The 71,092-nt window shown below is 41.7% G+C and overlaps 5 protein-coding genes and 1 long non-coding RNA gene across 6 annotated transcripts; 4 read left to right on the forward strand and 2 right to left on the reverse strand.

Annotated features, from left to right (window-relative positions):
* Positions 1-3,448: 3,448 nt before the first annotated feature.
* On the forward strand, positions 3,449-25,984 carry ghrb (growth hormone receptor b). Its single transcript, XM_030436240.1, has 9 exons — positions 3,449-3,661; positions 11,633-11,717; positions 18,238-18,373; positions 19,640-19,818; positions 21,082-21,260; positions 21,482-21,626; positions 22,488-22,578; positions 22,836-22,905; positions 23,272-25,984. Exons 2-9 carry the CDS (start codon positions 11,642-11,644, stop codon positions 24,142-24,144), a joined length of 1,749 nt encoding a protein of 582 aa, XP_030292100.1. The 5' UTR covers positions 3,449-3,661; positions 11,633-11,641; the 3' UTR covers positions 24,145-25,984.
* A 352-nt stretch (positions 25,985-26,336) lies between these two features.
* ccdc152 (coiled-coil domain containing 152) lies at positions 26,337-34,940 on the forward strand. The gene is made up of 8 exons (XM_030436241.1): positions 26,337-26,585; positions 27,042-27,147; positions 27,612-27,680; positions 28,017-28,081; positions 32,071-32,206; positions 32,594-32,721; positions 33,364-33,465; positions 34,541-34,940. Exons 1-8 carry the CDS (start codon positions 26,523-26,525, stop codon positions 34,667-34,669), a joined length of 798 nt encoding a protein of 265 aa, XP_030292101.1. The 5' UTR covers positions 26,337-26,522; the 3' UTR covers positions 34,670-34,940.
* A 62-nt stretch (positions 34,941-35,002) lies between these two features.
* Positions 35,003-40,573, forward strand: nim1kb (NIM1 serine/threonine protein kinase). The gene is made up of 4 exons (XM_030434795.1): positions 35,003-36,153; positions 36,642-36,943; positions 38,275-38,543; positions 39,099-40,573. Exons 2-4 carry the CDS (start codon positions 36,670-36,672, stop codon positions 39,855-39,857), a joined length of 1,302 nt encoding a protein of 433 aa, XP_030290655.1. The 5' UTR covers positions 35,003-36,153; positions 36,642-36,669; the 3' UTR covers positions 39,858-40,573.
* LOC115592237 (uncharacterized) lies at positions 37,147-39,104 on the reverse strand. Its single transcript, XR_003986089.1, has 2 exons — positions 38,948-39,104; positions 37,147-38,467 (listed from the first exon to the last, which is right to left on the reverse strand). It is a non-coding gene; the product is annotated as an uncharacterized LOC115592237 (long non-coding RNA).
* Positions 40,574-41,263: 690 nt separating the features above from the next.
* Positions 41,264-42,902, reverse strand: LOC115592313 (growth arrest and DNA damage-inducible protein GADD45 gamma-like). Its single transcript, XM_030434919.1, has 3 exons — positions 42,656-42,902; positions 42,327-42,534; positions 41,264-42,215 (listed from the first exon to the last, which is right to left on the reverse strand). The coding sequence occupies exons 1-3, from the start codon at positions 42,796-42,798 to the stop codon at positions 42,102-42,104; spliced, it is 465 nt and encodes a 154-aa protein (XP_030290779.1). The 5' UTR covers positions 42,799-42,902; the 3' UTR covers positions 41,264-42,101.
* A 5,307-nt stretch (positions 42,903-48,209) lies between these two features.
* On the forward strand, positions 48,210-49,489 carry LOC115592330 (growth arrest and DNA damage-inducible protein GADD45 gamma-like). The gene is made up of 3 exons (XM_030434938.1): positions 48,210-48,377; positions 48,490-48,697; positions 48,809-49,489. Exons 1-3 carry the CDS (start codon positions 48,277-48,279, stop codon positions 48,920-48,922), a joined length of 423 nt encoding a protein of 140 aa, XP_030290798.1. The 5' UTR covers positions 48,210-48,276; the 3' UTR covers positions 48,923-49,489.
* Positions 49,490-71,092: the final 21,603 nt, after the last annotated feature.

A 71,092-nucleotide genomic window follows, 5' to 3' on the forward strand; every position in this document is an offset into this window, starting at 1 on the left:
CTAGTTGCTACACTCACCAAGCTCTCTTAGCTTTTTTAGTCTAATAAATACATAGATACACAACTCTGTTACCACGGACATATGAAGACAAGCAAATTAGCTGGTACAAAAAATATCTTGGTCCAAAGAGGTTACACGGCGAAATTTGGGCGGCTACTTACCACTGTAGGTTTGTGCTCTGGATAAGCTGCCAAATGAGTCTGTTGGTTCTGTCCCTGGCTCAGGGCCTGTGTGCTTTGTGCTAACTGCTTGACACGATCATCAAAAATGTAAACAATAAACATGGCTGTTGTTAGGTCTCACCACTGTATGGGTAGCATGTTAGCATAGGGAAATGTTGTCTGCACGCCGCTATTAGTGTTTAATTAGCTCACTAGCTTGTAGCTTTATAGCAATCATTCAGCTGATTCTTTTGGAAGATTCTGGTCATGAATGACGAGTGCTCAGGCCGAGTGTGTGCATAGTGGCAGGTAGGCTTCAAAAGTAGAGAGATTGGTAGCCTGGCAGATTACTTTATATTACATTGGCTGTTAGAGGCATATGGCTGCCCCACTTGGTGGATTTTCTTTTTGCCAGAGCATTTGATTTATTGATTGCTGTCTGGATTTTAAGAGATTTTCTACAAAAAAACAAAAAAACAACAAAGACCAAAACACACTTCCAGGCTACATAACTTACCAACCCACGCTGTAATACATTGTCAGAAAATTGCTTAAGTATATAAAAATCTGAATAGTTATAGGCTATGTGTTTTATGTAATGATTTGTGCAATGTAGATCTGCCTTACAACAGACTTGTCCTCATAGAAGAAACAGGTGTTAGTCATTACATCAAAATTGTATCTGTTCTATTGAAGTGTCCCGGTGAGTCATGACAGTGTGACGGTGACTGTGAGCCAGCATGAGCAATACCAGGACTCTAAAACTGAGGCAGCTAAATTAAATGCACTTAAAATTACTTATGGGCAGTAGAATGGCCCCTGTCATTGTATTGGCTACTGTATCATTTACAAGCTGTTGAATGACATTAAAATGAGGATCTAATATTGACAACAAATACTTAGTCACCACTATCACTGAATGTTTTTTTTTTTAATTATAATCTAAAAAGTAACTATAGCAACCAAAGCCGGCACATAGATTCAATCGAGTATTATATTTTCTTTACATCTTTTCTAAATCATTGAGCGGAAGTATAATGTAGCTTAAAACACTTTACTAAGGTACTGTAAGTCTGCTTAATTCTTATTTTGAGTTTTTGTTTTTAACTGAAGTATTTCTATTTTAATGTACTTTATTCTTCCACTTCACTACATTTAGAGGCATACTTTGTACTTTTTACTCCACTATGTTCATCTCATAACTTTAGTTACTTGCTACTTTGCAGCTTACAGGTTGCATCAGAGCTGAAGCAGAACCATTATATAAAAAAACATATATATATATAGTATTTCGAACCATAGTATGAAATATATGTATGTGTGTATATATACATATATATATATTATACATATATATATATATATATATATATATATATATATATACATATATATATATACACACGTATATTTTGTATATACATGTATATAATTACCTAGATAGATAAATATATAGATAGATATGTTGATGTGATTTACTTTTACTTACTTTTGATACAGAAGTTCATTTATTGTATTGTTCTGATAATAGGCCAGGTCAATAATTAGTTCATCCATAGTATAAAGTATATATATTCAACCTACATGTAGCCTATGTATATGTTTGTATTATATATACTAGTGCAGTGCCCGTAAGGAAAATGTATTCCTATTGAAAAGTGGGAGGTTAAGTAGCTTTTTCATGGATGGCCAGTCAGGGATATTTAGGTTTGTTGTGAAATCCGATATTCCAGGGTATAATTGGCCGTTTTTGACTATTTTTGATTTTGCCATTATATTTCACTTTAAAAATTATTTACTTGGTGTCATTATTTTCAGCACAACCTCGATTGTGTGACTGTACAGTTATTTTTTTATTCTGACATACTGTATTAACACAATGGACCTAAAATCATAAAAAAAAAAAAACATAAAATCCGAGTAGAAATAGTTAGATTTTTTTTACTGTGAAAACCACAAAAATGTTTATCAAACCATTTTTTATTATAATACAAATATAAATTGTTGTTTGCTAAATATGTGCATACATTTTAAAAATTTACAAAGTTATATGTAACTATTTACATTTAAATGCAGGCAATGCTCATTCAGCAGTCTCCTCATTGTTTTGACTCATTAAACAAAAAAACGACTCCACTAGACACTAAACACACTACACCAAACACTACATAACACACTAACTATACACTCCAAACACGCTAAATGTCACAAATCTCTCAACTCTCAATATCGCTGTCCATACACCGACCGTCGTTGCCTGTCATTCATCTGCCTACGTCCCCCACACAACTTCCTGTTCCTCAACAACCAAACTTGCTGCTTGGACACTTTCGTGACAAAAGCCCGTTTTTACCATTTCTTCCTGCACCAGACACAAAGCAAACGTGACAGCAATGTTCGCGAAAAAGCGGACATTATTTACCCTAAGTCCGGTTTTGGACGTGCCGGTGCGCCCGGTCCTTCGCCTCGGGAGGTGGGCCGTGTGGGTGGGCTAGCGGCTAGCAGCTACCTACACACGAACATCCACAGATTCCTATTCCACTTTGTTGTCCGCGTGTCTCCGGATCTCCTCAGACCCGAACAGACTCGGTCCGGACTCTTTTAGTCTCATTAATACACAACAGTCAGTTTAGATGCAACGAACAGAACGGGACCGAACCGCTGGCAAAATCCCGGTCCAGCTCGCGCCGCTGCAGGTATAAATCTGCTTGTTTCTTAAGGTGGGCTCTGCAGTGATTGGCTCTGGTGCGCACGTGACTGTGGTGGCTCCGGTGGACAATGCTTGCGAATTTGTAAAGCATTTATGAAATAATTTATTAATGGTCGGTATCATTGCAGTCCAAAAAAATGCGAAGTCGCACACCCTTAAACCACGCAGCAGCCATGTTGTAAGTCTCAGGTCAGTCTGATCCTGATCCGCAGAGATATTTGAGGAACACACACACACACACACACACAGACAGACAGACAGAGATTCCTTGCTTTTATAGAGAGAGGATTTCATGTAGTTTACTGCATACAGCCAGAATATTACTAAAGTAATATTACTAAAAACACTTTTTTATATCAGATACTTTGACTCAATTACTATTTGTACAGAGGCCTTTTACATTTAGAAAAGTACCTTTACTTTTACTCAAGTATGATTTTTGAGTACTTTGGCAACACTGTCAGTGTTCCTGGACAGCTGCGGGTTGTTTTCCTGCTGTACTCAGACTCCACCGACAGATGGCGCCATTCTCTCCGCCTCAGAACCAGCCGGGGGACTATTACAGCTGTGCTGCTGCTGCTGCTGCTGGTCCACACACACACTCACACACACACTCACAGAGACCGTCAGCCAGGCAGGGTTTCTTCGACAGCGTCACCAGCTTACATGGAGCTCGGTTGAACAGTTTCTGTGCGGTTCTCAGCGGGTATCTGCGGTCTGAACGCGGACTGTTAGAGTTTGTGTTGTTGCAGTTGGATGAGGGAGCGGAGCTGCAGACTGCTGTCCAGCGGTGAGTGACTCTCATGTCCGTGTGTGTGTGTGTGTGTGTTCACCCAGCTGCATGTAAAGCCAGGGTGTCTGGCAGCTCCTGGTTCAACTCACGGTCTGAGCCGTGTTAGACGGAGGCTGTTTACTTCATGCCTGTCTTCGTGTCGGAGCCTGTTCGCGGTTTAATTGAGGTGCTCTTCACGAGTCTTGCACAATCTCAGAGCGCACAGAGGAAAACAGCTCTGAGATCGGACCGCAGCGCTGGAAAACAAACCTCAGACCTCAGTACACTGATAGAGAGAGAAAGTTCATCTACACTTGTCCTACAAAAAGTTGTGACACAATGTGATAGATACACCGGTCAGGTCTACAGGTGGTGGTGTATTCTCTTTCAATTTTGAGAGTACTTCAGAAAATTAGGCAATTTAAAATGGAAAAAGGCCTGTTTTTAATAGTGGAATTGTTTTCGTATTCAGAAAAGATTATAACTGAAACACTTGGTCGATTAAGTTATTAGTTGATGATCATAGGTTAATTTGCAGCTGTTGAGATAATAATTTTCAGCTACTTTAACAAGTTTCAGCGTCCTAACTGTGAGGATTTACTCCTTGTCGTTGGTTTGTGACTGCTGGAAACACAAAGCCAACTATTTGAAAAGTAATAACTTTAATGTTGCAGAGATTTTACCTACATTGAACAGGCAAGTAATCATGCATTGAAATTAATAACTGCTCAATTAATTAACTCTGAAAGTCTTCATTTGCCCTGTAAATATTAGTTTGATATAGAGCCTTACTGATGCTGAGTTTTTGGGGCCGATGTCCATACCGATGTTACAAAGTAAAAAAGAGGAGAAGAAAAACTTGAAACCTAACCTAAAACATAAAAAAACTATCAATACATCTGTTGATATTTTTTATACACAAAATAAATACATAAACACACGTATTTAGCAATGATGCCTTAAGAAAGGGATAATGCCCGACGAGGTGTCCATAAACAGAAGTTAATGGACGACGCGGAGGCCTAAGAACCGTCCGACGCGCAGCGGAGGACGGTTGCCTCCGCGAAGTCCATTAACTCCTGTTTATGGACACCTCAAAGGGCATTATCCTGCTTATACCATGGTCACTTGCCAAAGAAAAGAAATTCGGACTATTAATTTACATTTTCATACGTTTTACAATCAAAATATAAAGTTTTTCACAAGCCATAACTTAGTTTCCCTGGTAACGCCTGAGGGTTTGACTAATACCTGGAACAGTCATTAATCTCCCGTAAGGTTCTTATAAAAACGGAGACGTTGTTCACTCCTCCAGTAAATAGGACGGATCATAGATACGACTTGGCAACGGGAGATATTCTAGTCCGCTCAGCCATGAGCCAGAAAGCTAACGCTATGCTAGCAAGATTCAAAGTCAATAACATTGCATACGGTTGACAAACAGTAAATATAATTTGACAGTATGCTAGCTAACACGATTAGCTAGCTAACCAGTCATGTCATTGTCCCCAAATCAATAGCAAGGTGTTCATGAACAAATGACCGGCCGTGTTAACGTTACTGTGGCTGCAGCCTGAAGCAGAGAGTTGAACAGCGTATTCGCGTAGCAGTAAGTTTAGAGGGGAAGTGAACTTTCTGCAGCTTGTGTGTTACAGTCGCCACCCTGTGGTGTTCAGAGGATAAGACACTGAAGGACTGACAGTCAGACTGCACTCAGTGCTGGAAATAAAATATTAAGATTTGATACGCCAGCTAGCGCATTAATTTACAGCGGTGAACAGTCAATTTGACTGGAACTACTTAGTAGGTGTCCATATATCAGGGGTTAATGGACACCCTGCAGCCAATCAGAATCGAGTATTCCCCCAGACCATGGTATAAATGTGGGTAAACAGTTCTGATAAGGCCAGGTATGTAATAGAGGCAGGATATCTTAGACAGGGAACTTTATAGACCAAAATGACATATGACATGGTGAACTTCATAATAACCTCAACCATCTTCTTTCTGCATTACATTCTGATGATGATATATATCTGTGAAAGGCCAATGCCAGCCAAGTGATATGCTGTTGGAGCTCGAGTTTAATATAACGTATTTATTTGATGGCTGTTAGTCTTACTACATGTTGCGTTTTTTTTTTATATCCAAACACTGACTAATAATAATGATAATAATAGCAGTGAGCTGGTGTAAGAGTGAAAACAAAAAGCAGAAAGAGACAGATATTTTTTTCCCCTGGAGTTGATCGTCATCAAACCATGAAAGTAGAGTGGTTGATGGACGATGAATGTCAGATGCTAAAGAACGTAGATGTTAATGACATTGAACGATGTCAATGTGATTTACAAATTGGTATGTTTACTGTTGGTTCTGCTGTCCCCTAGTGGCCATAAAAAAAAACAACAACAAAAAAAAAACATTGCAGCTTTAACTTTTCAGCTGGCTTAAAAGTCGATTTTTCACATAAGTTACAGTTTTTAAGATTGTACCCATTTTTACCCCAAATAAGCTCATTGATGATAAGTGTGCAATTCTGCAGTGAACATTCCATTCAAAGCCCTGACAAACATGCACAGATCTACTTAATAGTCATGTTCTGTGATGGATGCTGCCTATGTGACCTATACAAGAACTGATAAATATCTAAAAACAGGAAGCTTTAGCGGTTTATTTTTCTTTCTTTTAACCTGAGATGGAATTCCCCTTGTTGTCGTGGTATTTAACTGAGTGAAAGCTTTCCTTTTCACAATAATAAGATGTTCTCACCATACCTGCCCTTTCATACTTGCAGTTTCCTTTCCATAACATCATCAATTAGAGTCAACTCAGGTTAGATAACAAGGGTGTCACCTAGAATCAGCAGATATAAAAGGTAATAGATATCAAAACGGGCATGTTCATCCATACAGGGATTGATATCATCCAATTGATACGCTCTAATGTAATCTGACAGCATGGTTTCTCAATTTGTGTGTCCCATGAGCCCAGTTTTAGGTCAACAAATTGTCATTACTCTTAGTTGTCAGGACAGTTTCTGGCGATATTTGCAAAAATAGTCTGAAGATAAAGCTCAAAATAGGTTGTCTGGAAATATGTTTATGTTACAAGAAGCCTCCCATTCCCCTCTCTGCAGTTGAAAACTCGAAAAATAAAGTCTGTGGGTCTTTTGTATCAGGAAATAAGGATTCAATGGCAATGAAACTCTTTCGGTTTCACACAGTCTTAACATCATGACCTTGAGTTTACACATGTTTATCTAAACAGAGTTTCGGAGTAGTTTAGTCTTTAGGTCTGTCTTATCAGTGTGAGAAAAATTAGAAAAGAGTGTGAAACTGTTGCTCCAAAGTCATAATGCAGTGACTCCAGCAGAGTTCGTGTTGTTGAAGATGAGCATTATTGTTCTCACTCCGGGCTTTTTTGGAGACACGGCAATAAATGGCAATAAAACCTTTCAGAGTATTTAGCTTCCATTAGCTGAGCACAAATGGTGTAAGATTACATAACAGTCACTTTTCAGTCAGTATTGCGTATGTGCACCTGCTCATTCCAACTGCAAAAAAGGAATCCGATCGTGATTAATCAGCAAATACTCTAATTAACATGAACACTAACATTTATGTCAAGACGCATTCATGTTCGACAACTGAAGAGTTGTCACAAAGACAGGTGATGATGTTTAACAGTTTACCAAGACAGCAGAAACAACATACATTTTATGAACTGATTTACGGCTGCACAGTTGATCAAAATATCATGTGACAGAACAGTACTAGAGTACTGTCATGCTGCAGAGACGTTCTGTCTTATAGATCCTCTTCTTTTTCTCCAGATTTAAGAAAGCATGTTTGTTTGGTACAGACCATACAAATGATTTTATATATACATTGATTTCGAATATATATATATATATATATATATATATATATATATATATATATATATATATATATATATATACATATATATATATATATATGTAGAAAAGACTAACTTCACTGGAGCTTAAGTTATTCCAAATAAATAATTTAAATCAAGCAAATCACAACGCTGCAGAGATATTCAAACCTGAATTAAGAAAATTTTGTGTCAAATATGAAGTACTACTTCACCAGTACTACTAAATTAATTCGGCCTGCAAGTATATATAAGAAACTTTACCAGGAATAAGCTGTGTACGATAAAAACGTAAATGTGACCCGTGAATCATTAATACCAGTACATTGTTTGATTTCATGTACGTGGGTATGTTTGCACAGTGCAAGAAGTCAAGCGCACTCCAGGTGTCGCATCATAATTTGGAAACCCGTGCTATTCATTCAGAACTCCTCAAACAGATAAGCTTCATTTAATTAAGAAATGACCTCGACAACATCACTGGATAGTGCCAAAGTTTGATCGCAGCACTTCTGCTTTCTTATTAAGATTTCAGTCATATGTCATACTTATCATTTATATTTCGTCGAGCCCAAAAATGTCCTTGATAGAAAGTTTGGCTCAGGAACGTTTAATACCTCATGACCTCATGGACAGGGTTGGGTAGTCGCATATTATAGGTAAATAGGATTACACAATTACATTACAAAAAGTAAAGTAAGTAACTATCAACCCAGATTAACTTTTAAAAATGTATAATTACATTACAGTTACTTTGTCAAGGGATTGGTTCATAAAATGTTTGGATGATGTCATTTTTAAATCATGATAGCCAGTGCTCTATTAAATCACGAAAAGCGGTTGAAAAAAATGATGTTGAGTCAAGATGGAAGGGTTCAGCAGCAGCAGTCAATATGGCCATCACCTTGACTTGTCCAGTGCAATTTGCGTTCGACATAAATGTTCTTCTTCAGAGATCCTTTATTGATTTTTTTTTTTTTTTTTTGGGGGGGGGGGGGAGTTTACTCTGGACATTATTTAGAAGCCAAACTTTGAAACAAATGGACTTTGTATCTTTTTTTATTTGTTGTTGAATCACTGAAGGGTGGTATTTTTGATGAATATTATTTGAACTTGCATGATCCGAATCTACAAAGAGCCACCAGGGTAAAGTCAAGCTGTTTTTATAAAGTCATTTTATCTTTTAAGAATAAGCATTTGAAAATCCAAGTACAATTGACCTTTTTCCCAGGCATCATTTTAACTTTTCAAAGCAGGAACAAAGGTATGATTAAAGATGTTAGCAATGGCTCCATTCTGTTGAGTGTCCCATTGGAAAATCCAATTAAATTGTTACTAAATTGAAAGTCAAATCAAATCAAATCAAGTCCAGGATTTTGAGATTCTTGACATCCCTAATTCAGATTGGATTATTTGCTTGTTTGTTTGTCGTTATGTTACTAATGTTTCCACTTCATTTGTATTTAGTAAGTAAATACATGGGCATGAACTACTCTCCTGCATGCTCTCTTTTAACAAAACTCCTCAGGGTCTTGGTCTTAAGTCTGACCGTTGACACACAGTTGTGGCCAGCAATTAGGTGATCAGTAGGTGTTCTGTTGCATATGAAATAAATGCATTATTATTTTTATCTGAGCATAGAAATCATTGCCAAAAAGATGATACAAATGTATTTTAAGAGATATTTTAAGTGATAAATCAGGTTGAGAAATGTGATGGGATTCCGAATCAAAAACTCACAAGGGCCCCAACTTCTGGGTAGAAATACTCTGCAAGTTGAAATAATGATAATTATGTGTACAGGCATTTAGACATGTAGACAGACCGAAAGAATACTTCTGAAAGAAGCTGTTATAAAAATCCATAAGTCAAAGTTAGGTCCTTAAAGGAGTTAGAGTCAGTGGTGTGTGTGTCAAAAATTGTAGGTGATCTAAATGAAGTCCAGATTTAGTGGGGAGGTATTTAGAAAAAGGCATCAGAAACCAAGCACTGTTGGCAGGAGATAGTTGTCACGATTCAAACAGTTCACTGTTACGAAACAAGGCTCTCCAGGAAGGAGAAACAGTGTGGATACCAGGAAATGTTTCATGAATAAAACATGCACGGTCTCTGATTTAGACCTGCTGGTCCTCCCCGCTGTCCAATAATTCTGTTGTACTATGATTCATCACTCAGATTTTTTTCATCATCTTATTTTTCATGTGAGACATCTTAGATGAAGAAGAGACATAAAAGATGAGCAATGAAAGAAGCTGAATCGTTAGATGATGAGTTAACATAAGAGATAAGCAATGAAAGGAGTTAAAACGGCAAATGAAAAGTAAACATAAAAACAAAGCAATGAAATTAGATGAAACATTAGATGAAGAGTAGACATCAAAGGTAAGCAATGAAAGAAGTTGAAACAATAGATGAAGAGTAAATATCAGAGGTATGCAATAAAAGGAGTTAAAACGTTAGATGAAGAGTAAACACAAAACATAAGCAATAAAAGGAGTTAAAACGTTAAATGAAGAGTAAACTCAAAAGGTACGAAATGAAAGAAATTGAAACATTAAATGAAGAGTAAACACAAAGGATAAGCAATGAAAGGAGTTAAAACATTAAATTAAGAGTTAACATAAAAGGTAAGAAATTAAAGGAGTTGAAATATATGTTCAGAGAAATTAGTGTCATTTCATTTGCCAAAACTTCTGAAGTTATATTTCTTAAAGAAGTTGCAGTTGAAGTCAAGTTGGTTAAAGTTCAAGTGAAAGCAATGAAATGAGTTGAAATGTCAGCTGAAGTGTAAGTGATAGAAGAACTGAAAGTCTCACTGTGACATCCTGGATGGAATTAGTTTAAGTTCAATTGTGGAGACTGAAAGAATACTTCTGAAAGAGGCTGAATTGGCAAAATCCATAAATCAAAGTTAGGTCCTTAAAGGAGTTAGAGTCAGTGGTGTGCATGTCAAAAATGGTAAGAACTGAGCAGATAACAGTTAGGGTGGCAATATTTCACATGGCTGCGATGAAACAGCAGACATTTTGACTTTTCAAAGCAGGAAAAACACAGGTACGATTAAAGATGTTAGCAATGGCTCCATTCTGTTGGGTGTCCCATTGGAAAATCCAATTAAATTGTTACTTTAAAATTGAAAGTCAAATCAAATCCGGGATTTTGAGATTATTGACGCCCCTAATTCAGATTGGATTACTTGCTTGTTTGTTTGTAGTTATGTTACTAAAGTTTCCACTAAGTTTGTATTCAGTAACTAAATACATTGGCGTGAACTTCTCTCCTGCATACTCTCTTTTAACACAACTCCTCGGGGGCTTGTTCTTAAGTTTCTGGCCTTTGACACACAGTTGTGGCCAGCAATTAGACAGGTGTTAAGTTGCATATGAAATCCAATAAATGCTTGACTATTTTTATCTGAGCATAGAAATAGTTGCTACAAAGGTATTTTACAAGATATTTTGAGTGATAAATCAAGGTCGAAAGATGTGATGGGATTCCGAATCAGAAACTCACAAAGGGCCCCAACTTCTGGGTAGAAAAACTCTGCATTACAAGTTGAAATAGAAGAGTTAGACACAGTTGTGTGTGTGTCAGAAATTGTAAGAAGTAGGTATAAGTTAACGTAACAATATTTAATATGGATGGGATGAAATGGGAAAAATAAAACAAGAAATAATATTTTCATGCAATCAATTGTGTGATCACACATGTAGTCAAATTGAACAGACAATGAAAACCGCCAAAATAACTTAAGAAGTAAAATTATCACTTTGCTTCCTGTCCCAGCTCAAATTTCAAGTATTCAGCAAAACATTTGTGGAATTCCTTCAGCTGAATATGTTTATATATATACATGCCTGCACGGGAGTAGGTTTTGCAACCCATATATTTAAGTTATTTGATGAATGCTTTTATCTAAAGCTCAACACAATGCTAAAGACTGTTATCATGGGGGAACTCAACCTCTCCTCTTTAAGTCAAGGCGTGTAGGGCCCTGTTTAATGGTGGTAGTGGGCTGGGCCTTCATGTGTTGTGGTTCAGCTGGGTGGACTGCACAGAGAAAGTAACACTCGCCACATGTTTCCTTGACAGCTCGACACCATGGCTGCCGCTCTCACTCTGCTCTTCTGCCTATACATCTTGACTTCTTCAGCGCTGGAATCAGCCTCAGAGCAAGGTATGTTTGTGAATATTGATATTTATTTGGTAAGCCGTGTATTCAGTTATTTACATAGATCAAGTAGATTAAAAATGTTTAAACACTTCTGGGCATTTGAGACGGATAAGTTTGTTATGTAAGAAAAATCAATGTTGTGTGATGTTGTTTTATGCTTGGCACTGATAATGCTGTTCTTAACACCTGGCATCCTATGATGCCCAGATTTTTGTATTTCTGTTTATCTACTTGGCTTGGAATCAAAACATTTGCACAACACCAGATGGACCTCATTTTGAGACAAATCTGCTTTTAATGGGACGCAGGACAATACAAAACACTTGTAACTGTACAGTTATCATGCTGCTTCGGTGTTCGAGTGTATTAGAAATGTGTTGCACAACAGCGAAGCCCTCCACAGAGAGCCACATGGAACAGCCAACAGGACTTCCAGTGAAGTGGCTTCCCAGGAATTCTAGAGAGCAGCGAGTACTCTACTGCTGAACAATGGGAAGCTGTTTAGTGTGTAGAGGCCCCCCTTCCGACCAAACAGCCCCTCGGTGGCAGTGGAAAGGCTGTGTATTTGCATACATGGGTCGTGTTTTACCCACAGATTTAAAACTCTGTCTGCGCTGACCATTGCAGTCCCATACGGACATCCTGTACTTCATCTTGTTACATAACGGTGGCAGCGACTTGGCAGCCGTGTGAGGACATGTTCTCCTCTACTCCTGTTCTCCTACTTATTTTGATTCTGTTTTTGTTTCATGTCTTCATCTAGGTTTAAACAAGGGTGCTGTGTTCTGATAGGCATGTTTTCATGCTGTAGCATAATTTGGAAGTGAGAGCCAACAAGTTGCTGCCAAATTACCATCAGTGGTTTCTCACCCGCGTATGCTTTCCTTTAAAGCAGACTTGGCAGCGAGTTTGAGAACCACTAATGGCCGGCAGATTTCGGAATTGCTGCCCTTATCTCAAATGGTATGGTGCTGGACTGTATTTGAGACCTTTTTGACACAAATAAATCATTGTTTTTGGGTGGAAAAAAAACTGTGATAAATCTCAAGCTAACAATTGACTATTCAACTTCCTTACTGGATTAATTGATGACTACTAACATGCAGTACTTCCATATGCAGTATGGAAGATCACTTCAACTGAATTAACCACGTTTATGTTCTCGCTATTTGATAGAGTGTCAGGCCTACTTAGTCATGCAGACACAGGCTAAAAGCTATTAGCAGACAGACGCTATAAAAGACAACCTAGCTATGCCAGCAGTCTACCTTTTGCTAGCCATGGTTACTACGCAACCCTGAGTGTTTTTCTTCTCACATTATCACGCGTGATCTTGAATTAAATCCCTGTTCATAGTAAAATAGTATCCACCAAAGACATAAGGAAATACTCAGTGTAGGGGAAGGAATTTGAACTGCAAACACAATAATTGTGTTATTCTTCCACCACGCAAGTTGCTAGCCTTCCAACATGTCGGACAAGCTTGACTATAAGAAACACGGCAACGCTGGTCCAGTTTTTTGGAGTCAGTCAATATAGCTGCAATAAGATGAGAGCATGGACTACTGGACTCACAGATATATTCACTATATTAAGTGTTATGAAGACATGACTGCGCAAATTGAGGTCAAGTCAATCTGGTCTCAATGGAAACGAGAGATCTTTTATGACCAGCAGTAATTTATGTTGTCTTAAAAATACTTCTGCAGCCAACATATTTCACCTTTTCCAAATCTTTTAACTTAAAAGTTGGCCATCTGACATTAGGCTAGCACCTCATGATGTGTGTAATATCAGTAATATTAGCATCTGTAGCTATCATTATTGCTTGGTGTGGTTTATTTTTTACTGAAGTCAAAGTGTCGTTTGTAGCTTTAGCTCTCTAGTAGTGGTCCAGGCCTCAATTTTAAGCTTGATGATTGGATGTTTCTTGGATGTCTGAAGTCCACCCCTCTTCTTACACTTGTTATGAACACAGCCAGGGACCAGGTATTCAGTAACCCAGCTGCTTATCTTTTGTTTTCATAATGCAATCTGGAGAGTTCCATGTCTATTGAAGCCTTGAGGATGTGCTCTGTATGTCAATGTCACTGGCCGCCTAAAATAACACAACTCCATTGGAGCCCCATCCGCCGGAGATGCTACTTTGAGAAATTGAATAGTCCCTGTAGAGGGGAACAAGTGTTTTGCTCTGTTCACCACCTGAGCATTAACTGTTTATTTCATTCAGGGATCAGGACATCGGTTCCTAATGTGATTATGTTTCTGGACTGGAGGGGTCATACTGTCACTTGTCACATTTTTTTCCTGCCCACATTGTGCCCACAAGGCTTGTTAGGTTAGTAAAAGGTTCAATAATCACTGATTGTAGAATTGTGGCCCTTAGCCAAGGAAGGAAATGGCTTTTCTAAATGCAGAGGATGAGGTATTTCCCCCCTGAGAGTGCACTGATTGATGTCTGAACATGTGACTCTCTAAATAACCATTTGGCCTGTGCACTCACAGGAAAGACATTAATGAAGGCTTCCCACAAACACACACTGCAGATGTTAATAGATGCTTTGATTGGAAAAACACAGTAATTATCACCAAGAGGTTGTGTAAACAAAGAACAACAATAAGCAGTGTTCTACTTCATAATTTATGGGATTAGCCGAGGCTATGATTGAGTTCTGTAAAGGAAATTAATGGTAGCTGCTACTTCCTGCTCCCTCTGAAATCATGGCTGAAAGGAAACAGCTCTGTGCTTATCAAAACAGATTGGGCGAAGAATGTTTTTTTTCAGGATGTTCACCCTGAAATAGACAGTGTCAGCTGCTCTCAGAGAGAAATCGTGCTGTCAACATGTTTTCCACGCAGGGGTTTTGGCCCTTTGCCTCGGAAATGGTGGTCCTGAAATGAGAAAATGGTGTAAATTGATACTGCCATTTTTGGAATTGTCCGTGTTTTGCGGCTCCGACGACTGTGTTCAGAAAGCACTCTGCATTCACTGCTCTCATGTTTGCTTAAACTGGAGGTGAACTCTGCCAGACGGCTGTTGAACAAATACAGCGGCGCTTAGTCTGACAGGCACACAAGCACAGAAATGTATCTAGTTTGAATCAGTTTGGGAGTTGTTCTAGTTATTCTAACCACACACTCTGCTAATAAAGGTTACTTATTGGCAGATCCAATAGTTAAAGATAGGACTTCTTCAATGAAATGTCTATAAAGTGAGGAAGTCTGTAAACAACTTAACATATAGTGAATAAAACTCAAACATTACCTCTTCTGTGGACATGTGTGCCAAGTCAAGTCTATCAATTTCCATCAGCAATGGTTGTTATTCAATGGTATGGTCATTACCAGCAAAGCCAATTTGGCCGCTGGATAATTGCATTACTGTTATTGTGTCTACAGTAGTCGAATGCTAACGAGCAACAGCAACCATTGAGGGCGTGTGTGTGTGTCTGTGTGTCAAACTCAGCTCTAAACTCAGCACTCACCAGAGAATCTGGTTCACTTTCTTCTATTCCCCTCGCCTCTCTGTAATATTACATTCATGGAATAAAGTTAAACATTTCCTCTCAGTCAGCAGTCAAAAATTACAGCACACAAATAATGAAGATGCCCTTTGCGGATTGCTGCTGCAGTCAGATTGATAAACGAGTTAATGTAAGTGTAAATGTAAAATTCAAAGTTAAAACATCAGTTGGTGAAAACACAGCAGGGTCCAACCTAACCCCGGAGGGTTCATTCCTCCAAGGACGCCAAGATAATTTTATTTAATTTGTTTTCCACCAGTATTTGTTCTTACAGTACAACAGCTGCTCATATCTACAAAAACGAAAGGTTATATTTAGACCCCCGCAAGTCAAGACAAATTAAGTCATTTTTTATTCATAAAAATTATTTATATAGCCCAAATTCACAACAAAAGTTGTCTAATGACACTTTAATTAATTAATGTACAGAAAGATTGTGCTTTTGGTTTAACAAGGGACACATTGAAAACACACATTTGAACAGTAAAATATAATGTCCTCACTTTTTAACATGGCCCAACTTAACCTAACCTGGCCTCATGTTCGGCTCAGGGTGTGTCCCTGGGCTCCGTGACATGCAGCAGATAAACACAGCTCTTCACTTAATTGCGAAGGACATTTCCATATAAATGAATCCAGGCAGTAATCAAGTTGCCCTAGAAAATATAATAAACCAATATAGCACGCATGTTCCCTGTCACACACACACTTTTAAGACCATCCACACGACCTCATTTATCATGATGAAGTGAGCCAGAAAAATGCTCTGCATAGCTGAGTGTCAAATTGATTTTTCTCTTAATCCTGAGCTAAGCACAGTTCCGAGGAGGAGTGGAGGATCTGGTAAACAGGTTATTTTTAACCTGTAGCTCCCCAGAGCAGGCCAGAGGTATTCATCATCTGCTCCGAGCGCTGCCTCTCAGCTGTAAAGGAGCCATCTTGTCCTCGCGCTTCTCGGTACTCAGCCGGCCTGGGCTTGTCTGTGAAATGTTGTTGTGATCGGTTGACTGCTGCCGCTGTCCCCAGAATCATTGATCTCAACGCCCTCCTGGTAATACAATCAGCAGTGTTTGCTTAAAGGATTGTGGAAAAAAAAGCTCCCTCAGCTCTTTGTTTAAAGGGCCAGTTCACCTGCGTTAAACAAACACCTCGCAGTGACTAGTCATGCAAACTCTGTCCACTCATGAGGACTGTGAGACGCTTGAGTTAAAGGTAACACACGTATCTGAGCTGAGCTGTGTTATAATATCTTTGGATTATGTCAGCCGTAGGGCTTTCACTATAGCCACAACAATGAAATACCATGTATTGACAAGCCAACAGCAGGAAATGGCAAGCCACTGCCACGACCGCACATGACATTTTCAGCGTCATGTTTTGTGTGTTTTTTTAAGGCGGAATCAACGGCAGCGCTTCTGATTGCGAAACCAAATACAATCTTTGCCTTGATGGCACATTTCAGGCCCTCCACCCAATGAAAAGCTAGCCAGCCAATGTAGAAAAGCATCTGCATGTCAGCAGGATTCTCTCTTTGCTACTTAATATCCCCCGTTTACAGAATCACGGTGAGTTCCTGCTCACTTTCTCCGCTACTCCAGACAGGACACACCAGCCTTGAAGTGTAAAATGCAGATTGGTCTGCTTATTTACCTGATGCCACAGCTGACACACTCAGGAGAAGAGAGAGTACAGGCAGATACAAAGATGAAACATTCTAAGATAAAACATTATATGACTGCTTATCCACCCGAAATTACTGCGGGGGAAATTCCGTCCTTTGTAACTACCATAGTCAGATGATCTTTCAGACGACCTCCAGGTCTAAGATATTTGCCCCAGTAACTCCGGGTAATCCAAATACCTCACAGTCAGCTGTGTTCATTGAAAACTACTTTGTGCCTAAAGAATTAGTGTCCATGAAAAAGCGTGTTCTGTGGGTCATGAGGATATCATAAGGACACCTTAACTCCTTCGGAAAAACAACCCTTTAAGGAGGTGATGCCTTACAACCGAAAGCATGATGAGCTGATGGGCTCACAAAGAAGGATATGTTGAAATTAAAGACATGGACAGGACTGATAAATTACAGTATACTTTGAGACATGCTCATCTTTTCAGCTGAAATCATTGTTATTATACTTTTCCGTATTTTGCTAAAGAAATGATACAATACTTGCCAAGGACAGATGCCAGTCCAGTTACACGCCGCATCTAATGTCACTACCAGTTACACTGGGAGAGTACCCCAGCAATTTAGCTTTGCACTCTGGACTCACGATGAAAAGTTACAAACAAATACAAACAAGCAAAGATGGCAGTTTTTAATTTTTTTTCCCCCACACATTCTTTTTCTTGTTAGAGCCTACATTTCCCAGAAGACAACGTGGAGATTCAGGTGTCATATGCTAGTAGAGTTTTACGCCGCAGAGATCTGTTCATCTCACTTATTTGTCACTTCAGATCTTGTAGTCTTCCATCATCTGGAGAGTTCACACTGCCCTGGAGCCACAACATGCTTTATACAACCCCTTCAACATACTAAAAGCAAAAAAGTTTGCATTGTGGGACAAGTGTGCCACATCTGCAGCCCACTGGCAAAAGAAGTAATTTATAGTATGTACGCAGGCACACATGGCTTGAGTTTGTGTAGCCAGTGAAACAGGATCCAAGTCGTACTCTATGTGCTAGGGTGTTTCTTAGTACACAGAGAGCAGATAGCTCATTCCACAACAGCCGCGGCAGTTCACTCTCCAGATGCGGCTTTCGCTTGAAGAGCAATAAAACTGCTTTCCAGGAAAAAGCAGATACTCGCCCTGCGGCTCCGCTGCTCTCTGGAGTTAGGTTACAGTCGTTATCCAGTCCTTGAAGTGCAGCACAGCCACCATCAAAGACAACGATGACTCATGGGCGTTGTTACACAGAAAAATACAACAAAACAGAGCTTTACAGTATAAAAACAAATTAGATATGTAATTATTTTACCCTCTGTTTCTCTACAGTCCACCCTCAGAGGGACCCACACCTCACTGGCTGTGTCTCTGCCAACATGGAGACTTTCCGCTGCAGATGGAATGTCGGCACTCTCCAGAACCTCTCCAAGCCGGGAGAGCTCCGCTTATTCTACATTAACAAATTGTGAGTGTTAAAACTCCAACAGAAGTACGTTTGGTCTGTGCTCCCCAGGAATTCAGAGTAACAGATTTAAAAAATGAAAAGAGAAGAGAACAATCCTTTATTTTTTCTTTTCTTTATTATTATTATTATTATTGTTATTATTATTATTATTATTATTATTATTATTATTATTATTATTATTATTATTTCACGTTTTATATGGATGGAGTACAAAAATAATTACATCATTACAATATTAGACTGACCACCCAGGTTTTCGCACAGTAGAAGTACGATAATTACATAGAAAAAATAAAAAAAACACACAACGAAACAAGAACAAATAATAAATGCGATTTAAAACCAATAGAAAAAACAAAAATACAATTCTGACAGATGTGTGGGTGGCGTATACATTTTCAAGTGCTCCATACAGGGCACAGAGTCAACAGGCTGAACCTTAAAGAATTCACATAAAATAATTACACATGTGTCTGATGATGACAGAAGGGAAAGAAGTGTCAGAAAATGCATATAGGTTTAAGCAAAAGTGGGATAGAGTTGAAAAAAACCTTCTCACTGACATTTGATTTTTTTCCTAACTGAACGGCTGCTCTGATCGAGGTGAAACAGGGTCACTGCTTTTACAACTCTGATGTTGACATTGTCGTGTCTCAGCCTTATCTGTCAGGTGGTGCACCCTGCTCGCTCTGCGCTGACCCGGCAAAAGTCCAGTTCAGGTTTACACTTAGTTGTAAGGTATTACTTTTAAAACACCCGTACTCTGAAAACGTTCTTCTGGTTCACAATTTGGAAGTTTTCAGTTTTCAAATATCCTCGGTAATGTTGTAAAGCAGATGGATACTGTAGTCTTAGAAATAGAAGAAATAGTGCATTTGTTCAGCTGTGGATTAATACGCGTTTGGTGTTCTAATAAGGATAAGCCATTTAAATCCGAATTAACGTGATTGTTGGAATTATTTGGAACGCTTGTGGAATGAGATGAGAGCATGAGATTTAAGTTCCCCAGATAGACTCTGGGCGGCCCTTTTATATTCAAGCAATTTCAATAGAGCTGTTTCATTCAATCAGGAGTGCAGCCCTGCTCCATGAATGACTCCCTCAGGCCAGTGTCACCTTTGTTCACAAGTTTGGATAGGCTCTCAGAACATTATATATAGATCGTACTGTAAAGATAAGAAGAGAGATTTTCAGACTGAATGAAGACATGCTTCCTGTCGCCTCCTTCGTGTAGTTCATGCTGCTTTGTTGAATGACACGTTGCAGATCCCCACTTGATCCTCCTAAAGAGTGGACCGAGTGTCCTCACTACAGCATCGACAGGCCAAACGAGTGCTTCTTCAACAAGAACCACACATCCGTCTGGACACCTTACAGAGTCCAGCTCCGCTCGAGGGACGAATCCACCCTCTACGACGAGAACACGTTCACCGTCGATGCCATCGGTGAGTTTCCTGTCCCGCCTGTCACCATCCAGATCAGAGGGTAGTTGTCAAGAGCAGATGGTAACGTGGCTAGTCGCAATAAACCGATCCACACAAACAAAACAGCAACGCTGGAAATGGAAAGGATATTTATAGTTATAATCTTTAATGGGGGTAATAAAAACACTGCTGACCGAGCATGCTTGTGCCTGCCAGCCTATTCTAGAGGCCCCAGGTGGCACCCTGACCCTGACTCACCACCAGTGGCTGAGTTGGACACACTGCCCGCCCCTTCCCTGACTTTAATATTATCGTCATGAGTGGTGTTGGTGATGTTTATAGTAATAACAGCAGGGGTACTATTTTGTCAGGGGATGTCAGAGGTAGTATTAGCATTATGATGTCATGTGAGCATGTTAACATATAGACATTATATCCGCTAAACATCAACATGCTAGCATCATCACTCTTGACTTTACTTCTGTTTTAAATATCAAAACTGCTAAATTGAATAAACCAAAGTACACTCCTACTCGTGCTCTTAGAAAGTCAGTAGAACAGAGACCCAGATGAAGATACAGTAGCAAATATAAGTATGTTCACCGCGTCCGTTCACTGTTGTGTCCTTTCGGTCCAGCATTTATTTTTATGGTTTTCGGCCCCCTTGCTTCAGTTAAAAGAAAAGCTTAACGCTACAGCTTACAATTATCTTTTCAAACAATAGCATACTTTCGAGTTGTGGCAACAGTGTGGGGAAGGTCTTGCTTCAACAGAACATTATGAATGACTCGACAATGAATGAACTGCAGTGCTGACCGTGAGCCAGGACTTATCGTTTAACACCCTTGTTGGACCTCGTTAATGCTCTTATGGCTGCCAGGAATCAAATCCCAGCGTCCAGGTTCAGAAAACCTTATGGAAAGGCTTCCCGTAGCAGTGAAGGCTGTTGGTCGGTTGGTCGATTAATTTTGAAATGACATGTCCAGCAATCACATGTAAATGTAATGTTCAGTTGTCCATCTATCAGAAAACAGATGTAAAATGTATAATTATTTCTCATATTTTGCTATTTTGCTTTTATTTTTTTCCTTTTTATTTCCACATTTAGTTTCTTACTCTTCCACAGATGAATTTTTTTTTTACCACTCCTGTGACTCCATACCGACTCCAAATAACATACATCCACCACCTAATATAGATGAATTCATGGGTATATGCATATACACTTGTTGTAGTTCAATTGCTAATGATTATACTACTCTAAACCTACTTTCTGTTCTGCAGTGCAACCAGATCCTCCAGTTGACCTGACCTGGACAACACTGAATGAAAGTCTGAGTGGCACTTATTATGACATTATACTGAGCTGGAAGCCGCCTCAGTCTGCAGACGTGGCGATGGGATGGATGACGCTACAGTATGAGGTCCAGTACCGCAGCGCCAGCTCTGACCTGTGGCATGCGGTGGGTGTCTTGTTTTAATTTAGTGTGCTTGATTACCACTTCAGCTCTGTCATAATAAACATACTTAGATCCATTAACCTCAGTGCAGTGCAAGACTCTAATGAAAGCTGAGTGGTTTTTGTAGTCAACTTTTTGTCAAAGGTAAACATGAATGTTTTCCAGATGAGAAGATTGTGAGGTTGTAGCTTCTGATGTTTGAGCCTTCATTTACTTCAATACAGGTGGAGCCTGTGACAGTCACCCAACGGTCTCTTTTTGGACTTAAACACAACGTCAATCACGAGGTTCGGGTCCGGTGCAAAATGCTGGCTGGGAAAGAGTTCGGAGAATTCAGCGACTCCATATTCGTCCACATCCCGGCGAAAGGTAAACACTCACTGCGATGTTGTGCAGGCTAGCAGATAAAGACGCTGTGAATGCTTTTCTAAAGGTTTTTCAATTTACGAGCTGTAGAGGCCGCAGCCGAATGTCCTTGTCGCTGTAAAGAACTCTCTCAATATTAGTGCCTACAGTTCACGTCACAGCTCCCTCATCCTTTCACTGAACATGAATAGCTTGAATCGCCACATGAAAAAGAAATGATGTATCAGTAGTTACATGCGTGATCTTGCTGACGCTGTGATCATAGTGTACCCGCAGCAATGTGTGAATCCAGTTTGGATACAGTGTTAATATTAGAAAATCTGCAGCAAGCCTGGACTTTTTTTTCCCAGCTGCCACAAAAACTATTCATATACTGGCAATCAGTAAAGTAGAAGTTGATTTATGAGGTGCATGTCCGTTTCTTTAACAAACATGGCAGTCATAAATGAAAGCCACTTGCTGTCGTTAGTAATTACTTTAGACAACAGCAGCACTGTGTGTACTTAATATAAATATAACTGGAAACATAGCGGGACTGGGAGTGTACAGCTGTGCTAGCAGCTTCGTGAGGCTACATTTAGGCAGCTGTGCCTTGAGCTACAAGCTAAAGTGGTAAAGTGTGGGGTTGACCAATATGATTACAATTCATTCTGAGGGGAACAGGGGCGTGTAGGCTGAATTACAAGGCATTCCATTGGTGAATATGTGCCTGTGTCACTTTTAATTTGAAAGTTGCTACAGCAGTCTTCACGGATTACAGCAGATCGGACCTAGTAACATCTCTGTAACACAGGTGTCAGAGATAGAAACTCACCGTCAGCACTGTTTTGTTTCTATGATTGTTTGCGCTTCTTTTTTCCCCAGTGTCGAGTTTCCCGGTGGTGGCTCTGCTTCTCTTTGGCGCCTTGTGTTTAGTGGCCATCCTGATGTTAGTCATCATATCGCAGCAGGAAAAGTACGTATTTCACAGCCATCTGGATTTCTGTGTAGGAGTGGAAGGTTTTGAAAATGCTCAGTGACCAACCTACTGTATGGGCAGACTGACCTTCAAAAAATGTGTCTTATGTTATCAGGGATATCATTCAACAGTTTAGACACTGACGTGCAAACATTCTATAAATCTGTTGGTCAATGTTTATACTGAGGTCTGATGTCATGTTTGTTTTTTGTCGTTCATGTGTTATGTCAAATTTAATTTTTCCTCTCCCAAAGGTTGATGTTTATTCTTTTGCCTCCTGTTCCGGGACCCAAAATAAGAGGAATAGACCCCGAACTGCTCAAGGTATATGACTTCGTTATATAATCAAATCAAAAGTAGGCTCATACAAATATCAGTAATACCTTACTGCGCTGGAAAGTTGTGTGCTCACAACTACAGTTGGCAGGCGACGGCAAAGTTGAATCACAAAGGATGTTTTTGCTTCCAAACAAGTTTTGCTTATCTGCAGGCTTTTTATTTTCTTATTTCCAGCCCTCCCCAATTGAGTTCATTAGAAGAATATTATATTACCAATATAAATGATTGCCATAGCTATAAAAATAAGACTCATGTTGTCATAAACTTGAATTCTCCCTGAAGCTGCCAAAGTAGGTCACCAGCTGCATGTGGCCTCTTGAGTATATCAATGCTATTTCCTTTATCTAACAGAAAGGGAAGCTGAGAGAGTTGACATCCATCTTGGGCGGCCCCCCTAATCTGAGGCCGGAGCTGTACAACGACCCCTGGGTGGAATTCATCGACCTGGACATCGAGGAGCAAGGCGACAAGCTCACAGACCTGGACACAGACTGTCTCATGCACCGCTCCCTGTCCTCCAACTGCACTCCCGTTTCTATTGGCTTCAGAGATGATGACTCAGGTCGGGCCAGCTGCTGCGACCCAGATCTCCCCAGCGACCCTGAAGCATCGCCTTTCCATCCTCTCATCTCAAATCAAACCCTCAGCAAGGAAGTGTCGTGCCAGACCGCCAGCGAGCCAAGCTCCCCAGTCCAGAGCCCCGCCTCTGGAGAGCCTCCTTTTGCAGCACTGGGCAGAGAGGCTATGTACACCCAGGTGAGTGAGGTGAGGTCGTCTGGCAAGGTGCTGCTGTCGCCTGAGGAACAGACCGAGGTGGAGAAAACCACTGGCAAAGACACGGAGAAAGACATCATGGCGGAGAAGGAGAAAGCAAAGAAAGAGTTTCAGCTCCTGGTGGTGAATGCAGATCACGGGGGTTACACCTCAGAACTCAACGCAGGGAAAATGAGCCCGAGGTTGTCCATAGGAGACCAGAGTGAACCCGGCCTGACAGGAGACTTGAGTCCTTTGCCACCCGCCTCACCTTACCATGAATCAGATACCACCGCCGTGTCCCCTCTTCCCCCTGCTCCTGTCTACACCGTGGTAGAAGGTGTTGACAGGCAGAACAGCCTCTTACTGACACCAAACTCAACACCTGTCCCCCAGCTGATAATCCCGAAGACCATGCCAACACCAGGCGGCTACCTGACCCCTGACCTTCTGGGAAGCATCACACCATAGATCAGCAGCGAACGTGCATGGTTAAGACTGGTCAATCAAAAGAGATAGGCTTGGGAACAGTCTTGGGGATTGACTATTGAGGGCCCCCTGTTGAGCGTCGAATGTCAGCTCTCCTGAAATAGTTTGGGGGGGAGGGGCATCTGTGCCTGTCCTGCCACCACCTCTGCCTCCTCTGGCCTCCCACTGCTCCCTCAGACAGGGCCGTAACATCGAGTTTGGTATGAGGGAGGACGAGCACACAAGAATGTGTTTAACTGCAATGGAGGAAAAGGAACCTTCCAAAGGGAAATACCAAAAACCGGTTGCTGGAAATGTTTTCAAAAAACAGGTTTACACTTTCTAAAGGTGCGCCATGCAGAAAAAAACATTGTATAGAGTCATAAAAAACTAATCCCTGTCAGTCAGTCCCTATAACCCACTAGAAGTGTGTGGCACTGTCTATATGTGCAGCGACCCTTCTCTCTGCATGGGTTTTCTAATTTGCATAGCATTTTGCAGGGTTATGGGCTTTCCAGGTCAACAGAACAGTGTAGGATGTGAAGTCAGACTCAGTTTCCTTCGCTACATCTGTCTCTCTCCTCTGCTACAGGCTGTTATAATATAAAGAGGGCAGCAGGTTTGTGTGCCTGTTTGACTGAGGGTGGTGCTGAGCTACACGTAGAGCAGAGCAGAGCGGCGAACAGCAGACAGGATAAAGCATGCACTTCAGCTGCATTCCCGTTGATTCGTTCTTTTTTCCCTCCATCTCTCAGATTCAGTCGTTGAGCCGATGAGGAGGGGGGTCTTTTAAGAATTCCGCAATCATAGTGCATTACTTGTTTTGGGTAAAGTGTTGGCAAACAAATGCTATCATCTATTCATATGGAGCCACGTTTGTGTTCAGTTGATGAATATTCACTTTCCTTTAAGCTCTGGCTTGGCCTCCATCAACTCTTTAGAAAATCACGTGTGTCCTTAGCTGCTAAATGCTCCACTTTCTTCACCAGCTCGTCACTCACTTAGTCTGTCTGCTTTTAAGTGCTTTCAGCGAAAAGGCTGCAGAGCTGTGTCATGCTGCCGAGTTGTTGCTAATTCCCTGTGGTTTGTCACCACAGGTAACATTTTTCACATTATAAGTAGTAATTTCATTCAGTGTTAGAATAAGAATATTGTTGTGCTGTTCAATAAGGGCACATTAAATTGCATTGGTAACTTGCTAGATGATTTTTCTTTTTTTGTTGTTTACATTTTGTACATATCAAAAGCTTTCTGTCGGATAAAATCAGGTCATTTGTAAATGACATGCTGTGTGAAAAAATGTCTTTCAACGTAAAATTATCACTTGCCGTCTTTTTATGAATTCAGCAATTTTAGCTTTCCAGAAGTTCCATTAGTATTCTTTTTTTATTCAGTCCTGTTTGAGCTTTAAGACCAATATCAAGGTGACTTACTCAATAAGTAATCCATTGCTCTATTGTAATACTTGACCTTACAGCCTGGATTTATACTATATCTTGATATTACCAACACATGAACTCTAGAGTTTAAAAATAAGGCATGAGCTGTTTGTAAAAGTGTCGACTGGAGCAGATGCTTATCGTACTTTAACGCCATTGCGTTCTTCATTCATGTTTCGAGAACTGTGAAATGTACGTAGAGCTGAACGAACTAATCTGCTCTGTCAGTATGTGTTTTACGAGTGCATGGAATGGAAAAGTTTTTGTTTTTCATTTGGTTTCAGATATACAGCACACTGGATGCCAGTGTAGTTGGGGGACACATGGTCATCAGTGTTGGATTTGTAAAGTTACTGCATTTTGACTGTTCACAAGTGATTCACAAATAAACAAACTTTCATATATCTGCCCCTGTCCTCCTCTTATTAATCACAGGCCTATTTCGTTGTATGTTCCCACATGATTATTTACTGAGTGTACAAAGAGGAATAAACTACGCCCTACAGATGTCGCTTAAGTAAGAGCAGCAGCACCGGGAAAACACTAAGAATATGAAAGCACTGCATTAAAATTGAATTTAGGTGCAAGTGAATTAACAGTAAATTTAGTGAGACAGGTGCCTTTCAGGGGTGCTAAATTATTTACATATGCATTAATGTAAATCTCCACACACACATACTTTGCTCTGAAATGTGTTGTAAGTTACAGTACATGTATTAAAATCATATAAAAGCAGCTGAGAGTATACTCACACATTTCTCTGTGCACTAGCCAAACAAGCACAGCTGCTTACCAGCTCCAGCAAGGTAGTTAAGCTAGCTTTAACAACTGTGTAGCTCGTTTATAGCTGGCTTTAAAACGTGATTTTAACCCAAAAGCTTGAACTGACGCGGGCGTATTATTCATCTTTTACATTCGTTTGGTCTTACTTGAACCGGCAAAATGATAAAGCCAAACTGTGTGAACCTGGAAACTTTCATGGAGAAGTTCTCTCAACTGGAACAGGTAAGTTACTGTCAGCTAACTAGCACGACACACAGACGCTAACGCTAATTCTGGACATCTGCCGTTTCTGTTATCTTGACAGTTTTTTTTTCTGTTATTGCTAAGCCAGGTTAAAAGTATGAAAACGAATTGAAGACACAACCCTCCAATGCAAATAGATAATTACAGGGGCTCAAGGAAAGTGCTGACCTTAGTCATAAGTTTACCAAGTTTTCAAAGAAGTTAATTAGCTAACGTTATGTGGTTAGCTATGTGACAAGTCTGTAATTAACGTTAACATGCTAGTAACTTGATTACATCTGCATTTTTCCTCTATAATGTATGGTAGAGTATTTGAGTTAATTGAACAACTTCCCTCTAATCTATGTTATAGATAGATAGATAGATAGATAGATAGATAGAATAGTTTATCTCTAAAGGAAAAACTCTGAATATACACTGAACTCTGATCAACAGGAGATCACAGAGGTTCATGGCAAGAACAGCATGTTGGATGTCGCGCTGGAGGATGCCAATAGACTCCTGAAATTCTATACGACCAAGGAGAAATGTCTAGTTGAAGGTGAGTTTCTGTCCTCTCCTGTGGGCCTGTGAGTTTTTATTTATCTTTATTTTTTCGCTGCAGTGTTTGTGTGCGTACATGTAGAGTCCCTGTGGTGCTTGTTTTGGTGTTTGTCTCCCCCTGCTGGTGATTTGGTCCAACGACAGTCTTGTCCTGGTTTTCCCCTAACCCAGTTTTCAGCTCAGGGAAAAGATTTCCTGAAACTAAGGACTGGCATAGAACTTCTAAAACACTGTGCTTAATGTCAGAGCGGTGAATATGAGTTGAATTTAGAATTTGCACAAACGTGTTACACTACTTACACTACACTACTGCAGTATGGGTGAGTTTGCGTGTCAGCAACACATCAGATCCATTTAAGCAGTGGTATAAACTGCATGTCCCCTAATTGAGTTGTTAGGGTACATATTGTGTGTATGGCACAACATGAAAAGCCGCTAATCCTATTGTTCTACCTGTTGCAGAGAAGGACAGCCTTCTTGATACCGTGAACAGTCTACAGCAGACTCTGCAGGAGCAGTGCAACCTGAGAGGTAAATGTGTGTGTATGTGTGTGTGTGTCACGATGAAAGATCATTCCTGGATATTTTAAAGCTCAAGGATAAGGGAATGAAAAATACACAGGGCCAACCCAAAGCACTTTTGCTGCACCAGTTTACCACGAATACCACCAGTCAACAATAAATACTCCCAGTTCTGTGTGTAATAGTGTTGCTTTGAGGTTAAATGTATTAAATTCTGTTTGACATCTATTTAGTATCATGCTTATTAGTATTTGGGATCCATAATCATTAATAGCCCCAAAGCACCACTGTTAGTAAAATTACAGATTTGTAAGGATTATATCATGAACCTGTTCCATGTTGTAGTGGAGAATAAGAATATGAAGAAGGACATGGCCCACCTGAAACAGCAGCGCGAGAGCGCGGCAGAGGTAAGACCTGACACTGACAGAGTTACAGTTTTTCTCGATTGTTTACACACATTTTCTGAAAGCATGCCTCATGCTCTCAGAACTCTACACACAAATCAAAAATCACACACACAATGGGCAAAACCCCTCAATTCTCCTGCAAAATGAAACTTTACATTCAAAACAATGTTATTCCTTCTCAAAATGCTATTTTTCAAATGACAAACACAAACCATCATATGAATAGACATTTATAAGAACCAGTTGAACACTGATGAGCTCAGTGTAAAACACTATGATGAATGGAAAACACTTCTTCTCCATTCATCATAACGACTTGGGCCTTTTTTTGTTCAGTGTTACTCTTACTCTACAGTCAGTACATACATTAGTGTGTTGCAAAATATTTGAGAATATTGTTTTTATACTCAGAACACACAAATACACAGTAACAAATATATTGTATTCCCCCCCCCCAAAAAAAAATGTAAACAGCGTACATCCCAACCAACACAAAGTTCCACAAACAGTGGTCTACATACAAAACAGAGGAATTTACTGTATACAGTTACTGTAAGAAACAAACTACTATGCTGCATCCTCTCCTCTGTTTCGGTCTGGCCACAGCACCTCATCCACCTCACAAGCACTGTTTTCCCTGGCCAAGCAGCAGGGGAAATATCAACTTAGCATGGCGAATCCAGCCATGAAAAGCATCAACTGCTATATCTCCACATGCTTCTTCCATAGCTTGGAGAAGGGGTATATGCGTTTGTGGATTTCGGTCATAAACTTTCCATCTCCAAGCAGAAAAAAAATTCAATAGGATTGAGGAATGGAGAATATGGAGGGAGATAAACAACTAAGAAGCGTGGGTGGGCAGTGAACCAGTTACGAACCAGAGCAGCCCGGTGGAAACTTGCGTTGTCCCAAATGACAACATACCTGAGCTGCTCTGGGCCGTCTATCTGATCTGGTGGAATGAGTGTGTTGTGTAGGGTGTCCAGGAATGTGATCAGATGGGCAGTGTTGTAGGGGCCGTGGTGGGTAATCGCTGCACACATTGTGATGTTCCCTCCGCGCTGGGCAGGAACTTCAACAACAGCACGCTGGCCGATGACATTCCTTCCCCCCCCCCTTCGTCTCTTCGCGAGGTTGAATCCAGCCTCATCAATGAAGATGCACTGGTGCTCCGCTGCAGCCACCTCTAGCTCAAGGACTCTCTGAAACACACACACACGACAATATCAGAAATAGACATGGAGTGGTCACGATTGTGAAGCACAATCATTATGATTACAGTACTGAAATATGTATATTTTATACAGTGTTGAGAGTATGGATCAATTGTGGGATTGTATAGGACTCACTTGCACATAGTTATATCGCAATTCTTTGACTCTTCCTGAATTGCGTTCAAATGGCACCCTGTAGACCAGCTTCATCCTCAGATTATTTCTCTGCAAGACACGGTCCAGTGTTGATAAGCTTACCTTATCAATATTTTGAAATATCTCATTGTTTTCTATTATTTTTCTTTGCGTTTGCCGTAATGTTATGACGTTATTTTCTAGGACCATGTTCAGGATTTCAGTTTCCTGTTCGGGAGACAGAAGACGTTCCCGACCACCTTGTGTTGGTAATCTTTCAGCTCTGCAATACAAATAGTAAAATACTGTGTAGGAATACAAAGTAGGGATACATCTCCCAAATACTTGAAACATACTTCATTTTTACAGTCAACAGAACAATCCACAGGCAATACTGTACTACTGTACTCATTGAGTACTGTATTGATATGCAGTACTGCAATTTTCTAGTGAGAGTAGATTTCTTACCTATTGTCATTTTGGAAAGTCCAGATGATGGATGCTACAGTGTACCTGCTCACATTTGGCTGTACTCTTTGCCCAGCCTCCCTCATTGTTAGACCATGGTCAACCAAAGTGGCTCGGATCTCATCAGAGATTACGGTCCTTGGCCTTTCCCCTACCTCGTCCTCGTCCTTTTACTCTCACTCCTCTGGCTCTGGCTCTGCCTCTGTTTCTAGTGTTGGCATCCATTGCTCCAAAACAGAAGAGCTCACCTGTTGGCGTTTTATGCTAAAGCTCTGATTGCTAATTGTAAAAATGTGTGACAGGTGTTTGCCCATGTGATGCGTCAGTGTGCATAGTAGGGCAATTAACTTTAGAATTTCGAATGACAGTGTGTTCTTTGTGAAAACAAGAGATTTTCTTCATGAAAATTGTGCCAAATGCAGAGAATTGTGTGTAAGTGTTTTGAAAAAAGTGTGTTTTAGAACTGCAATTTGAGTGTAAAGCAGGAATTGTGCTCGTAGTTTAGCAGGATTGGTTCAGGGGGTTGCTGCATGAGTTACATATTGTGGTCATTGTGTCTCAAGTACCAGTTTTTGTGTGTAAACAATCGAGAAAAACTGAAAGCATCACATAAACTGAATGTGAACCAGCAAGTTTAATCAAAAAGTGAACGTTTCCCTTTTCTGTATGTGGCCTGTGGATGAGGTAATGTTTTACTTTATCTTGGCATTATTGTTGGTAATGTTCACAGACATTTATTCATCTCTTGTAGCCTGTACCCAAGGGTGTCATTTCTACAGGGGACAGTCACAGTTTCTATTTAGTTTACTTATTCTCTCTGCAAAGACTCTTCTGTTACAGACTTGACACCAAAATCAAGGTGAGTGAATGTTCGTGGTCACTATCAATTATGCCAGAGGTGTGGGGACTCCAAACAGTTTGAGGGGACACTCAGTTATTACCTTGATTATCAAAATGATCATAAGGAAAACAGCCCAAAGATTTGTGATTTGTGTAAATTAATGATTCGGAGTCACAGGGATGTAAGGGAATGTTACTATTTTTTCCACTTTCCCAGCCATTAACTAATAAGTCCCTTTAGACAGACCATTATTTATGCATTTGGTAGCTTCTGAAGCTATGTCAATCAGCAACATTAGCTTGTCTTGGCTCAATTGTATCCAGGTATCCAGTAAAATGAGTGTAACTGAGTGTGGTAACTGAGGAGGATTGGGAAGTGTCTAAAGGGATGCCCACTTTCAGACCCCTAGATTTTTACACAAATATAAAGCTTTGAGAGCTCTGCAGTCACTACTGAGGACAAACAGTCCATCCAGAATGACAGCGTGTCATTTTTTATTGTATTGATATTTTTAATTAAAATATTTGGTACAACTGATCGTCAGTCAGATCTAGAGCAGCAAAGGACTGAGTTCCTCAGACAGGAATTTATTTTTGGTGACAAAATTATTTGATTGAATTTGTGGTTAGAGATGTTGCATTGTTGATGTAGCATTCTCTAAGTATCAGTTTCTAATGTGCAAGGTTACTATAAATGTATGTAATGGAACAGCAGTGACATGTGGGTCTGTTGTGTCTGGTTGTGAAGCATTTTTCAGGGTTTTTCAGGACTGTAACTTTAGCTCAAGTCAGTGTTGACTGTGCTCTCTTCAGTCTTTGCTGATAGATTTGAAGCTCTTTTGTGCCTTTCAAAAACATCAGAACTAGGTACAGGGTTCGTACGGGTGCTTGAAATCCTTGAAAGTACTTGAATTTCATTGTTGTGTTTTCAAGGTCTGAAAAGTGCTTGGATTTTAGTTTAAGTGATTGAAAGTGCTTGACATTATAACTGTGTCTTTCACAAAATTGGGATCAGACTGGATAATTAATTTCTGAAGTTTTTGCTATTATGAAACATAATTTTAGATGTTTACAGCATAATATAGTGTACATAATTGTGATAAAAAGTGAAGAAAAATAATGAGTTTATATATTCCTGTAGATACGTATTTTACCCCAGCAATAAGGTGCTGGAAAATCTTAAAAATAACCCTTAAAAGTGCTTGAAAAGTGCTTGAATTTGACCTTGAAAAATGTGTACGAACCCTGTAGGTAGCCATTCCAAATGTTGCCAAATAGTCATTTTTAACCCAACATCAGTCAGTGATGTGTTTTTTTTTCCCCTGTCGTCAGGACAGAGAGGCTGAGGTTCAGCAGCTGGTCAGTGAAATGAGAGCGGAAAGAGAGCGACACAAGAGGGAGCTAGAGACTGTGAGGCAGCGGTGCAGGAGGGAGGCGGAGGACGCCCAAAGACGGGCTGTCAGTCAGTGTAAGAGCTCACAGAATGCTTCATACACGGAGATGTGTAAGATGTTCCAGGGAGTAATAACACTATACATGCACAAAATAACCCCAACGTCTTAATGCAAGACATAAACAGTGCATCAGATATATCCCCAAATTAATGTTTAGCACTTGTGGTTGCAATGTAGTAAAAAGTGTAGTGTGTTTACTACTACACTGTTTTTTGTTATGACATCATCAAAACGACATTGTGGGATTTCTTAACAAGAAAAAATGAAAGGTTTGTCTTGACATCAGCCCACAGCCTCAGAGCAGAGCATAAATAAAACAAAAACCAGAGCACATCGAAACAAGCGTATTAAAGATTGCTCTGCGTTTGTCCTGCGCCTGTTGATGGTGTACTCCCCAACAGTGGAGGCTAAAGCAGCTGAAGCAAAGAAGCTGCTGGAGAAAAAGGATGCGGATGTGGAGGAGATGAAGAAGAGGCTGAAGGAGCAGGAGAGGGAGAGGCAGAGCGAGCTCCTCAAGTTACAGATGGAGGTAAATAAAAATCTACACTGGGGAAAAACTGGTGAACCATGTATTGTAATACATAAAAAAGCTGTTGTATAATAATCTGGTTCACATAGGAATAGACTATAAAAGATTATTGGTTAATTCATGTTTATATGCTGATGAGAAATATCTTAAAGGACCTGTCCATCATCAACAATATGAATGCAGTGTATTGATGGCTGTGGTTAAAATGGTTAATGGAATAAAAAAAAACAACTGAAATGTAATCCGACAATAGAGCTTCAAAAATTAGTCGATCAAGAGAAGTTTAATTGCCAACTATTTTGTTAATTGATTAAATGTTTCAGTTATTATTTTAAGCAAAAATATCAAAGGATTTGTTGCTTTTCTTTGTTGGTTATGACAGCAAATGTCAAAAAGTCTTTGTGTTTTGGACTGTTGGTTGGATAAAAGAGGCAATTAGAAAATGTGTCAGATTAAACAATTCTGACAATTGTAGTTAGCTGCAATGCTAATAGACAGCATGACACAGTTCACATCAGTTTGAAGTATTTTCAGGAAAGCTAATTAAGATAGGCAGAAGTTTTTTTTCAGGTAAGTATAGTCCTGCTGTGCTCTCAGCCTCTCTCTGAGCTTTTTGGTGTTTTGCTCTGTATGTTTTTGCAGTTTGGTGCGAAGTTAGCCAGAGTTCAGAGCACAGCTCAGCAGAGCCAACAGCAGCAGCAGCAACACGGCTCCAACCTTCTTCCACAGAGTGTCTTCAAGAGGGTGAGCGGCCCACACTGTACCCTCTTTTTACATTATAGAGGCTAACTAACAAGTTTTGTTACAGTTTTGGATAGTGATCAGTTTGTATCTCTGTCTTGGTAAGCAGGAAAATGTCTCACATGTTTGATCCTGCAACGTGCACGGCTAAGTGTTCAGTGTGTATGTCCCGGGTCTGCAAATCTCAAAAGACCTGTGCAAAGTACAAGAGGTTTGACCTGAACGCCTCATCTTGTTAGTCCCACCTTCTTAGTAACATCAGCCTACATCCCACCTCCCAGAATGCCTAGTCAGCTTTGTAATGTGCCTGAGAGACAAAAGTCTCACAGAAAGTAGCCTGCATGGGAATGCAGACTTCATTTGTCTGAACATGGGCTTTAGCTAGCTTACAAGGTACGCAACAAAAATATGTATGTGTGTGTGTGTGTGTGTGTGTGTGTGTGTGTGTGTGTGGAGTGTGTGCACAAAACTTGCTTGAAACTCCAGTTTATTGTTATTTCCTTCCAGTTGTTCTTGCAGCGCAGTCACCAAAATCAAATAATGGCATTGTATGTTTCCAAAAATTATATCAAATTTGTACATTTCATACATAGCATATAAACAATCTATATGAACATATCCCTGGAAAACATACTTTGCCAACATTTATTCTCCTGGTTGGGTTGTCAGTACTACAAGTTGATACATAAACATCATACACACACATATACAGTTTGCCCTGCTTCTAATGTTCACCTGGCATTCAGTCTGAACACAAATCAGTTCTGTTGAAGGTTGTTTGCAAAATATTGTCAACAGCTGCATTTTTCGTCATTTTATGGGTTGAAAATAATCATTAAGTGCTAGCTCTAAAAGGAAAAGATAGCAGTCGCTACCTAGAAAGCACACCACACATGATTACTTTATTACTAGGTGTTGCACTCACAAGAAGCACTGAATATGAGATTAGAATTGAGTGGGTGGTGTTGTAATAGGACGTCACCTTCAGCTGAGCTGTTCGGGGAAGCGCTGCACCACTTGTTTATATCGCCTCTTTCTAGTGTTTGTGTGTGAGGATTATCTGTGCGTGTGTCCTCAGAAGCTGCAGTTCTTCCAGGAGGAGAAGAACAAGGAGATTGGGGCTCTGCGTCAGAGAATCGAAGAGCTGGAAGCGAGCCAGCGTGTCTGCAGCCTCAGCGACGGCCGTCTGAAGAAGAGAAAGATATAATTTGCTTAGAGGCTGACGAGCTGTTGATCTGTCGGCTCTGCAGGTGCACAAAGTCACAGGAGGGGCAGGAGTGACGGAAATGTTTTTAAACTTCCAGATTTGTCTTTCAGGTTGATTTCAAAGCATTTCTTTTAACTAATGCTTCTGTGTTGTGCACCGTCATACTTAGTTAGGTCTGAAGTTTCACCACCCAGTGTGCAGAGATCACATTTAAACATAGGCGTATTCCTGTCTAAGGCTTTAATCTAATCAGACGCCTGCCTGGGAGGGAGGGAGGAAGGGAAGGAAGGAGACAGGGAGGGAGGGAGGGAGGGAGGGGGAGGTGTAGATGCACTTCAGAGTGAATCAGATTTATTCCATTCAAAGAAAAAATAAATGATTTAACTTATCTCTTCTTTTTTCCTTGGAGTCGAACTAGTTCATTTGACTTCAACATGTAGTCTTTAATTGTGGAAAAGGAAAAGCTGTTGAACTCCAATTCTTGTTTTCCAATGCTGCTGTTTTGAAAGAGCAAATGCTTGCAAAGATCTGCTTTTCGCATTAGTCCAAACACCTTTAAGCCTACCTGAATAATGAATGAAGAATCTTTTTCTTTATATGGATCAACTTTGATTTTTACCAGCGGAGTAGGGCTGGAGCCCAGTTGATACTAGACTTCGTAGATCTACCAATACATCTGTGATAAACTAAAAGTTGTTCGCGCAACCACTGTCCCTCCACTGCTCCTCACAGGGACAAATCACCTGAATGAACATGCGCTGCCAGGTGAAGTGTGACCTCATGCTTTGTAATCTCTTTATCTCTGCTGCTCAGCCAGCGTCTAAAGGGGACAGGGAGCTAATCTCAATGGGAACATTGGGTAATGCCATTGCATAATGTTTCATCCTCACAAAAGCCAGGAGATCACTGAGATCCAACCTTAGCTGCAAACATATCACTGACACAAGGAACACTCTGCTAAACCTGCAAACCAAAGCACTCTGGTTGTACACACTGCAGATACCGGCAAATGTGCACATTTGTCGTCTCCTACGTCGCGTTGCCCTCATTTTTGTCGCCCTGAGCTGATGTGAGTGATTTGAGGAGATTGGGACAGACCTAAATTCAAACAGGATTACGGTTCATGACACCACCTTAATCCTCCGTCCCTCAGTGAGGAGTAGAGGGTGAATGCAGGGAGAGGTGAGCTGCGAGGGGTGGGGCCAGAGAAGCACGTACAGTGTGTACACCGGTCTGACGGCTCAAACACATGTGTGCCCCTTACCCTCCTCTGTCTTCGTCCATCGGTGTACAGTATTCTGTCAGAGAGCACAGAGAAGCAGGCGATGACTCACTAGGACAGGACTCTCTGCAGTGACGCAAACTGTGCCAGACTTTGAGTTTTCCTGGATGTTGCTGTGCCAGAAGAATAACTTCTTTTGTTCTGCCGCTTGCAATGGATCACACCACTTTGTTTTGATGCAGAGCAGCAAATAAGAAACTTGGTAAGAAAACAGGAATCTTGTTTTTTCTGTCTTTGCAGCTAAATGTTTCTAGTAAAACAAACGTAATACGAGTACACAGTGTTGCATAAGACAGCTAAGAATTTGTATTTGTATTTGTTGGAGCGTAGAGAAGATTACTAAGTGGAGAGGTGATGTTTAGGGGAGATATGAAAAGGGAAAATCACGTACATAAGGTTTTAAGTAATTAATAGGGAAACATGGATGCACCAGTAAATGCAGTGTGTGTTTCAAATGACTGCTTCCTCATTAAGATCTGATGCTGCCATTGATTTACTAATGCATCTGGTCTCACAAGTTGACCCTTTCTGTATACAATGAGTATTTACTGATGTTTGGTATCTTTTTTTACAAAATAATGATTACGGCTTTTTGAACATCCTATCAGCATTTTCAGGGGGTAAAAAGTACTACTGTATGTCCAAACCATGAGCTGGCAAAGACCCTAATGCCATATTGTCTTTTTAAAGATGACCTTGTCTCCAGCCTGCTGCAAACATGCCTGGAAGCCATTACCAGGTGCCGAGCTCCAAGTTCCACCACAGCACCTACAGTCTGACGGACAGCTCCGAAAACGGCCCAGAAGACGAGGAAGCCGACGGCTCGCCGCGCCTCACCCCGCTGCAGAAGCTCACCACCAGCATGTGCAAGGACGAGAATACAATCAAGGAGCTGATCATAGGCCGCAGGGTGGGCTTCTACAAGGTCCGCGGGGAGATTGGCTGCGGGACCTTCTCCAGGGTCAAACTGGCTTTTCATGCACTGACTAAAGGTAGGCGGACATTCCAAACAACACAACAATATCCAGGAAGGGGATGAGCTGTGATGTCGGCAAACAACATAGGAAAAAAAGAAATGGATGACCTGCACACCTTTGTTTGTAGAGTTCAGCATAAGCCTAAAACTGAGACCTGAACCCAGAGCAGACCCAACTCTACTGAATCCAACAGATATTGTCACTTTTGAGAGCAGAGGTTAGACCAAAAGGTATAATGCTCACTTTATTTCATTCATCTTCATGCAACACACCGGCAACACGCTCTCAGTCTCAGAGAGCGGGCTACTCACACGGGAATTCCATGTGTTCTCGACATGACATGCACAGATGCAGATGATTTGCAGATACATTTCTTTATAAGTTACATTCATTCCCAAGCTTTATGCACCTAAACAGACTTTGTTGGGTTTCAGGTCAGATAGCAGAACTCCAGCACATAGTATGGCTTCATCCACTGTTTTCATATTTTTGTCAATGCTTCATCTCTGAAATGTCAAAGGTAATCACACCATAACCAACCAGTATGATCATTACCGATGCCAATCATCACTATAGTGAAAGAGCCTATTATAAGTTTCCATAGTCCAAAGGTGATGTTTTTAATTTGTTGATTTGTCTGACCAAACAATCTGAATCAACAGTTGATACAAAACAAAGGAAATTCTTATATTAGAGAAGCTGGAAACACCATCCCGATTGCCAAAATACATGTTGGCAATGTACATGCTGCAAACCACGGAAAAGTTTTAACTTTATGTTTCTTCATGTTGAATTTTTTTTATCTGGAGACAGTGCTGTTCCTATAGCCTGGTTATGTCCAGGTACAGGAAACACTTTGGGTCAGGAAAAGATCTTGATTCTAACAATAATATCCAGTTGTTTATCACATGCAAATTTTGAAACTGCTTTGCACAGTGGCCCCATCCCCTTCTTAGTATGTAATATGTTCTAAATCTAAAAAAAAAACTCTATCTAAATGTGATGATACCTCCTCCTGTTGAACTGTTAGATATAATATGAAATGAAAATGTCCGTGGTTTGCAGAAACGTACGATGCCAATTATCACTGTCCTTCAACAAATTTTGTAGTCTGTCCAACAATCCACTTTACAATGATATGAAACTTAAAGTTAAATATAAACGGAATACATTTCAGACATGATCACTAAATTATTTTTTTGTCCACTGACTCATAACTTCAGTTTAAGTTAGTTGTTGTTGTATATTTTTTAGCTCCTGGCATTGGTCAAAAGTCCATAATAGTTGATATTTGCCTTGTTGCCTTGTGTAATGGTTCCCTGTCCTTTCCTTTGTCCCTCCCATAGACAAAGTCGCCCTGAAGATCCTGGATAAGACACGGTTGGACTCTCAGGCCCAGCGTCTGCTCTCCAGGGAGATCAGCAGCATGGAGGTGCTCCGGCACCCCAACGTGGTGTGTCTGTACGAGGTGGTGGAGATGCCGAGCCGCCTCTACCTGGTGCTGGAGTACGCGGGAGGAGGAGACCTCCACAACAGGATCTGCAACGAGGGAAAACTGTCTGACAACGCCAGCAAGATCACCTTCGCTCAGATCCTCTCTGCCATCAAATATATGGTGAGTGACATAGAAACAGTTCTGAGCTCCAGCTTTTGGTTTCTTTTTTCACATCACAGTTTTTTTTGCCTGATAGTTCGACTTAAAACCGCCACCAAAAAAATTAATGTGTGGGAAACACTGTAGTCAGAAAAATTGACAACATACAAAGTGATTACATAGTATGATGACAGTAGAAATACAACAATTAGTAAATCAATTGATTAGTTGATCGAAAGAAAATTACAACTACTCCCATTTTTTGGGTCATTTTTCAAACAAAAATGTCAAATATTAGCAGTTCCAGCTTCTTAAATGTTGACAGTAGATGAAGAGTCTTTGGGTTTTATGCTGTTGGTTGGACTAAAGAAACAATTTGAAGACGTCCCTTTGGGCTCTGGGAAATTGTGATGACCATGTATTACCTTTAGAGCCTTCCAGACAAGAGTGAAGCATCAGCGATGTATGTATGATGGTGTAAAATAAAACACCCAGGTTGTCACCGCAGAAAAGTCTTTATCTCAGGTTTGTTTGATATTTACAAATGTGTAACCAGCTTCTATATTTGATGTGCAGCACAGCATCAACGTCATCCACCGGGACCTGAAGGCGGAGAACGTCCTGTTCACCAGCTGCGGCTGCGTCAAGGTGGCCGACTTTGGATTCAGCACGCAGATTCCAAACCGCAACGACGCCCTGGACACCTTCTGTGGCTCTCCACCCTACGCCGCCCCAGAGCTCTTCAAGGACGAGTGCTACCAGGGGCCCCCAGTGGACGTGTGGGCCATGGGGGTCCTGCTCTTCTTCATGGTGACCGGCACCATGCCGTTCCGCGCCGAGACCATGGGGAAGCTGCGGCGCTGCATCATCGACGCCGCCTACACGGTCCCTCCGTGGGTGCCCGGGCCCTGCCAGAGGCTCATCAAGGGCATCTTGAAGACGTCCCCCGCGGACCGTTACGCCGTCGACCAGATGCTGGGCTGCGATTGGCTCTTACCTGTGGAGTTTCCCTGGTCGTTGGTGCCCTCCGAACCGACGAGCTCTTTGCAGAGCCTGATCGACTCGGAGCCCTGGGGCCTGGAGGAGGAAGAGGAGGAGGTCAGGAGCTCGCTGGAGGAGCTCGGCATCACCGAGGAGCACCTCAGGAACAATCAGCTCAAAGACAGCCGCAGCCCCATCACCGGGGTTTATCGAATCCTGCTGCACCAAGCCCAGAAGAGGAGGGGCTGCGACAGTCCCCCAGTGGTACGAGGGATGGTGAGGGACCCCAAGAGGGAGGGGCTCCGGGCCTACAGGGGCCTCAGACACACCTCCAAACTGTGTGTGCTTTCATAAACAGACTGAAAGAGACGCTTCAGCAGCTTTTATACACACTCCTTCTTTTATACAAACACAAATCTAGTAGCTGTAGTGATTTTTTATAATACATTTTACATCGTTCACTGAAAAGTGTTTTGTAGTTTTTAATGAAAAATACATTTAAGCTTTTGATACGTATGTTTTACTCCTTCCAGTGCAACTTTTTGGTATAGCCTAAGGTATATGTAAAAGTGCCTGATGAAAAAAAAGAAAAGTCAAAGTTGTAAAAGCATCTTTATACATTCAGCTAAAGAGTGATTTGCCTTTCTCAAATGATTTGCTTTGTAAGGATTTTTAGAGGCCTGAAGACGTAAAAGTATTTATGTATATAAGCAGTGTTCTAAAGAAGAAAAGCAAAAATGAGAGAAATGTCTGAAAAAATATAACGTTATGTTGTGTAACTTTTGTTCCCTGAGTCAGAGAGCTATTTAAAAAATAGACTGCAGTGACAAAAAAAAAAACTGCACTGGTATAAAGTGGATTTCCATCAGCTGACCCAATAGAAGTTCCATGCAAAATATATCCGTGCACCTGATTTTTGCTTTTCAGTCCTTCTGTGTGCACAGTGGAGGTTTAGCAGACGGCATTGTAAGTCTCTTAAAGAGAAATCTCACAGACACTTAAACCAATTCTGTATGTTGAAAGGATTCTTATTGTTCATGGAAAACTAAATAAAAGTGTTGAAAAAAGAACTGATGCGTCACGCAGATTTCATTGTTGAGGCGCAGAGCAGGTGGCTGCTGCTGCTGCTGCTGCTGCTGCACCCAAACAGAGCTGATCTCGCGTCTTTGTGGTCTGTTTACCAAAGTTTCACTAAGTGCGTGCGAGTAAATAATAGTCCCGACGGCAGCTGGCAGGACACCAGATGATACTCGGGACCCCTCTCCGAGTCCACAACCGGCCCAAACCGGCCAGACCCAGCCCGGCTGCCCCCTCTGGCACTGAAAACTCAGTAACCCCCGGCTCCTCCCAGCCCTGCCCTGCCCGACCCCCACCTTCAGGAAGCGGCAGATGGCGCAGCTTGGCTGCGGAGACATCTGCAGGACCAGACAATAGGCGCTCTGTGCGGACCGCTGGAGCTGACAGGCCCAGAGCTCCGCTATTGTGCGCTGCGCCATACACATGCAGATGAGTTGTGCTGGAGGAGGGACCCACTCTTTTTTGTGTTGTTTTTTTTTTTTTTTTTTTTACTACAGGGCAACATGGAGCAGATGACAGGCCTTAGCGCCTTCCATGCAAATCTGCTGAGTTTTAAACTTTTGTAATCACCCTCCTCCCACTGACCCCGCACCTCCTCCTGCACCCAAACACACTCGACACACACGACTCAAAACATTAACCCCGCTGTACGAGAGAAAGTGAAAACGTCACAACAAAAAATATCATGTTTGTGTTTTTTTATTAATCATTTTCCACTTGATTCCAACAATTTCTAACGTGAAACTCATCATGGTATAAATTAATTTTGTTTTTTCCAACAGTGTTCCATGAGGATCACAACATCATCACATCTCAAGTCAGATATTTTCTTTTTTAACAGTTGTTTTTTTTTCAGTATATAATGAAACGTTTATAAGAAAATCTTACAAATTCTCATCTTTTCTTTAACATTAACTTCATTCCGTCGTTTTCTAAAGTAAAATCTTTAGAGAACAGACTTCTTCTTTTTTTCTTCTTTTTTTTTTATATTTAAGAATATTTTTGTCATCATTAAATTTCTAAAGTGAAACCTTTAGAGAATTAAGACAATTCTGGAAAGTGGGAAACATTCGCGCTGACTGCAACTGTTGTCGTGTTGCTCAGCGAAGAGGACGTCTATAAAAAGTCCCTTTTTAAGAACGCCTCTTTCTCAGCACCGCTTCTTCTCCTGCTGCGCGTGCTTCAAGGTGCGACATTTGCTCTGTGGAACCACAGGACGCAGAATTCGCTTCTCCTTCCTCTCCAAACCTCATCCGCACAAAGAATGAGGGTCGATGTGTCGCTCTTGTGGCATACCTGACCTCATTCACATAAAGAATGAGAGTCATCTTGGCATGGACGGGACAAGAGGCGACGGTTCGCGGGGGGCCCCCTCGGGCCGGCGCCGCGCTGCCTGGACGGGAATCCTCCTCAGGAGTATCCAGGGATGAGAAGAAACAGGGTCATCCTGTTCATAAGGATGAGTATTTCCAAATAAGATGCTTTACAGCAACTGAGCAAAGAGAGGAGCCGAGTCCCAGATCAACGCCCGGGCAGGCTGATCTCAGGAACCCAGTCGTTCAGACGGCGGCTCTCCTCACAGAACAGGTGCAGCTTCTCCAGAGCAGGGTCCTCCCAGGAACCTTCAGCTGGGTTCTGTTCACACAGGAAGAGGGAGGAGACGTTAGTCACATGTTTCTGTCCAAAAAGCACCACACAAAGACTTCTGAGATGATAATATAATCTGCTTAGCGGAGCTCTACATACCGTGATGAGGACGCAGTGGGCGTCTTCGAGCTGGCCCGCCTTGTCGCCAACAATCTCAGCCAGACGCTGCATGTCGCTCACTCTGACGATGCTGATGTCGTTGTCGAAGCAGAAGGACTGGATGAGGGTGAAGTGGATCTGCAGAGCGATGTCACACTCAAACTCCTCATCCACGGCCAGGACGCAGAAAGACACGCTGTCCGGGTCACTGTGGAGACAAAGACGAAGAAAATATGAGATTCCATCCAAATTGAAACATCCAAAGTACAACACATGATTGATCTTAATGCAGAGAGCTGCAGCTCTTGAGCTGAGAGTTTCATACTTACAGGTTCATCACTTTAGCGCACTCGTAGACGCCCACGGTGAGGGAGTCGTTGTCTTTGGCAGACTCCAGGACCTCCTCCAGGGCTGCGCCGGTGCACTGAGCACGCTCGGCGGGCTTCTGGATCAGAACTTCCTCGAAAGTCATGATGAAGATGATGTGGATATTCCGCAAAAGGGAGAGCAGTGGAGAGTTTGCACGGAGAGTAAATCCGAAAGGGAGCAGAGTGCCTTCGAACCCGCAGCCTCCTCCTCTTATACTCTGCAGCTCGTGCGGCGCATTGAAAGCGCTGCGCCCTGATTGGCTCTCGCTGAATGGTGTATTGGTATGATAATGCCATTGTCACACTCCGGCTCGTGGCAGATTGATGGGGGTCATCGAGCCACGCACGCCCCCCCCTCTTCCTCCCCCCGAGCGCTGCAGCCTGGCCTCAAACTAAAAATAGCTTCATTAAAAAAAGAAAGTTTGATCGCTGTGCAGAAGTTCGGTGCAGATTAGAGACAACACAGCAGGGGAGTGTGGCTGCAGAGATGCACGCCGAATGCATTGCACTTTTCCATGCATGTGTAAGAACTCGTGCACGGCAGCTCAGGTTGTCCCTTTTTGAAAACGCAAAAACTAGTTTCAGCTCAGATTTGTCCGCATCAGCCACGTTTCAAACTGTTTCGTGCATTTAATGTATTTGTTGTGATTCTGTTTCAGCAACAACACAGAGAAAGTGTGAGGCGCCCCCTCCCCCATCTCTCCTCGAGCAGCAAGAGAGAAAGGGCAGGTGGATGATGCCATCTGTGGACTAGGGGCTGGCCATAAAACGGCCCCATTGTGCGCGCAGAAGCCCTCTATTATCACAGGGCCCCATACAAATGCAAATGACCAGCGCGTGCCAGAACGCTGTGCGTGCTGCGCAATCTGCACCGCCGGCCCATGCGGACCACGTGGCCATCAGCTGTCCAGAAAATCCCCACTCGGTTTTTATTTATTTACTCTGGGGAGTTCAAGGGCCACGCGAACTGAACTCTGCAGGAACACTTGTGAAGTTTTTATTGCACTTTTGTTTGTTGTTTGGTTCGTGGATTCATCAAATGTCTCCAGCTGTTCTTGTAAACTGATTTCTGACAACTTTTTGTTGATTTCCGTTCAGTTTTAAGCACAACTAAACCTTTAGGCACGGCTCTTTCTCGTCATTTCCACTGACTGAACTGTTTCTCTCCGGCAGTCCGGGCTTATTTGATTTTATTCGGTATTTTCTGTGCATGCGTTCACTAAATGATTTCAATCAAACTTGTTTCTGGCAGGATTCTATTCATTTCCGAACACTTTTACGCACGACGAAACTTTTACGCACAACTTTATTTAAACTGATTTACTAAACTTACAGCTTCTCCCCTGCAGATCGTGCTTGTATGGTTATTTTAGATCGGTTTGTATAGGCTCATTTTAAAATAAACTGGTTTACTGACAGCCTTTCTGTTTTTTTTTCTGATCTCTTGTACGCACGAAGAAACTTTTACGCACGGCTCTATTTCATCTGCGCCACTAATAGAACGGGTTCTTTCCGACAGCTCGTGCTTATTTGGTTATTTTTCATCTGCATAATAATTCAAAACATCAGGTCAGGCCTGCTGCCACTGCTGCGTAAATAGAGGAGAGGGGGCTCGAGAGGAGAGGCGTTGCAGGAGACACAGGTTGGCGGTGATTGATTCAGCGCTATTGTTCTGCGGACGGCAGAGCGGCAGATGGAGAACTGTCGCTATGAGGGAGCCCCCCCTCCCTCTCCACTCTCCTAAACCCAGGTCAACCCCGACCCCAGGGCGCGCCGCTCCATTGTCTACAAGTCTCCACATTCGCCAGCCTGTTGTCTGAGTTTTGATTAAATTTGAATCCCAAAGAGGACAGCTTATGGTCTAAACTTTCACCATGAAAAGTGTTATCTCCAAAAGTTGACCAGACATGTAAAGGAAGATAAAATCAGTGTTGGCTTGAGCTGTAAACACCTGCAAGAATGCAGAAAGTGTGATTTGTTAAACACCAAAAACAAAAGCAACCAAACTCTTATCTGCGCGTTACCGCAGCGACACGATCGTTTTGTTTATTTCTGCATCGCTTTCAGTGCTGCAAACGTATCGGCTCATCAGCCGGCAGAGAGGTTTACATTTGGGCCATAGCTCGATTTGGATCCAGCTGATAGAGACTCAAACACACTGAGCTATTTTAGGAAAGGATCAGCTTGCATGGCCACAGGGCAGGCGCGTGCAAATCGATACCGACCCATTGTTGGTGAAGCACATCTGCCAGACGGAGGCCTCCCCGGCAGCGCGCGACAGGTGTTGGTGGTCAAAGCTCTTTTCTGGTGACCTGCGGCGAAGCAGTAAAGACCCTAAACCTCTTTGTGCAGCTGGAGAGAGTCTAAAGCTGCAAGATAAGAAGATATGGCCGAGAAATATTTGACGTCCGGTGCGCAAATATGACTTTTGGTTTGTCGGGACACTAGGCTAATAGTTTAGTAGATCTAGAAAGAGCACAACAATTACTGATTCTGATTCATCAACAATGTGTCTCTGAGATATAAAACAAACAAAGCTTCAACAAACTTACACCTGATTTCACCCAAATCCGGATTTTGTTGAAATAATCATATTTGCGGCCGAGTGAAAAACAGGCCATTACGCACAGCAGGTGCTGCCTGACTTCCTTTGTCCGGCCCTCTCTGCACCTTCCCCCCGGGGGACAGATGGTATCTCTCGGTTGCTATGGAGCGTGATGCGGACAGAGAGATAGAGCATGCAGGCATCTCCAGATGCCACGCGCCTCGACTGAGGCCTGGCTTTACTCATGCAAAGCAGCGGCGCGTGCCACTGCCTGATCTACAAGAAAAGTTCATGCAGTGAAATTGGTCATGAGTTGTAAAAGTCCGTCTGACATCCGATGCGATTAATATGGACGAAAGAGTTGTCACACTTTGAATGGTACCAAACTGCATCGTACAAGTGTGTTTTTATCAATACACTGCCTCCTCATAACTTTTCAGACACAAATACAGCGTTTGTTTCTCCAGTGACACTCATAATTACCATCATGATTATCTGGTAAAGTAATAGTTAATTATACCAAACGATGACTGCTTAATAAACCATTTGTAAACAATTGTGAACTACAATACGCATCACTCCAACATCACAATAAACAACTGCTTGATAAATGGATTTCTAAGCATGTCATTGTTTGTTAACAGTGAAATAACTTTCATTCACTGTTATTCTACCGTTTATTAATGGTGGTGATCATAAAGTGTTAGGGTTTTTGCATCTTTAAGCGAACCATGACAACCATGTAAACACTGTACTTTACGTATTTGCTGCCCATTTTCAAATGCATGCTGTCCTGTTTTATATTTTGAATTTATTTTGCCCGGCAGCCTATAGTCCACATTACAGCACAAGAGGACTCGGAGTTACACTTTTAAAGAAAATCCCAGAAAACAGGCCAAGAATGTAAGAAAGTTAAAACAGACTTGAGGTTTGACAAAGAATCAGTCAACTTTCGACTTAAAGTGACCCTTAACCTTTGACAGACTTTACCTTTAGATGAGGGACCCTGAGGACAGCCAGTACTACACTGACTTTTGACATGAATGTACTGTAACTGAAATGAAACCATCAGGGAGTGTCGTGTTCGGTTATTTTTTTGTTTGCTTATTTTTTTTCCAGACTAAAGGTCAGATGTGAGATGTGTTCCACCATCAGCCCAGTCAGTGGTTGGCTTCCAGTTATAACTGCACACCATACAAATAAGTCAGTCTTGAAACCACTGTAGTGGCAGAACTGACATGTCATAGGAAGTTTTATGTGTAATTCTGCACTTGTACTGCTGCTCTCTGTGATATATTGTTGATATTGCATACTAAGTTGGTAGCACTGACATGTCATTTGACAGTTGAAACCATATTTTTATCCTCTGTTTTTACTGCTTGAAGTTAAAATGCAAAAGTTTATCCACAAGTTAAAGGTGCAGCATGTAAAAATTGGAGTCCATACTCAAAATTAATAGAGGAGCATTGCAGCATATCACCAAAATACCAGCTAACTGCTGCTTACTGTAGCTACTGTTAGCTCAGTTAGCTCAGTTAGCTGTGCAGCTAGCAGTCAGGTTTTAGGGGTTAACCACCAGTGTTTTGTTTTTATTTCCACCGCTAGTGTAGCATAAACTGAGAGGGTCGTCTGCATAACTCTGCACCACAATACATACACGTCATAATGTCGTATCAACATTCCGTTTTTAGTTTTTAGTTCATTTTTGAATGTATTTAGTTACAACTCTTACATATTGCACCTTTAATACATCATTTCTCCACTATTGGCCCTATCCTTGAAGAGCACCAGTTTCTTTTTACTCCCATATTACTTCAGTTTTGCCCCTCGCCTTATTATTCTGTATAGTGCTGAAACTTGCTCTGTGTTCAGTCTCAGCAAGTCGGTATTCATTTTTGCTAGTGTGACGTTAAAGGTGCATAGTAAGTCGACCCTGAGTGCGAGGTCGACATTGCGTGACCTCATAACAGTCATTTAAAATCAGACCAAAATGAATGCAGACTCCATGCTTCCTGTTAAGTCTGCTAATGGATTTTCACTTTGTATAGAAATGAATGGGAGCCAGTGGCTGGCTGGACAACTCAGGAAATAGTTTTTTGACTTTGAAAGCATTACTTTATAACTGTGCGACCGTGCAATTTCAATGCGATTTCGACAGAAATGAATGCAGACCTGATGCTCTGATGGCTCACGATACTCAAGCATAAGTCTGCTTAATAATTTTGCTGCACAGAAATGAGTGGAAGTCAATGGCTGAGTGGAGTGGAAGGGAAAGCACCTTGAATCTTAAAATCTGGAACAACAGAGAGGGCTGCCTGTAATGTTAAAAAAATAACATTAGAAAATCTGCAACAGCGTGGTTTGTCAAATGTTAGCTGATGATGTAGGGCGCTGTGTATGTGATAGGGTTGTCTCAATTAATCTGTTGATCATTTCCTCTGTCAACCAATTAGTTGTTTGGTTTATGAATGCTGAATACATATTGATTAGTGTTTCCCAAAGCCTCTGTCACAGAGGAGGAAAGAAAAGAGAAAATACAAAAATACATTTAAGAAGCTGGAATCAGAGAAGCTGGACTTTATTTCTCTGAGATATCAAACTGATTAATCTTTGATCAAAATAGTCTGCGATTTATTTATACATGAGCATGAAAGACCCCATGTGTGATCCTCGTTTGAATGGGGGTTATTGGTCACTTGTAACTCTTCCAGAACTTTGAGGACTTTGACGACGGCAGCCTGCTCTCTCTGTGGCTTCATTATAAAGAATCATTTAAAGGTCAGAGAGTTTCTACATCTGAGCCTTTCATCCAAAGCTTCCCCCGACTTTCTAAGACTTTTTTCTATAGGCACGCGTCCCCGAGGGTGGGGCTGGGGCTGCAGGCCTGTTGTTAGCCATTGTGCCCCCAGCAGCCAATCAAAGAGTGAGCGTGTGCCGGGTCCTCAGTATAAAATGCTGGCCGATTGTAGGAGGCAGCACAAACACTCTACTCTGGACTTTGTGATCACATCAGCTGAACTGTAACTACAGTGTCACCATGCAGTCTCCTGGAAAAGCTCTGAAAGAAGCTCTGGTCTGCGCTCAGAACGAGGAGCGACTCACTGTTGGAGTCTACGAGAGCGCTAAAATCATGACTGAGTAAGTAGACTAAACACGACTTGAACGCAACTTTGGCATCTTCTCTGAAAATCCAACATGACTGACTTTGAGCAGCAGCAGCAGCTAACAAGACTTTTCTTTGTCTCCACAGTGACCCGGACAGCGTGTCTTTCTGCGTCCTGGCCGTGGATGAGGAGTTTGAGTGTGACATCGCTCTGCAGATCCACTTCACCCTCATCCAGTCCTTCTGCTTCGACAACGACATCAGCATCGTCAGAGTGAGCGACATGCAGCGTCTGGCTGAGATTGTTGGCGACAAGGCGGGCCAGCTCGAAGACGCCCACTGCGTCCTCATCACGGTATGTAGAGCTCCGCTAAGCAGATTATATTATCATCTCACAAGTCTTTGTGTGGTGCTTTTTGGACAGAAACATGTGACTAACGTCTCCTCCCTCTTCCTGTGTGAACAGAACCCAGCTGAAGGTTCCTGGGAGGACCCTGCTCTGGAGAAGCTGCACCTGTTCTGTGAGGAGAGCCGCCGTCTGAACGACTGGGTTCCTGAGATCAGCCTGCCCGGGCGTTGATCTGGGACTCGGCTCCTCTCTTTGCTCAGTTGCTGTAAAGCATCTTATCTGGAAATACTCATCCTTATGAACAGGATGACCCTGTTTCTTCTCATCCCTGGATACTCCTGAGGAGGATTCCCGTCCAGGCAGCGCGGCGCCGGCCCGAGGGGCCCCCCGCGAACCGTCGCCTCTTGTCCCGTCCATGCCAAGATGACTCTCATTCTTTATGTGAATGAGGTCAGGTATGCCACAAGAGCGACACATCGACCCTCATTCTTTGTGCGGATGAGGTTTGGAGAGGAAGGAGAAGCGAATTCTGCGTCCTGTGGTTCCACAGAGCAAATGTCGCACCTTGAAGCACGCGCAGCAGGAGAAGAAGCGGTGCTGAGAAAGAGGCGTTCTTAAAAAGGGACTTTTTATAGACGTCCTCTTCGCTGAGCAACACGACAACAGTTGCAGTCAGCGCGAATGTTTCCCACTTTCCAGAATTGTCTTAATTCTCTAAAGGTTTCACTTTAGAAATTTAATGATGACAAAAATATTCTTTAAAAAAAAAAAAATATCGGAAAAAAAATGCCGTCTAAAGGTTTCACTTTAGATGTCTGACACTGAAAGAAAAACTACAACATATATTAAAATGAAAAGAACAAACGTGTGAATCTGATCTTGATTCTTCTAAAATGAAAAGAAAAAATACTCAAACTGAAAATGTACTTCCTGAGGGTTTCACTTCAGCTTCTTATTATGTCGAATGATATAACCTGTTCTCTTCATATCTGATTGTTTTGTAAGATGAAAGCATAGAAATAAAAATATTTGAATTGAATATTACTCTCTGACTTTCTTCTGACTTTATCACCCAAGGTTAAAATGTCTAAAGCACAAATTTAGTCCCACTCGGACCTTCTCTTTGGCAAACCTGCCACAGTTTGGTTTGCCTTTTTGACTTTCTGAGTTCTTTTTGGGGGGTTTCTATATAGATTTCCTGCAGTTTTAGTCTTCATGTCCTGTCTTTATACATCCCCCAGTATGTACACATCAGTTTTGACCTGGCCTTTGAAGGCGATACATAGAATAGAGCAGTGTGTGACATCTGTAACACCTGTAATTGAGAGGAAATACTACAGATTGTCACCAGTAAACGTGCTGATTATGATGAGAGTCATGTGGCTGGATGGTGACCGGGGTGAGGGTGGCTTTGATTGATAAATGTCTCCTCTCTCTTGCTCAATATGGCATTTTATTATTGGGACAGATGTCATCTCAAGGCAACACAACAGATGACTGACAGTTTTGTCCTGAACCGAGTCATCAACTTGAACCCTTCTTAGAGCTGATTGGATTAACTGACCACACACTGGGGCGGTCGCCGGCCTTTCCTTCGAAACACTCCACTAAAATCAAGCTCCAAATAAATTCAGGATGAATATTATGCAGCGCAGTTGCGTCATCGAGCTCGCTTTTACATTTAGAGCGCTAAACTTTCAAGTTTAAAGGGAAAGGTTTGACGTAAGAAAAGATTTGCACGCTTTCTCACAAAGAGCCAAAAGACAAGATGAGACTCGATTTATCCGGAGAGAAAAGAGCTGTGCAGCGGTTGCAATACAAAGTAGGAAAGAGTGAAAATATAACAGAAATCAAAAAAATCCACCTGTGCATAATATCCACAATAGAAAAAAGGTTAAGGGTCGGGTTGCTTCAAGGTGCATATAGATATGTATGAAGTGGTAAATAGCTATGTACAATATCAGATTTCAAGTACAGTTATATCATGTTACATTATATTGTATGTAATATAGCATTATTGCCCATACATCGAAGAGTTTTTATGATTGTAATCCACAGACACACAGTAATCTAGAGAGAAAGCGAGAGATTGAACAAACACAGTCACCTCAGCACCCTCCACCATTACTCCCACTCTTACGCCTCTCAGACATGCAGCCAGAGGCAGGAGGCAGTTAGCCTCACCTAGCATTACGGCTCGAAACAGCCAACGTGGCTTTGACCAACAACAACTAAAGCGTAAAAAGCACAATTTGCACTTTTATGACTATGCTAACCACCTGCTAGCTTCAGCTGCATATTTACAGCACAAACTTAAGAGTGATCCGAAGTGATCTTGACAAGGTGCCCTTTTAAATGAACTGGTGCATTGCCCGTAGGAAGTATGTGTTCCTATAGAAAAGTGGGAGGTTAAGAAGCTTTTTCATGGATGGCCAAATGAGGTTGTGTTTGAAGGTGGGACGTCAGGGATATTTAGGTTTGTTGTGAAATCCGATATTCCAGGGTATAATTGGCCGTTTTTGACTATTTTTGATTTTGCTATTATATTTCACCCTAAAAACTATTTACTTGGTGTCATTATTTTCAACACAACCTCACATGTGGGACTGTACAGTTATTTTTTTATTCTGACATACTGTATTAACACAATGGACCTAAAATCACAAAAAAAACATAAAATCCGATTAGAAAAAGTTAGATTTTTTTTACTGTGAAAACCACAAATATGTTTAAAAAAACTTTTTTTTTTAACTTATAATGCAAATATAAATTGTTGTTTGCTAAATATGTGCATACATTTAAAAAATGTACGAAGTTATATGTAACTATTTACATTTAAATGCAGGCAGTGCTCAGGTCTGCCTGAGCTCCTTCCAGCTGAATGAAGAGCTGGACTTCCTGCTCCACATTCAGCATCTTCTCATTGTTTTGACTCATTAAACAAAAAACCGACTCCACTACACACTTAACACACTACACCAAACACTACATAACACACTAACTACACACTCCAAACACGCTAAATGTCACAAATCTCTCAACTCTCAATATCGTTGTCTATACACCGACTGTCCTGTCATTCATCTGCCTATGTCCCCCCCACAACTTCCTGTTCCTCAACAATCAAACTTGCTGCTTGGACACTTTCGTGACAAAAGCCCGTTTTTACCGTTTCTTCTGCACCAAACATAAAGCAAACGTGACGGCAATGTTCGCGAAAAAGCGCGGCGGACATTATTTACCCTAAGTCCGGTTTTGAACGTGCCGGTGGGTCCGGTCGCCTCGGGAGGTGGGCCGTGTAGGTTGGCTAGTGGCTAGCAGCTAGCAGCTAGCTACACACGAACATCCACAGATTCTGATTCCACTTTGTTGTCCGCACATCTCCGGATCTCCTCCGGATCTCCCCCGAGAACAGACTCGGTCCGGACTCGTTTAGTCTCATTAATCCACAACAGTCAGTTTAGATGCACGGAACAGAACGGGACCGAACCGCCGGCAAAATCCCGGTCCAGCTCGCGCCGCTGCAGGTATAAATCTGCTTGTTTCTTAAGATGGGGGTGGCGGTGGGCTCTGCAGTGATTGGCTCTGGTGCCCACGTGACTGTGGTGGCTCTGGTGGACAATGCTCATGGAATTTGTAAAGCATTTATGAAATAATTTATTTACGGTATCATTGCAGTCCAAACAAATGCGAAATAGCACACCCTTGAACCACATAACAGCCATGTTGAAACTCTCAGGTCAGTCTGATCCTGATCCGCAGAGATATTTGAGGAATACACACATACACACACATACACAGACAGACAGACAGAGGTTACTTGCTTTTATAGAGAGATGGTCAGACGGATCAAGAGGCTGTGTTGAGGCCAGCATTAGCTTATCGCAGCCTGCTCATTCATTTAAGTGACTTTGTTGGCATGGCAGAGGTGCTGACACTGACTCAGGTACAAAGTTGCATTTTCTTGCTACGAACGAACAAGCTGGCAGGGCTCTAGATTCGCCGAAAATCATTGCAGATGTACTTTTAAACAACATGTTGACATTTTCAAACATTAGAGAAAAACAGGTTTGTGTTTTGAGCGATGGTGGGGTGAGTACAAAAACAGCAGAAAAAAAAGTCCAACAGTACAAAAAAAATGTTGTTACTGAAAAAAATTTAGTTAGTGCACCTTTAAGTAAAAAGGTTGATTATTTTACCTATTGTATGATAGCCTGTTTTTTGATAGCCTACATACATGTCTGGCGCACTGTCCCACTTTATTCTGTTGCTCACCATCAACACAGCGGAGTATTTTCAAGACGCCCTTCCAGGTACTCTGTCAGCCTCAATTAAGTCACAGGGAGTTTAATCGCGACTTAAATCACGGTGCATCCGAGCCGGCGAGGTGTTTCCTGCCTCCGTGCAGCTCAGTAATTCCGCGTGAGCACAGAAACCATGTCATTCTAACTTGATCTAGAATCATTCACAAGAAGTTTGGACCTCACTTCCTGATGCTTCTGCTCATGAAACAAAGCCCCCCCAAAGTGAAGCTGCAGCTTCATGAAGATGATCTCTTGCTCCTGGCACACGCTGGTTTTTTCTTTGCTTTCTCTCATTTGTGATTCAGAAGCTTTAAGAGGCTTTTGTGTCTTATGACTAGAAACTCTAAAGTCACTCTGACCTGCGTGTTGCCTGTCACTGCAAACTATTGTGGAGTCAACAGCTGCTGCAGCCCCCACGCCCTACTGTGACACACACACACACACACACACACACACACACACACACACACACACACACACACGACTGTGACTTTCTCCCTTTCTATTGATGTGCTCATTACAGCTTAAAGTAATGCAATGCTTCACTATGATAAAGAGACCAGAGCAGAAGAGTTTCTCATTCTGTACAGTTGAGACATAATCTGCTTTATCATTCACTGTGCTGCACCCTCAGATGTATATACACACTCACACACACACACACTCACACACACACACACACACACACACACATGCCCTTCATGTCAAAAAAGAAAGGGACAGAAATGGACCAAGCAGGACCAGCTGAAACGTAATCACCCCTTTAAATCTCCACGGCAACCAACCAAGCACTCACTCCATCTGCTGTCCAAATTAGAGAAGAGGAGAAAGGGAGCGAGAGGAGGAGGAGGAGGAGGAGGAGGAGGAGGAGGAGGTGGAGGCAGTGTGCCTGGCACAAGCCTGCTGCCATTCATCCATTCAGGAGCAAATCCTGACTAACAACAACAACACAACATCCCCCAACAGTCAGCAGAAACACGTCTGAGGTGGCAACACAACACAGTCCCTGCAGGACGGAGCCGCATCCACGCACAGATACACAAGAGTGGAGGAATATGATCAGTCACTTTCATTTTAGAGAGAGGTGGGATGTTTTATACCATCTGCAGAGCGCAGAAGAGCTGGAGTCAGGGCGTAGTCAGCTTAGCTCAGCATCAAGACACGAAAGAAGGAGGAAAACGTCCACATTGTCAACAGTCTACCAACATTAAAACTCACTACCTAACATGTTGTATCTCTGGTTTGATTTGTGCATGAACGGGAAAAGTAAAAGCACGAAAAAAATCTCCGGTCAGTCTCCTCTGAACTCTCTCACCCTGAACTACCTCGGCTGCCCTCTGGCTCAACCCCGCTCATAAAGTGCTCTGCTGCTGCAGCCACATGCTGCCTCTCAAGTGTCCTTTCAACATAAAAGCATAAAAGCCTCCTCCTCCTCCTAAAATCTTTTCTGTGCGCTGGAGAGCTGCAGCAGATGGTTGTGACTGGCTGCAGGCAGAGTGTGCGTGCTTGTGTGTGTGTGTGTGTGCGTGTGTGTGTGTGTGTGCCTGCCAGTTTAGTTTGTTGGTGTTTTGGTTGAGCAGGTTGCCTAGGATACATCAGCACCCCCTAAAGTTCATTTGTACTTATCTGTGTTCATTTGTATGCAAAGTTATTTATTGATTTATTTTCTTAGTGGCAAACTTGACATCATTTTTAAGATATAGACAGGGAGTTATCATTCTAAAACTCTTCCTACCATCAGTAAGTGAAGACATAAGAGCATCGTGTGTCTAAACAGTCGTTGGCAGTTTGAAATACATGCAGTTAACCTATCTGCAAACCACAGAAAGAATCAAATTTGTACATGTCATATATTCACATGCACAAAACGTGTCCTAACAGGTTCACGTTACATGCATGCTACCAGACTTTCATTTCGGGAGGTGAGGCGTACGGTGCTGGAGTTACAGGCGACGAGGTAGGCAAGCCAGTGACCGCAGTTCGAGTCTGCGTTTCAACCTTTCTAAATGTGAAACTACTGGATATTTTTGACGAGGGACCATGGATCTTAACATTTGTAAGCCTGACACCGGTGATATTTTAAGGAGACCGTGTTTGTGGTGACAAAAAATGTATAGTTTTGACAGGAAGTTGTACCATCGCACCTGAATCTAACCAGAGTATAGGTGCAGCTCTGTAGGTGTACAGTTAAATGTAAAATTCTAATTTATCTGAGGTTTTGCAGAAACACACTTTGCAAGCATTTTTTGCAAACAGTTGTTCAACCAGGGGCCATAAAATCAATTCAAACAAATTCATGTTGAACCCTGTTTGTGTTTAGGAAGCTGCAGACAAACTCGATTTTCTCCATTGTGTGTTCTCTGGAAAGCTTTTGAATGTTTGTCAGAACATGGTAAGTTTGTATAGACGGCTCCATAGTTGAAGAGTTTCAGAGGTTAAAGTCTGCTGACTTGCTCTGTCTGATAGCTATGCTAATACACTTTTTAGCTATGCTAATGTCGTCCTCCACTATTACCATAAGCCTGCTGCTGCTGCAGGTCACAGCAGGCTCAGGGTCAAAGAACACACACACGTGTAACTCTCTGTCAACTCTGCGTATATGCGCACGCGCACACACACACACACACACACACACACACACACACAACCATGCACACGGCCAAACACACGCCCATTCCCTCAGTCATCAGCTGCTGATGCTAATTTCTGATATCCATCAGTCAGGCCTGTTTCAGCTCATGATGGATGTAATCGCTGACAACATTAACATCTTCCCCATTTGCATAATTAAAAACATTCATGTGTTAATTCAAACACTTTGGTATTACAATTAGAACTCTAATGTCTAATTCTAAAAACTCCAACATGAAAAGTTATAGTTTTATATGAAAAAACGGCGTTATTACAAGACGATTAGACGTTATTTGCTATTTGGAATTGAGAGTTCATGTGTTTGTATCAGATTTTATCTTTAAAGGTAACAAGAATGTAAATCAATATCAAGATAAAGTTTCATCTGTTTACGTCCACAGTAATGTAAACACAAAGTGGACAAGCACAGACACACACACACACACACACACACACCCATTCCCTCAGTCATCAGCTGCTGATGCTAATTTGTGATTTCCATCAGTCAGGTTGTTTCATGATGATTCACCAGTAACACTAACATCTTTCCATTTACACAACCAAAATGTTTGGATCATATGATAATCCACACATGATACTAATATTAGTATGAAAGTGAGAGCGTGTGTGTGTAGTGCTGAATGCTCTATACAAACACTGTTGTTTTTGTGAGTGCTGCATTATGACAAGATAATTAGATGTTATTTGGAAGTGAAAGTGTGTGTGTTTGTATCAGATTTTATCTTTAATAGGCAACAAGAGTGTAAATAAATATCAAGATAAAGTTTTTTTTATCTGTTTACGTCCACAGTTGCAGCATGTAAACAAGTAGACACACACACACACACACACACACACACACACACACACACACTGCCAGCTGTTGCCAAAACACTCGTCTGCTTCTCCATTCAGTGCTGGGGCCCTCAAGGGCCTCATTCAGACACAGCAGCAACACTGTGTGTATGTGTTTTTATGTGTGTGTGTGTGTGTGTGTTATGATTTAGAGGGCTGATATGGCAGAGGATGAGTGTACAAGTTAATTCTTGGAAACAGGAGTTTGAGGAAAATCAAAAAACAGACAGAACTACATTTAGCTGCAGATGCACTCAAAAGCGTTTCCTGCAGCTTTCAACCACGAAACACACGAGTTACACATTATCTTTGACTTTGCGAGATCCAAATGACACAATCACAACAAACTGGACCGCGGACCAGACACGAGTTACACAACACTTGTCTGCCTGCTGATGTGTGCGCTGTAGAGCCACATCAGATGGCTAAATGTGCTTGTACTGCGCCCCCAATCCTCTCTGCACACCCTCGCCGACACAAAACTCAGACAAAAGCTCCAGCCAACACCCTCCTCAATGGGCACAAAGAGCAGAGAACGACAGGAGGGGCTCCGCACAAAGGTGCACCGAGACCCCGGCCCTCTCTCCTCCTTTGTGCTGAAGAATGGCGAGGTCCAGGAGCAGCTGCTGTTGGCTGCACGGGACATTTGAGACGGTCCCTTTCACCCAAAAAAACAAAGTCTGGAGCTGTGAGTGTGCAGGCTGCAGGGCTGCAGGGGTGAGGAGGAGGAGGAGGGGGGGGGGAGGAGGCTGTATACAAAACGAAAGGCACACTTTGCCAGATCAACATGGAGCTGACTCCCCATTCATCCTGCAGATCAGCAGCAGCAGAGGGAGGGGGGGGGGGGGGGGGGGGGGGGGGTTCTTAAAGTGAAGGAGGAAGCCTTTAAAGTTGACGTGAGCCACATCAGTCACAGCACAAAGGAGTCCCAGAGGTCTGCCATATGGGCGCAGGCACATCATCTGTTCAGGAATCACTAAAACAAATCCAGCCACGGCCAATAGGAGAGCCAGCCTTGCACACTGCTTTACCCAGCGACAGCACGTCTCTGGTGTCTGATTGGCCGCGGAGGTGTTGTGGCTGTGTTTACATCACCACGGCGTTGTGAGTGAAGATACATCAATGGACTTTTGAGGTAGAAAATAAATAAATAATGAATGTAGTCTTTTTTTTAAAGTAGTGCAACATGATGCAACTGTCAGACCCTGAGGCACTGTGTGAGTTTCACACCATCTGCACCCGTGACACACCACTTCACAATTCTATTCTACAATATCATATAATATATATCCTTATTCTCACATTCTGTTTTATTGCTGTTTTACACATCATCCTAACTGTTTCAGAACAGAGTCTGTAAAAGCTGAAAAACTGAAAAAAAAGACCTGACTCAATGGGTAATTTTCTGGAAAGTTCCTGGAAAGTCTGAGCCTTGCATCCCTGGTGTAATGGCAACTAAATAAGTACAATTGAACTGAATCCATTTTAAGGTGACATTATGCAGAAATGTTCATTTTGTGTGATTCGGCGCCCCCCACAGTATCTGAGAGCAACACCACTGTCATGAATAAAAAATCCCAGGTGTGTAACAGTTTGTCAGATGTAATGTAGGTGCTGACTGCAAACAAAACTCATTGTGTCATAACAAGTGCTGAAAACTTGTATGTTGAAGTAAACATGTATGTAACCCTGTGATCCTACCCTGTCACTGGAGCTACAGTGCACACACAAGTGAAGGGGGTCTGGACTGATGGATGTTGTCTGAATGTCCCCCTCACATGCTCGCTGTGTATAAGTCACCATCTATCAACATTGCTACATATTTTTACTGCATTGATCTGCATTTGTATTTACCAAAAGCTAGTAAAAATGTTTTAAAAAATCTGCTGAAAATGCCCGGCACACTTATGTTCTCCAGTTTTAAAATCTGGGCCAGTTAAGATTGCCATTGAAGAAAATAATAACATAAGTTTCATTATAGACTGATAAAAACTTCAACGTGTTAAATGGATAAATGAGACATTATGAAATAAATAGCAACATAATATATGATACAAGCATAAATGTACCGAATATCCGATACACTTTAATTGTAAGTTTAACAGTCAAGATATTTGTGTGATATGTATGCCAAAGGGAAATAGAATGCACTCATTATACTTACTTAAAAGTATTTGCGAAGAAACTGAGCAGCAGTTCCCTGACTCTGGTCTCTTGTCAGTGACTTTGTTTTTTGTTTTTGATTCACGTTTGCCATTTTCCTCCTCTGTGTGTCTGTGTATGCTTCTGAATGGTGAGATGATGCCTGGAGAAGGTTCCCCTGTGAACAATGACTTTATTTATTATCATCAAGCATCATTTCAATCTTTCTTCTTGTCGTCAGTTGAGGCAAACAGTGTGGAGCCAGTTATGGGATCGACTGTATGCTCATTCAAATGGATGCAACAGGTCGGGTTGAAAATAAAGGACACTGGAATAATATAAAAATGAATTGCAGTTACCTTGAATGTTGTTGGAAAACACATTTTATAATAACAAACAAAGTTTGTTTTGTTAAGTTTTGAAATGTATTTCACACTTTCACTTTGGGCCTCCTCTCCATATTGAACTCATGCATTTCAGATTTGTTACTTCAATTAAACTACTTCAATAACTACATATAATTACTCTGTTACAAATAAAAACCCCTGTGGTTAATCATATATTTTCTGCAAATAATCACCTGGCGATCCACTGGTCTAAGGAAGAACAAGAAGTCCTCACATCCAGCTTAAGTGATTGGATCTTATCCATGTGTGTGTGTGGTGTGCCACCCGGCGGTGTAACAGTGCTACTACAGGCTGTACTGCTCATCATCACATAGCAGACCAGCAGCTCCACCTAGTGGTGAAAAGTCGCTCCTGCATCACGGCACATCCGCTGCTATCAGACAATCTGGTTTGGATTAAAACTCATAAAAATAAATGAGCACGATGATGTATGAAGTTAATTCAGATGAGAAAATAAAGAGGCTGCGAGATCTTAATCCAGTTAATATGTTGAGTTGAACACAAACTAACAGAGAATATCGCCTACGTAAACACGACCGAGTTTCTCAACTCTTCAGTTTCCTTGGGGTTTGTTTGACATGAGATTATTCACGCAGACTGACGGCGTCCAACACACACACACACACACACACACACACAGGGTCATATATGATGGACTAGTCTGTCTGCTCCTCTGTTGTTTCTGTAATTAAACCTGGGCTACTTATTACTTCCCTGTTACTGTTTTCTTATCTGTTGTTTTTGTCTGTTTTTATTCTCTGCGGTGTTAACTGAATTTATTTGACTTTCCACTGAGGATTTGCATATTGTTTTAATGCACTTATACGTCTCATATCAAGCACTTTGAATTATTGTATTTTATTTTATCAGTGTTATTATTATTATTATTATTACTAATTATTGAGTGAACTTAACCTGAGAATTAATGAAGACATTCTAAATCCAAAAGAAAAAAGAAGAAGTAAGAACTAGACTGGACGTACAGGTCAGCCATCAGGAATTACAGGGGGCAAAATTAATAAATATTGAATAATAAAGAAAATAATCTCATGGCCCCTCATCCACACCCACTGCAGCACCACCACCCGCCCGTCCCTGTTGAGGTTAGCTCTGATACTAACACAGTTTCAAATAAGATCTTGGTTCCTCCTCTGTTTCTGCAGAGGTGATATCACAGGAACAGTCTTGCAGACTTTAGAAACAACTCACTAATTGCAAGCCAATGTAACACCAGCAGGCTGCAGTGTGGTAGTGTTTGTTAATCTGGTTAGGTGAATATGCTCAAGTTAGTTGCTAAATTGTATTTGCTAGTCTGCATTTGATTATCATGTGAATTCAAGTAAGAAGTTAGTACACTGTTGTAGGCCTACAGGATGGGCCCCCCTCAGACCATGGACTCGTGTCATCTGTACCCTTTGCCCCACCCTAGTGGTGGACGTGGGGCTGGCATTGTTACATAGATAGATGGATAGAGTCAGGAGTCTGCTGTTTTCTCTTAAAGCTTCAAAAACTTTGGATCCTACACTTCCCATAATGCCACCCTCTTGTCATTATCCCCATCACAGCCCTGTTAACAGCCACATCTCTCAAACTTCACCCTCCTAAATTTACTTACTACCTCATCTGACACTTTCCCTCTCCCCAGATGTTTGCCAGCTGCTAACAAGCCCTGGAACACAGTTATTTCACAATGATCATGTCAGTCAAAACACTATAACTATACTGATATGATGCACAGGGAACTGAAAAAAAAGCAAAGATGCACAAAAATAGTTTCCATCTCTGGATGTGCAATGACCACAGCCTTTACCTCAGCCAAGACTTACTTTAGCGTTCTATCGCTTTTTTAATGTCAGGTTAGCTCTAAAGCAGGATTTTGAATCAGGAAACAGAGGTTTTTGTTGCTGATGCCAGACCTGCATCTCCCCGCTACCCAACAACCAGACCACCCACACACGAGGCTGAGGCGAGGAAGCATCGGTCTGCCCGTGTTCCTAGCTCACACTGAGTGTTTACTGAGTCAATAGAAGATCTGTGTGTGGTCGGAGGGCTGCGTTTCGAGATACCTCCTTGTTTCCCTCTGACTGATGTGCCGTTCAGAGCGGGGCACGGCACCAAACTAAGAGACATTACCGTGTTTGAGCACTTGAGCTCGTACACAGTCCATTAAAGCCAGACAGACAGACGAGTGAGTGTGAAGCACCGTGACACCCAGCTGACTCACAGCCACGTCTCGCCCGGCTTGAGAAGCACAGTTCAGACCGAAGTGCTGCGGATTTCTTCTTTTCTGCCTCTGTCAGACATAATGCAGCTTTTTTTTCACTTCAACTTATTCTCAGCAGGAGGATCACACAGTAGATCACCTGGACACTGATACAGACGTGGAAACACACTGACCCACAGGTCGAAACATCACTGTTGACATATATGATACAGTCGGACCACTTCACATGAGATCAACATGAACATTGTCCACATGACATGTAGCCGTCCATCTGCTGTGGAGGACCATGAGATGTGGTTGAGAGGCCGCAAAACCAAGTAAGAGAATAGAATGATGGGATTTTCTTTTGGGACAAATTTCACAACAGGTCATTCACAGCCAGGGTCACCGACATCACCATGTCCACATGTCCTAGGACCAGCGAGTTCAAACGCGAGAAGTCAAAAAGTCAAGCTCGCGGCAAATTTCTGCTTCTCATTTAGCTTCGGTTGCAAATAACGCACAAAGTTTCTCACGTCCGTCTCCAAACAAAGACATAATTCTGACTTCACTTTCAAAAAGCTTTCCCACCCTTCATTCCCCAACAGACACATTTTTTACTGTCTCAGCTTGATTTACGCACTAAAAATCCCTCCAAGCAGTGCCCTGTAGCCAAGTTTGGAACCACATTTCAAACACATTTTCCCTAAAAAATTTGGCAAAGTAAAAGAATGCAAACGACTGCAAGTTTCCATCCACTATTGTTAGATTTGAAAAAAAACAACAACAACGTTATCGTCCTCCAAGAAACAATTTGTAGTCCGGTCCAATATATCGACACATTAGAAACCCACTGAACCAAAATCACTTTTAAAATCAATCAATAAAAACAACAAAAACAAGCGCCAACATCATCTACTGCGGCCGTCATCAACGCCATCACGGTCCAGGCAAACAATGAAAGTGCATGTCAATAGTCTGCAGGTCTGTCGAGGACAAATATAGGTGCTTACTAAAGAACACAAAGTTACTGCACTGCCCATTCTCACCCCAAATGTTTTCAGAAACATATGTAAGTGCACTTTTTAGCTCTAATTTCAGAAAGTTTGTGGCCAGGCTGCCTTGTTTTCCTGCTTGAAAACCTTGAGCATCACCCAACATGCATGCGTCACTCAGCCCTATATCACACGCGTCATTGCTCTGATTGATTGCAGCTCTATCCAATTGGATTAAGAGGTATTTTGGTCTGTGCCCACTGATAACTGAGAGGTCCCAGACTAATACGTATGTGTGGAATAGTCGGGTGATGCCAAGCTACAGGTCACTTGAAGTGCAAATTTAAAGAATGCGCCTAACAGGTGGATAGAGTCACACACACATTAGCTATACCCCTTACACACTGGTCCAAAAACCCACTGACACCAGCTAACATCTGACTTTTCTGTTCAATGTGAACATATATCATCAGGATTTACTAAAATAACCCTGCCGTAGTCACAGGTATTTATCACCACCGGCTCTGGTGTAAGCACAAGACCCGGGTGAACATGCTAATTTACATTCCTTTTCAGGTGATGATGCCATCTGTCTGTGTCAAGCGGCACTTTGACATTGTTGAGCAGTTTGAAAGCCAGACTGAAGTTGAATACATTAAAAAAGTAAAAACTGCTGTCAGTGTCTTTCGTGTGTTATGGAGCCTCGTCAGCAGACTGATCGGTACTGCGCATGTGCAACTCCCAACAGAGATGAGAAGCAAGCAAGATGTCTCACTCCGAATCAACTTTGCAAACGACACAAACGCCATATTTTTCGTCAAATATGGGATTCATTTATTACATTTTTGGAATCAAGACCTAGTAATCGATGTCCTTAAATGTTACAGTAACAATTGAGACTGCACCCTCATACCTGTGTATGTGTTTATTTGTTGTACGGGTAGAACCCTTCTAAAATTGTGCCGGTTTATTATTTTTTGTTGTCTGCTGCTTGAGCTCAAATTCCTGTGAGCTGGAATGGGCCAGAAACTTGAAACTTGGCCCAATGATTGGAAATGATGTGCATCAACTTTTATGAAAATATGAGCCCAGTCAGCCAGATGGTGGCGCTGTAATTAAGGATTGAAAGTGCATTGTTGGGAAGGCCACGCCCCTCACACCTTACGTCTGATTGACTTGAAATTTGACACACAAGTTCAGCTGAATATGCTCTACAAAAAAGCCAATTGGAGCATGAAGCTCCGCCTACCTAGATTGTTTGCTAATTAGCATAATGTGAAAAACAGTAAAATGAATAGAACTTTTGAAAGATTGACTCTATCAACACCAAATTTGGTATACAGCTTTGGGGGATGAAAAGACAAATTTCTATTATAAATGAGCCAGATTGGTCAAAAAACATGGCCGCCACGGACCCACGTATTTTTGCAATGGGCGGGGCTTAGAAATGATTGGCCATAACTCCCACACCCTTTGTCCTATCATCACAAAACTTGGTGGGTAGCTTTAAAATAGGACTGGGAATCTGCCTAACAAAGCATATTGAGCTCAACCTATAGGGGGCGCTACAAATTCCATTAGCATGTAGCTGAAAACCCAATTTGGAGAAATCTGGGGCTTATCATGTCTATTTGTTGCACAGATCTTTGAGGAACACGGCGGCCGATGTCATCGAGTGGGGGGGATGAGGGTCAGGGTAGCCAGTTTGGGGCGAAAGGGGTTAGAACCTGCGGATTGCCGCTTGCGGCTATATTATTATTGTTATTTTTATTGTAAACCAGTATTATTATCTTCATTATTTATTTATTATTTTTTATTTATTTTATTTTTATTCTTTTAATTTACTTTTTTTTTTATCAATGGTTGGCTCAGCCTATTTTTAGCAGGTCTATTTGCTAAAAAATAATTTGATAAGCATTTAAAGGCTAATTTGGGTGTAAAAGTGATATAAGGTCTATACGCAGGTACGCGTGTGTACTTTTTTGGCATCAGGATTTACCTGTCAGGCTTCACGGAGAACCCCCCTACCTTCTAATTGCTGAATCTTACTGAGGCCGAATACAGAAAACTGCAGACACTACTCAGGGCTGAAAAACCCTCATGCTGCAATGATACAAAATATTTGATTTACATTTCTATATTTATAATACTTATGACAATAAGAATATGATAAAAGATGTTGGAAATAGCCAGCATTCAAAGATAAGGCACAGATTATGATTATTTGACTGATTCTGTCTCTCCTTCTTCCTATTTTAACCTCTTTCTCCCTCCTCCTCTCGCTCTCTGTGTGCCAGGGTGAACACAGAACAGACTGGAAGTCATTTCAGAAAGAAATTAACACAGGAGTCTAATACTCTAATGCTCCCACACAGCAAATTGGATTTGTGCGCTCCACTGACTCTGAGTATCAGTGTGTTGCAGGACACAAAGCCTCCCGCAGCAAGGCAGAAACACAGGCTCAGGGGAGAGACGTGGTGCTTCAACACAGCTCGACTCTCCGAGGGGAAAAAGAAGAAGGAGAAGTGTGTGTCTGGTTTGGGACCGCTACGCTGGCATTTAGACCTTGTGGCCAAAAGTATGTGGACTCCTGAGCATGATGACATGCGTTAATCTCCTCTGATAATAGTCTCCACTGCTACGGGGGGACTTTTAACAAGATTTCAGAAACAAGTGCCTTAGTCCAGCGCTGGGCGATGAGGTCTGGCTCTTGGTTGGTGTTCCAGTTCATTGCAAAGGTGCTGGATGAGGTTCAGGTCAGGACTCTGTGCATGAGGGGACTGCAATGTTGAAACAGAAAAGGACTTTCTAAAACTGTTACCACAAAGTTGGAAACACACTTGTGTCTAAGTTATTATTGTATGCCGTAGCATTAAGATTTTCTTCACTGGAACTAAGAGGCTCAAAACATGAAAATCATCCCCGGACCAAAAGTACACTCTCGGTAATGCACTGCATATTGTTGCATTTAACTTTGGAAATGTGAAAAACTATCTTAATTTTAAATCTGTACTTCATCAGCAGAGCATATGTTCTCATGGAAACTGGTGCTGTTCTCAAAACTGAAACTACTATAATGGCCCAATTTTGCAGTATGTTATTTTTTCGTCTGAGTAGTTAAACATTCCATTTATATTCTCATGGATGATAAATAAGTTTTTGGGGAGGTCGGGGTGAAATATTTAGGAATTGTTGTGAAACTTTTTTTTTTATGACTACAAAAAAAGAGATCATTCAGGTAAACAGACTCTTTTAAATTCTCTCTTGAGGTAAAACAAAAATCAGCAGCTCGTTCCTCATTTCCCACTTCATATTGCTGTAATTCTGTAACATGTTTCATTACTTTTCTGCCCTGCAGCTCAAATTTTAATTGAGTTTGTAAGAGAACATTTGTGTCAACACAGAGACGTTTCTGGTCGGTACTAGAAGACGTGGATGAGGTCATCACTGTGAAATCTTAATGTCCATGAAACTGGAACCACTCCCCTTTTTAATTTCATGGATAATATAATATAATAACATTGTATATTTTCAATGATGTACTGACTTCAGATATCTGGTCAGCTGATACTACGTTGGCAGCTAAAAACACAAAAAGCACAAAACACCAAGTTTTTCCATCTAATTGTGAACGATTATGAAGTGAACTTTTTAAATGGTGCAAAACAAAAACAACAAAAACACCAACAACACCATGTGAACAGGCATGTTTCCATCATGTGGTTTTAAGTAAATAAACTTTGCTGTCTGATGGGTACAGTGCTGTGAAAAATATTTTTGCCTTGTGATAATAAAATCCAAGTCTACGACAATGCAAATATCAGACATTGGTGGTATAGGCTGTGTTACCCATGACTGTAATAGACAGAAAGAGTGGAGGTCTTGAACTGGAAACAAAACCAGTTCCGTTCCTGTTTTGCATGTTATTTTCATGGATGAGTCGGTTGAATAATTTGGTCTTCTTCTTTGATCAGCGTGTACCTGACGCTCCTACCAGCCATTTGTTTGTACTTTATTGGATTTTTTGGGAAGATCTCTAGAGTGGAACACTCCTTCTCCTGCTAGCTGCCATAAGGTAATGCATATTGTAAAAAGAAAAGGCTGTATTATGCTGGATAGATGCTTTAAGCTTCACAGCCCTCACAAACTGAATTTAACTTGAATTTCAAAGTTACTAGAACTAGAAGTGCTGCATGATTAAATCATATCCTCATTCAATTTAGCAGAGTGCTAAACCGGACGCTCGCAGGATGTGAGCCCCACAATTGGGAAACCATGCTGCAGAATTTTACACTCTGGAATTGAACTTCTTGTCTTGTCCACCTAACCTCTGATGACTGGGGCCCTGCTTCTGACACGGTGTCAAGTTCTCATTATGTGTCCGTGGGCAGAAACAGCTGATCAGCCGTAAGTTAAATGTTCACTGTGTCAGAACTTATTTGGAAAACGTGTTTCCGCCAACCTTTAACTCCTTTTTTTTAAAAGAAGACAACAAAACACTTCAAGCAAGTATATATTTTTTCTTTACAAATCTGATTTTTTTCAAATTCAGATTTAGTTGTTCCCATCAACCTTTTCTAATGCAACACAATTACGCTGACGGAAACGCGGCTCCTCTCATGACACTTGAATAGAACAGAGCACTTGTTAATGTTGCTGGTAACAGCTGTGCTTCTCCTACTATGACAAATCAAAACGCCAACTGTGAATAAGTCCCGCTGCCATGTAACTGAACCTCAAAAATCTGGTCTGAACCTTACCTCCACCCAGTGCAAAGGTCATTTTCATTTATCTCATATTCAGGCATAATCCCCTTGAGATGAACCATCTTGTTTAGGAGATGGCATGCCATTTAAAGGTAGTTAACATACGTGTGTTCATGTTCAGAATGTCAGCCGATGACCTTTGACAGGTGTTCGTATCACCGGCAGCTGGATGTAGAGGGGAGCGTGTGATCCATCAGCTGATATTGAACCATGAAAGTCAGAGACAGGATGTGCGAGGTTTGTAGCAGGACAGCGGTGATCTGCAGCCATGACGGACACATTATGAACACTGGCTGCATCGCTGCACTTCTGTCGAGCTCCTTAAACAATTTCCCCACTGCTCATTTTTAACCTGCCACACAGCCGTCATCATTTAGCCCCATAATCCCCCAAATTCACGCATAATCAAACAAATTAGCCTTTATGCTAATTTCTTATGACTCAATTATGTTAAAAGCCTGGCTTGAATGACAGTCATAATTACAGTCATAATGCTGGCAGAGATATTACGGGCGAATAATACGGTAATGGATATCAAAGGAGCAGGCTTCATCTGCCGTATAAAGACGCCGCTGAGTGGGTTAGCAGGAGTAAATAAACTCTGATGTGTTTGCTGATGAGCTGTTTTTGTCCTAAAGCACTGCTGAGACTCCACAGAGGTCAGAGCAACACGCACGCACGCACGCGCGCACGCACGCACGCACACACACACACACACAGATGAATGGAAAGAGACCAAGCCACTGTAAGAGATCTGATTTCAGCTGTTCGCTCGTTTCCCTTCTGCCTCTGCCTTGACACTGTGATGTTTCAAGATTTTTTTTTTTACTTTCTTTACATCATCGCCAGCATGACAACGTGTTTGATTTTTTCAAGGTGCTTCACTCACTGTCTTAATTTGTTTTTAAGTTACATTTTGTAATGAAAGTTAACATGACTAAATGATGTACATTAGTGACGTGGCTGAACAAAGACATTTTAACCCAAAGTATGAAGTGCATAAACACATACTTTTGGTGTCTAAACCTAACCAGGCAGTTTTGGTGTCTAAACCTAGCGAAGTAGTTTTGGTGTCTAAACTTAGTGAAGCAGTTTTGGTGTCTAAACCTAGCGAAGTAGTTTTGGTGTCTAAACCTAGCGAAGTAGTTTTGGTGTCTAAACCTAACCAGGCAGTTTTGGTGTCTAAACCTAGCCAAGTAGTTTTGGTGTCTAAACCTAACCAAACAGTTTTGGTGTCTAAACCTAGCCAAGTAGTTTTGGTGTCTAAACCTAACCAAAAAGTTTTGGTGTCTAAACCTAGCCAAGTAGTTTTGGTGTCTAAACCTAACCAAACAGTTTTGGTGTCTAAACCTAGCAAAGTAGTTTTGGTGTCTAAACTTAGTGAAGCAGTTTTGGTGTCTAAACCTAACCAAGCGGTTTTGATGTCTAAACCTAACCAAACAGTTTTGGTGTCTAAACCTAGTGAGGTAGTTTTGGTGTCAAAACCTAACCAAGCAGTTTTGGTGTCTAAACCTAACCAAGCAGTTTTGGTGTCTATACCTAACCAAGCAGTTTTGGTGTGTAAAAAAAAAAGCGAAGTAGTTTAGTGTCTAAACCTGACCAGTAATTTTGGCGTCTAAACCTGACCAGTAGTTTTGAAACCTGATCCTAAACTGTGGTTTTAGAAAAAGTGAGATGGGTTGAATTCCTCTCTCAAGGACTCTTTTCTGTCCCTTTTTTCTATGTGTGGGTGAATGACTCGCACTCACTCTGTTATTATAGTACCACGGATTGTGTCAAGTAGCCCAAAGCTATCTTCATTTATTTGATCAGCGCATTTCTTCTTTAGTTTGATAGGCCACTTACCTAGAAAAAAACGATCCAACTAGGCCCCGATCACACAGACTCGTCGCGACATATGAGATGAGGAAGCTTTAAAAACACCTTTAAAACTCTATTTTGGGCAAAGTAGCGTGGTGTGCATGTGTAGCATAGCACTTGTACATATCTGACCAGCATACGTAATCAACTGAAAAAGCGGTGTTATTAGCCAGGCGAGCCATGTTATAGGTCTCATTGGCTCAGGTGATCAGACGGTAACAACAGTTGAATCAGCGGCTTCCACCCTTCATGTTTTGCATCTTACTGAGAAACAAATAAATCACTATCACAGACTCTTAATTCCAGGAGAAGGGGAGAAGGAAGAAACAGTTCTTCTGGCAAACACAGTGATTGATATCGCTGCTTATTACAGAGAGAGTCATCAGGAGGATCTTGTTTCAATCATGTCCGCTTTTTTCAAAGCCTTTTCAAAGCCAGGAATTTTGGCATCTGAAAATCACTGTTGGACTCGTGACAGATCGCAATAAAAATGAAATAAAATCTTGCTAGTTTTTCACAGGGTTGCGGGAGCCAAGATTTTGTGTTGACAGAATAATGAGACATTAAGAGCCCTGGACATGAGATTTCTTCGGGGAATGATTTTTCTTTGTTTCAGGATGGATTGATTGTGTTTTGGAACATTTCTATTCACTCCCCCGGCTCGTCATTGAGGCCGGAGGTCAAAACACTTGGCTCTTCGCTGCGCTGAGATTTCGTTATTTGTCATATTTTCCTCCTCCAGAGTTGTTTTCCTGTTGTGTATCCAGTCTTCGTCAGCCAGAACAACCAACAGCAGAACACGAGGGTCCCTAACTTTCTATCACTTAGTGTTGTGTTGATGAAAGCGTTGCCTTTTCATGGCGAATCTCTGAGCGCAGTGATAGATAGATCCGGAGCAACTGCAGTGTAATTGCATATTTTAGGGCCCTCAGATGAATTATCCAGCGCTGATCTGTCATTATAATACTGAAGCCCGGGCCATCATTTGCAGTGAGGAATGTTGCTCAACACTGGTATTTGCACAGCTGCAGGGGGTCATAAATTATTGCAAAGGACATGCGCACATTACTTCAACACTTTCATCGCAAGTTCTCAAACAAGGTAGCCTCCTTCCTCCCCGGCATGTTGTTGAGGAGGCAATAACTTTCCCCGTGTCCTTTAACTCAGCGTGCCATTCCGCATCCTTCATATTTACAGTATGTGTGCAAGTTTACAGCACGAGGTTTAAGATATGAGAGGGTTACAGTATAAAGGGTACACTCAGCACCCACACATTGTGTTTTGAAGCATTTTGTCAGTCGTCCATCTCAGTGCACGAAGCCTGTTTTAGACCTCTTTACATGATTCTGACAGCATATGTTAAATACAGTAATTTCTAGATCACTTTCAACGTGAAACGTGATTTAGTGCCAGCAGATTAACATATAGACAGCAGCGGCACAGAGTGAAATATGCACACAGCGATAAATGTGCGTCTTGTAAAGCTTCAGGATCACGGCAACATTTATCAGCTCTTATACGTGTTTATATAAACTAGGAGAAAGTGTGAACGACCCAGTTTGAAGCTGGAGATCGATACACTCAGATCAGATCAGTCCATAAAAACTAGTTTGACCTGGACATTTAGAAAACCCTCTAACAATAATAATCTCACCAACAGTGCCTTTGTTTATTTCTGTTCATTTATGCCGCCTATCTGACAAAAACACAGAATGTGAGCAGACAGGAAATAAACCCGAGTCCCATCTTAATGCCCTTTCATAGGATGCTTGTGCCAATCGTTGTGCGGACATGCAGGCAATTCTATAAATGTCCTTAAAAAAAAAATTCTGAATGAAGCCTTGGGGAATACTAAGGCAAATGTCACAGTGCAATAAATTACATCTGATTACCTGGATCGTGCCCATAGTGATGGGTCTCAGTGGGGCTCTGTGTGGCTGTAGTCAGTGCTTTGGCCCAAATGTTAACATCAGCATGCTAACATGCTTATATATAGAGACCATCTTCACACCAGCCACGAGGTCCATCAACACGTTCACATTCGGACCCGCGAGTCGGCAGTACTCCTTAATACATTAGTAACATGAGACAACATCCAACCCTGCCTTCATTTTTTATCTATACACACCTGTCACCTGTTTGTTTGCACGGTGGCGCTGACAGTATCACAGAAACATGACAAACATCACTAACATGACTCCAAACGAATGATTGTGAGGGATATGTTCATTTTGCGTT

Source organism: Sparus aurata, chromosome 12 (assembly GCF_900880675.1).
Source record: "Sparus aurata chromosome 12, fSpaAur1.1, whole genome shotgun sequence".
Taxonomy (NCBI): Eukaryota; Metazoa; Chordata; class Actinopteri; order Spariformes; family Sparidae; genus Sparus; species Sparus aurata.

Bases quoted from the DNA above. Each gene is read 5' to 3' on its own strand.
- ghrb (XM_030436240.1), top strand. From the start codon at position 11,642: ATGGCTGCCGCTCTCACTCTGCTCTTCTGCCTATACATCTTGACTTCT. The intron at 19,819-21,081 runs GTGAGTTTCCTG...TCTGTTCTGCAG, and splicing joins GTTCACCGTCGATGCCATCG to TGCAACCAGATCCTCCAGTT. The intron at 21,261-21,481 runs GTGGGTGTCTTG...ACTTCAATACAG, and splicing joins GCTCTGACCTGTGGCATGCG to GTGGAGCCTGTGACAGTCAC.
- ccdc152 (XM_030436241.1), top strand. From the start codon at position 26,523: ATGATAAAGCCAAACTGTGTGAACCTGGAAACTTTCATGGAGAAGTTC. The intron at 27,148-27,611 runs GTGAGTTTCTGT...TACCTGTTGCAG, and splicing joins GGAGAAATGTCTAGTTGAAG to AGAAGGACAGCCTTCTTGAT. The intron at 27,681-28,016 runs GTAAATGTGTGT...TCCATGTTGTAG, and splicing joins GGAGCAGTGCAACCTGAGAG to TGGAGAATAAGAATATGAAG.
- LOC115592330 (XM_030434938.1), top strand. From the start codon at position 48,277: ATGCAGTCTCCTGGAAAAGCTCTGAAAGAAGCTCTGGTCTGCGCTCAG. The intron at 48,378-48,489 runs GTAAGTAGACTA...TTGTCTCCACAG, and splicing joins AGCGCTAAAATCATGACTGA to TGACCCGGACAGCGTGTCTT. The intron at 48,698-48,808 runs GTATGTAGAGCT...CTGTGTGAACAG, and splicing joins CCCACTGCGTCCTCATCACG to AACCCAGCTGAAGGTTCCTG.
- LOC115592313 (XM_030434919.1), bottom strand. From the start codon at position 42,798: ATGACTTTCGAGGAAGTTCTGATCCAGAAGCCCGCCGAGCGTGCTCAG. The intron at 42,535-42,655 runs GTAAGTATGAAA...TTGTCTCCACAG, and splicing joins TGCGCTAAAGTGATGAACCT to TGACCCGGACAGCGTGTCTT. The intron at 42,216-42,326 runs GTATGTAGAGCT...CTGTGTGAACAG, and splicing joins CCCACTGCGTCCTCATCACG to AACCCAGCTGAAGGTTCCTG.
- nim1kb (XM_030434795.1), top strand. From the start codon at position 36,670: ATGCCTGGAAGCCATTACCAGGTGCCGAGCTCCAAGTTCCACCACAGC. The intron at 36,944-38,274 runs GTAGGCGGACAT...TCCCTCCCATAG, and splicing joins TTTTCATGCACTGACTAAAG to ACAAAGTCGCCCTGAAGATC. The intron at 38,544-39,098 runs GTGAGTGACATA...TTTGATGTGCAG, and splicing joins TCTCTGCCATCAAATATATG to CACAGCATCAACGTCATCCA.